Below are 72,089 nucleotides of genomic sequence, written 5' to 3' on the forward strand. Positions count from 1 at the left end.
CAAAATAGCAGGGATTACTGAAAACTTATTACATGGAAGTCACTGAAACTTTCTCATAGGGAAAAGTTTTTCGTAATAACAGGGTTTTTGTCTTGAAGGAAGAGAAAAATCGAAATGTAGAAGGCGTCAGACCGAGACTAAGGAATGTTCTCAAATTTAGGGTGTAAGTTAAGTCAAGATTGATGAAGTCGTTCCATTGATTCAAGACAGAACCCCCAATTGGACAGTAACTTGAAGCAAGTGGCTTTCTTCAATGTGAAATTGAACCTTGCGCTAATACCAAAAGCATTAATAAAGATGTAAGGAGTGGCTGCTTGCTTACAATATCCTCCGTTCTTTTTACGACGCTCTAGAAGGTATATGAAGGTCTCGTTATTGCATTTCTATATATAATATTGGCATAGATATTATATTATATCTCTGTATAATATCTGTTAGATTCTCATATACACCCTACTTATTATATATATATACATCATATAAGTGGTTTTTAGTCACTATACTCTTTCACATAAACATACCCATCTGATAGTACTTACTTATATATCTTATATATACAAGTAATCTCATAAATATATATCCACGTATATGTATATTATATATATTTATATATTTTTCTCCATACAATGGCATTTGTAGCTTTCTATATACATCTTGGAGTATTTACGTATTAGCGCCACCGCGGCAAAAATATTATTATTAAAATATTATTATTATTATAATTATATTTAGAAGCCAAGAAAAGTTTTTTTTAAAGTTTAAAAGGTTGCTTTTTATTGGTTTTTTAACGGAATTTTTGCCGCGATGGCGTTAATACGTAAGTACCCATATATAAATGTTACATATTATCTAATATTCATATATTCACATTATCTAACTATCTAATATACTAATATATCTAATTATTTAATATACATGCTAGGATTATTAATTGAAGATGTGTTTCTCCATATTTGCTCATTGCACAGTAAGACCCGTTTTATATGCATACACACATACACAGAATGGCTTAAGTATTAACAACCGATTTGTCTGCCGTTGACGTCGAGGAAATTTTCATAAATCCCCTTGACAACAGCAAAATACATTGAGAAGAGATATATTACATTAAGCTCTGTGTTCATTATAATACAACATAATAAATTAGATATTCACCAAAAGATATATTTCGCTCATATCTCTCAGACATGTATTAGTAGTTTCATAGCAGCACATCATGTGTAGTGAATCGGCAACTACAAAAATAACGCGCGGGACCACAGGTCATTCTTTTGTACAGCGACGATCAAATAGAAAGTGTTATAATTTCAGAACGTCGGTGATTAGTTGTTTCCTGGAATAGAACTGTCAATCATACTGCTGTCTGAAAAATAAATGCGTACGCTGAACAACACATACGGTTGTTGCAAATTGTATTGTATTTATTAACACAGTGAAATTTTTAAAGTAGTATTTATAATAATGCTTTTTATCAATTAATTTATGACATTTATGAATAAACTTATAAAGAAAACATTACATTTTTTTTTTACATAAAGTAAAAAAAAAGAAATGTGATATTAATTTATTCCGCGGGATTCAACAATGAACTTATTTCTGAAAAGGAAGAGCAAGCCGATTTGGGGTGCACAAGTATAAGAAGGGGACAAGTGATGTAAGATGAAGTTAATCAAGGTTGATTGTGCACCGCAAGTGTAGCAAGTCAACAACAACGAATCATACCCATAGTAATATTATGTTGGTTTTTTGTTATTGTTATTATTATTTTCTTTCGTTGAATAAAACAAATAGAAAAACGGAATAAAGAGTAAAGTTTCCAATTTCCAAATTTGCTAAGATGGGTGGTTAGTGTAGGATGGTTATAAGTGTCTACACGAAAGGGAGACAAATGATAACCTAAACACCTGAACACACGTACGTAATGTTGGACGAACATATTAAGGCGAATTGACAATAAAACGACATTGAATATAACAGACGAAGATCTGGTATACAACGGGCTAGCGTTTCTTTAAAGTTTTTTTTATTTAACCTTCTTAGATTTTTTTGATGAAACCGATCTAAGCCGGCGTAAAATAAAATTAAGTTCTGCTGGCATTACGAGGGTTCAAAACTATCCATGAAATATCCTCACTGCCGTCTCTAGCGATATGACAGATACAGATAACAGTGATTTACGATAAATATTAAAGCGTTACACATCACACACTTACTCTGCTGGTTCCCTTTCCTTCGCACGTACGTTCACGCACGTATTTTCTTCTGTATTAATTTATTCTTGTCCTGAGCGGTTGTAATATAACAATCTAGCATATTCCTGAGAGCAAGAAAAAAAAAATAAACCAGACGAATCAAACAGCAAATGGAAGGTCTCCTTAATAAACAATAAATGTTCTTGGAGCCAACGCCTGGGATTAGCCCTGAGCATAGCCGGGGCTACAGGAAGGGAAACCCAAAGTAGAGTTACAAGAAGATAAGCATACTTCCGATATATGTTGATATCGTACTTATAGGCTATCCAATAAAGAGACGATGAACCGAATCGAAGAACACCAGTTACGAACTAGTTCATACAAAATTGCAGGAAACAATACATAAAGAAAATATAACCGTTTTAAAAAATGGGAGATTGCCGTTCAATAGCCGCACCACATAAAACAGGACACTGCGTAGTATGTAACGCCGATTGATGTGAGAACATCGATGAAACGGAGTACCAGAGTTTAATAGGAGTGCTTATGCACGTTCTAGTTACCTCTCGCGCAGAAATCTTGTACTCCATATGCAAACTCGCATACCGAACAAATACAACACATCAGCAACGAAAAGCAACTGCGTGCGAAAAAATAGAACCCTGAAGTAAGGTCGACGCTTTGCAAGCCACGTATGATACTTACGCTGACTGAAGCGATAATGCCAAGGAGGGAAAATTCCATAAGTTTTGCATTTTTCTTAGCAAACGGAGTAGTGTGCTCAGAATCGCAAAATCAAAGTCCTGTAGGTCTAAACAACAGAAAGGCCGAATACATAGTACTTATATTCGCGGTAAAGAAATCTGTACGCCCCAAAAATTCACCAAATGAGATGCACTTGGGATGGAGGAAGCATATTGATATACTTTGCTACTACCTTTGTAAAAGACCTACTAAGAGTACTTCATGAAAAATTTATAAATTTGTTAGTTTATCCATTTTCCTCAGATTCATTAATTACATCTATATGCTTTTTGAAGCTGAGCGTTGATTTGTAAACCAAGAAAACTTTTTATATGTCAAAGTAGTTCGTTTTTGTTACTTACTTTCAAGCACTTTTCATTTATTTTTTAATCTCTAATAATGTTAATGTTAATATAGAACATTACTCGAAAAATCTGTGGTTTAACTTTCAGTTTTTATCAAGTTCGACATTCAAACACACCTACGATGCTGCATAATATTCACTACTAGTCCTTTTCTTCTTTTCAAAATAGTCAGTGAATATTGCACCTTACACATCCCAAAACACGAACGCCATAATCTTCCCAATCAAAAAGCAACGTTTAATCAACATATAAAATTAGAATTTTGCACTCTTTTGAAAGCAAGAAAAGTAGCTTCCCTAAAACCATTGTTTAACTGAAGTCTAATTGTAAGAACGAAATGAAATTTTGACACGTATCATTTGAAGTTTGGTATTATCCAGAAATCATATGCGTCGGTCAACAGTGTTACCACACATATGTCATATCGAAGCCTTATTGAGTAATGTTTTGCACTTCAATAAAATCGTGGGTTTTCTTTTCTCTGAAAATAAAAAGCTATCTAAAATGTAATCTATTAAATTATAAATAAAAGTTCAGTTAGTAAAAAAAGAAAAATAGAGGAAGAATCAGTTGAGGTTTAGGATAATTAAAAAACCTCATGTTATCACAAAAGTGGATAGAAAAAAGGAATAATTATAAATTTCAACGACGATTTTTACAATAGTTTCATCTAATACCTTTCATTGGTTTCTTTTTCTATATAAAAATAGCTAAATAGCGCTCTGTTTGAAAAACAGCATAAGTGGCAAAAAAAAAAAATACGAAATAGTAGTGAAAAAATAAGGAATAAAGCAAAAACAACAATAAAAACATTTCCAAGAAAGCAAAAACTGATGCAAACGCCCACTCACTCACTCAGAAACAAATATTTAAGCGACCAAAAGTGAATCTAGAATAAAAGCGTTCATATCTCATTTATTATTCTGACATGTGAATCTTTGGAAATGCACTCTTTTTTTCGAGTTGGCTTTCACAATTTAAGTTCGAAAATAGTTTTTTTGAGGAGAACAATATTACATTTTCCGGCAAGGTAAGAGAATTTGAAACGGCCCGCAGAGCCCTTCTATGCCTCACAACATTATTAATATAATATATTGTTTGTTAAAATGATCTAACTTCACGGCGTGTGAAAAAATAAATGAATAATGATATATAAATACATATATATATGTATGTTTATGTGCGTATATAAGCGAGAAAGAGACAACTTATAACTTAGCTAAACTAATTTAAAACTAACTATAAATTTTTTATGTATTACGATGCGTCTGGATAAGGCAACTGATAGTTTGCATAAACAAATGAGTTACCAACAGCCTTTTTCAATCAGGCTCATAATTAATGGACCATTAGTTTCTCTACTACACCTTCGCTACTAAGCCTTCATATTTTGCTGGAAAAATTATCTGCTGTATGCTGAGAATTAATATATAGGTATCTATTTTTAAATCGAATGGCGTTAAAGGAGCGGCTTTAATGTCCTGATTTAATACAAATTTCATATTTACGAATTTATAAACATACTTCAAGAATACCCCGCATTTTTCCAAGCAGAACATGGTATTCCAATTCTCCGATCAGTTGTATAATGGAGTGACTAAGAACACAGCACGCTTATTTCCGCAAGGCCAGTTAAAAAGGTTGAATTCTTTGGCCATTCAGACGAATCGTCTCTTAGAAAACTTTGACAGTTTTTTACATATTCAAATGAACACATTTTGCCGAAAGAAACGCCACTCCCGATAATACATCCGTAAGATTCAAATTGTTTGACAGGTAACGCCATGTAATTTTGTTGGTAAGTGATTGGACTTGAGTTAGTCCGTTAAACACGAAAATGTTGAAGTTAGCGGATTGCTCACGCAACCCTAAACACACGGCCGATGGATCTGACTACCAATGAATTTTATTTTCATTGGTTAATGAGCGCTATTTAGAAGTTCCGATAGCAGTAAAGCTGTTGACAATTTGCACTTAGGGACGGTGAGAGTGTTCAAAGCCGCTACCCTTGATTTCAAACATAATTGGTGTTGATGGCTCAGATCGTGCGTACATACATTTGTCATGTGCATCGACTTGCAATGTTAAAAACCAAAGGAAAGACGTTTGCTTCATCAATTGAAAATTGTTGCGTAACACGAATTGCTAAATAGGCTCTTAGTTCAGTTCCACTGTGCATAATTGCGTGGACCTTTACACAGATACATCTTGTGGAAGCGTATTAAAGAGTTTTTGTATAACCAAGAAATTGAAGTGAGAAATTCCCCACCAAGGGCCACCCATCCAAGTCGATCTTTTCGCAAAATACTTTTTTGGACAGCACACATCAAACCGAAGAATCGGTTAACATATAGACGTCTGCTAACCGCAAATTATTCGGTATATTCTTTAGAGTTGATACTACTGATAACCTTCTATATCTGGCACGGCGACAGCCAGTATTGGACTTGAATATTCTTCATGTGTCGATTACAACATGACATCGTTGAATGTATCTGCAACGCAAGTACCATCTCCTATGCCAGAAATGCTAACGGATGATTTCTTTTTTTTGCTGCGATGAAATTTAATTGAGATGCCGAAAAGGTACAAATGAACCATAACGATTTTTTACTAAGATTGCTGCTGGAGCCAAAAACCATTTTGAAGGTTTGCGATCACAAGGAAAATGTACAACAATTTCGACATTTTTAAAGTTTTTTGTTTTTGTACAGAAAGCAATTAAAGCAGACTATTCAAAAGCTGTGTAAAATTTGGAAATTAATTTCCGTTGTTCTAATTGTCAATTGCACGCTGCACAAAAATAATGTACGCCATATTTGGAGCTTAAAATTTCTTACGCCATAAAACCAACAAAAAATTGTTAGTTCATCACAAAGCTAAAAGCCATTACATACATCTATAATAGAAATTTATAAGGAAGTCCACATTAAAACAAACATGATTGTGTTTGCAATATTGCAAAGCGAGCAAACATTCTTATGTATGAAAGTTGTGGATACTTCTAATGAGCGTTAATAATTATAATTATCGAAATTGTTAAATTAGAATAAAAACTAGTGGAAGTGCTTAAATATTTATTCGATAAATCTATGTATGGAAAACTAACATTGTAAGAATACATACAAAAGTTAATAATCCAGAGTATATGGAAAAGAACGTAATATAAATGAGAAAATAAATATAAAAAGCATACTTAAGAAGAAACTGGTAAGAACACAAAAAAAAATTTGCGAAAAAACGCGTGAAACCTGCTACGATGCAAAGATATGTCTGTTCACGTATGTACGCAAGTGAATATACACTAAACTTCTATCAAAACTATAATGAATTCGTTAACATATATAGATCACATTCGTTACATATTACAGCGTCGTTTAATTCCAATTGCCGCAAAATCAACATCGTTATCACTATCAACTTCAACATTAATAACAACCGTTTCCTCCGAAGTACATAGCCATAAGTCTCAGCAAATTTACAAATTTACATACCATAAGCCTTTATATTGCATATTGTTTTTGGATTAATCTTATTATATATTTTTTTTGTTTTTTTTACATATACTTAATGAAATTGAAATGATTCTAGTGAGTGGTTTTTTTTCCCAACAAACTCAATAATAGACAACAATAAAGTATAATAGCCGCGGAGCCGCCAGATAAAAACTCAAATAGATTCCATATATTAGCGGACAAATTCCCGCAGAGAAAAAAAATTAAAAATTCAGACTTTCCGTTGTTGCCAATCAGTAAGATCACTTCTACTGACAAAAAATATGCTATTTCTTCAACTGGTGCTAGCATAACAATTTCACAAATCGCTATCAAAAAAGCCCTAGATGGCATTACAATGTATACAGAAACTCGCGAGCAACGGAAAAGCTCATAAAGTCGAAATCACTAGCATATTTATGTCCAATGTCTACAAAACTACATGATAAACTGAACCCAGTTAGAGGCGTAATTTATGCCCCGTGCTTAAAATATGTACTCGAAAACGAAATAGTGCGCGAAATGGGCAATCAACGAGTGACTGAAGTTTATAAATTTACTAAATTAATGACGACGGAAAAACTCACTCTCCTGCACAAAGGGTAATTATGATCTTTGATCGCTATCGGTTACCGCAAACATTTGTTATGGCTTGGTATAAATATAATGTGGAAGTCTACATTCTACATCCCATGAAATGCAAAACCTGCCAACGCCTTGCCCATATGGCAAAAAGGTGCAACAGTGCTCCATCTTGTGCTAACTGTGGTCTTCCCCCACATACTGAAAGCTGTAATTCAATATCAAAGTATGCACGTGCTTCTACTCGTGTCACTTCATATGTACGAAACCACCTCAGTGCAGATTATTTTGTTGGTAAGAACAAATTATTCACGCAAAATTCCTATAGCGAAATTTTCAACAGAGACGCTGACATGTCAACTTAGCCCACCTACTTATCTGTTTCCATGTCCCTACAATTAAATAAAGTATTTAAAATTCTACAATGGAACATTAAGCGATTTGTTAATAATTTCGATAAACCCCGTAAACTCAAGAGTGATTTTAATCCAACATTTATGTCCTCTCAAGAGACCCATTGTAGAAGTTCTTTTAATTCTTTTCCACCCAAATCATATACTGCTGATCAAAATTCACATTCCAAACAAACAGTTGGTGTTTTCATAAAATCAAATCTATCTCACAAACGCATAAATTTAAACTCATACATACAAACCGTAGCGATACAAATATCTTAAACATAAAATTTACAGTGTTTTCGACTTTATATCCCACCTTCGATATCGTTTTCTCAGCAAGAACTCTATAACTTACTCTCCGTTCTATCCCCCCCTTAATTATATGCGGCGACTTTATCAGCTGGAATGCCATCTAGAACTCAGAAGTGAACAACAGACGTGGTACTGTTTTAAAAAAGGCCTTCATTCAAAGCAATCTGTACATTTTAAATGATGGAAAACCAACGCACTTTTCAACTCAGCATACCTTTTCACATATTGATTTAACATGTTGCTCTCCGTCACTTCTTTCTTTAGTTTCCTGGTCTATCCTTGATGATCTACATAACAGTGATCACTATCGAATCACAATGGATCTTAACCTTTCAAAGTCCTCTGTTATTCGAAATTCCTCCTGGCTAAAGCGGATTGGATCAATTACTCCAAACAGGTTGAGTTATTTCTGAATTCAAAGCCATTTAATGGGAACTGCAACCATGACGCTGCTATTATGTCTAAAGCGATTTGCACGGTTGCTCATCTCTCTATTCCTCAATCCAACAGCTTCCTTAAACGGGATGGGCTTCCTTGGTGGAACAACACGCTTTCGTTGTTGAGGGAAAACAAGATGGATCCATGACACCGCTTTAAAAGATGTCCTGATCATGATTATTTGTTATTATATAAAAAGGCCAATGCTCTATTTACAAAGGAATTACGAAAATCAAAGACACTTAGCTTCGAACTTTTTTCGAAAAGGGTTCATAGAAATACATCAATGAATGTTGTCTTGAATAAAATCAACAGATTCGTTGGGGTTTTAAATTTGAATGGCAATTCTGCCATCTGCTCTTCCAATGGAACTTTAACTGACGCAGATGAGGTTTCAAATTATTTTGGAAAAGTGTGGTTCGAATCAACGTCGCACAGCAACTTTTCTAGTGCTTTCATCGAAAATAAAAGGACTCCGATTTCTCTTTCATATGCTACTGACAAATGTGTCATATTCCTGGAAAATTGTATATCTGCCTTAGAACTTGAAAGTTGTCTCTCCAAATCAAAGGGGAGGACACATGGTCTAGATCGCATCTCATACCACTTCATCAGTGCCCTGTCTAATTCAAGTAAAAAAAATTGATGTACGTATAATACGTACTTTTGACTGGCCATGTACCCTGCACGTGGAAACTGGCAGCAGTTGTTCCAATTTCAAACTCAAAAATTGTCTCCATCGCATCGGATTATCGCCCAATCTTTCTTTTATCTTGCCTCTCAAAGGTATTGGAAAAGATTATGGCATCTAGATTATCTTAGTTTCTTGAGTCCAAGAACCTGATAACAAAGCAACAAGTTGGTTTCAAGCGTGGTGGAAATTTATGGTACTAGCTGTAAATCTAATATCAACACCCTTAAACCGTTCTATCACCAAGTCCTCAGAGCAAGTTGCTATGCTTTTCAGACGACGCCAATTAATAATTTTATAATTGAAGCTAGTCTCCCAGGTTTAGAAAATAGGCTGTATGAGTTAAAAGCTAAAATAGTCCCCAAGCTTCTTAATTCAAACAAATCTATTCTCGGTAAAGATGTGAGAAAGATTACTATTGCCAAGAAAATTCGAAAATCGTCATTCGCAATTAACTATTGTTTGTACGTTGCAAAAGAATTAAATTTTCTCTTAAAAATTTTCGGCTATTTTGCTCTTAAATCTTCATGGATCTTGGAAGACTACTCTCTTGACATTTCGTTGTCTACGCACAAGAAAGAAGATACTCCAAACTACGTCTTGAGAAATCTAATAGCTGAAATCCAAATATTGGCGAGTATCGGTTTCAATCTTTTATATGTAGATGGCTCAAAATTTTCTGGTCTGCCATCTGCTTGTGCCCATATTTCACGAAAGTCCTTCAACTTTCACAATCGAAGCCATAGTACCTTGCCCATAAAAACAAACTCAAAACCGTCACTGTTACCGGCAGTTTGTCTGTATTACTACTGTATTAATAAATTAAGAAATATTATTACAACACCCGGCGGAAAAATTAAAATGTTATGGATACCAAGTCATGCCAGTTTATTGGGAAATGAGCAGGCTGATCGAGTGGCGAAGTATCCCGCGGCTGCACCTCCAATTATGGATGATGTCATGGGAAGATTGGATCTTCAAAGATACATTGGAAGAAAATTAAAGAGAAAATTGCAGAAAGAAATTTATAATACCATAATCAACACTACTCTTCCATGAACCCTCAATTAACTCCACCCTTATATCCAACAAATGTTGAGAAAATTAACATCCAAACATTTTCGAGAATTCGCCCTGGTCATACAATTGCAGCTCACCAATGGATCTTGAAGTCTTCCTCCCCAATCTGCAATTGTGGACAAATTCACACTATAAAGCACAAGTAGCGTAGAAGTATTGCATTTGGACCGACTGATGCGATAGGCATTCTAAAATCAGTTACAGAACAGAATTATATTACTTTATTAAAACTACTAGGTAAAATATGTAACGTACTTTTATAAATTAGAGCCGATAGCCTGCGTTGCTAGTGCTCAATGACATTTTTTTAGTCAAAAAATTTATTTCATTAGTTTCAAATTATAATAATGATAATAATAATAATAATTGAAATGATTGCAAATCATAAACGAAGAAAACTATAGGGAGGGCAGGGTGTAGAATACCCTAGAGCTTATAATCTGCCCGTTCGATAAATAGGTTTCGTCCGTCCGTCCATTCATATAAGGGTAAAGTGCGTGTATTTCTTTTAGGTATAACCGTCCGTGGAGTGTCCGTGAGACAAAAATTTAAAGCCCTCTCATATCTCCCGCACTAGCTAGCTCAGCAATGGCGCGTGCGATTGTCTCCACAGCACAAAGGTCTTTAAGTAGGACTTTAAGATAGCCCTAAAAATAAGCATGTTCGTAGTGCAATAGTTTGGAGCGATAGAGAGAACTATTACAGGCATAAACGTTGAGAACTTGCAGACTTCATATATTACGGTGTGGTGAAAGTTAAAAAACTTATTATTAAACCATTACTTTAATAAATCAAAGCGTTAATGTTATTAGCTACAATAGATGCCAACGGTGAAATTGTATCCAAAGCAGGATTCCTTAGACTAACGAGAAGATATAGAAGTTTTTCATCATATCTCAACACACAAAACTTAGTAAGTTTAATTCGTTGAGGACAAAAAGGAAATATAACGAATGTTCCAAAATACTTTCAGTATCTTTTTAGAGACGGGTGGAGTACAAGAATCTGTTTTGACTCGAGAGCATATGATTAATTATTCAGTATGAACCGATTTCTGGAAGATTTTGATGCACTGATATTTTTCTTATAAGACAATAGCATTATTACGAAAATCAGAAAAAGACTAACAAAAAGTGGCAAAAATTTAGCGGTAAAAGGAATTAGCAAAACAATGTCGCGATGAATTTAGATACTGCTAACTTGACTTTAAAAAGGGAATGTAAGCAGAACATATGCGGAGGGAAAAGTCAGTCGAGTGAAGAGAAATGCATTGCAACATTCGAACGGATAGGACCATAACAAGAATTATAGCGTTGTAAATATAAATTCCTGTAAATACTTTGTAAATAGATCTCCTAGTTTTGCATATAAAACATATACTATCCTAAAAATCACAATTCAGTAGTACGAGCTTAGTCTCAAAAAGAGTCAAATAACAACATGAACATCATAAAAGACGGTTTACGTTACACTGCTGACTGAAGTAGAATTGCGATTTATAACGAAAAGGATGGTGAAATTCGCAAATCTAACGATAGAATAGCTCAAACAGCTGCTGGAAGCAGGGAAGCTGGGATGAAACAGCATCTAAGTGAACATCTAGCCCTGAAGGGAGAGGACATTTTGGCATGCGAAGTTCAATGGCGTGGTCACGAACAGGAAGACCATCGCAAGCCGGTATTATGCAATTTATGCGGCAAACGCAACAACATATTTTGCTGAACAAGCGTCCTAGATTGTGCCGACAAAAATTGATGAGACGAGGGCAAAAATACAACAACAATAGTCAAGGATGACTTCACACACTGACGAGAAAATGGCGAAAACTGAGCAACATCGGCAAGAAATAGCATACAAAATTGATGACGAATATCGGAAAAAAAGAGCACAAAATAGCAACAGAAATAAATGATACAGTGAAAAAAATCGAAGGACGGTGACAAGAAGTGGTGTCGGAAATTTACGAAGAAGAGCAGGAAGAACGACAAATGGCGGAAAAAGTCAATCATCAACAACAAATAATGACACCGACAGTTAATGAACAGAAAATAACAACAGATGGTAAAAATAGCATCAGCAGTCGATAAACCAAGCCAGGTAATGAAAGACAAGGCTGAGAAAATACCTCAAGACTTTCAGGGAGAAGTTATCTGAACTATCTGTGCAGTTTGCAGCGAAAATAGAAGCCATTACCGGTAAAGTTACTGCAGGAGTGAGTCATTTTAATCCGAAGGTGAAAGCCTTAGAAAAAAATTTGTGGAATGTTAAGCTAGTTTGCAACATTATGGAATGAAATAGACACGTTGAAGCAAGCAATGGCCTACGGCAAGTTAGAGTTGCATACATTCTAAAGTGCCAATCGCCATACTTGATGTCGCCACCATGTGATGAGTATCGGAAAAACGCAGCATAAAAATAAGGGAAGATCAGATGCAATCACCCGCAGATGCTATACTTGGGACAACATAGGGCATCTTACTCGTGAATGCGGTTACCCATCAATAATAAAGCGGATGTTAAATCTGAGAATTCGTGCGGCGCCTAACATAAACGCGACGATAAGAAAGTTAAACTGAATAAATTAGCCGATGGCTGCTGTAGTTAAAACTATCAAGAGCCATGCGCATACCTGACGAATAGCCAGCTAAGGAAAGTGTTGTCGTTTGCCGGATTATGGCAGAGACAAACGTAAAGTTAGCGAAAGAAGGTATGCGAAACGGGCAACTGGCCGGTGATGATCTCATGGTAATAATTGTTGTTAAAGAGGATGTACGTCCTATCAAGGAAAAAAACGCTAAGATAAGTCCCACAACAAAAGCGTATTGGACTCAGGGGGAAAGTTTTATCTTTGAAGGCGGATGTGTATGGCAGATATGGTACAATAAAAACAATTCATTTGTTGGTATTCCTAACAACCAGGTTCGAAGATATTATAGAAGAAGACCACAAAGAACTTAACAGAGAGCACATTAGTGTCATGAAAACTATCAAAAGGATTAACCGGAAGTTCTACTTGGTAGGATACCGGAAATCAGTAGTAGCATAGATATATAGCTGTGAGGAACGTAGTAAATCAAAACAATCGGCAGATCAGCTGAAAGGTCAAAAACGGCCAAAAATATTTACAAACACAACTCAAATCGCAACCTAAAAGTTGATGGCCGGAAATGATCGGAAAGCGAGCTTTGTTGATAGAGACCTTGTGCAGCTCTATAACCCATCTTATAGTGGTAGATTATCGCCATATCTGAATTTTAACCGGGGAGGACCAGACGAAGTTATCACGACGATAGTTGACAGAGTCTATCGTATCCAGAAACATAAGAAAAGAGGAGCTACAACTAAGGTAGCACACGTAAGCAGGCTGATATCTTTTGAAAATATCAGCCGAACACAATTAAGTGGAGGGCAGTGTTACGAAATTCGAATGAATAAGACCAGAACGAGGATTAAAGATGTTGTAAAGATAAGTTCTGGTACGAACTCGACTGGAAAAGAGGTCGAAAAAAGACGTAAAAATTGAGAAAATCGATGTAGCACGTTTTTAAAATAATTATTAGATAATCATTGAAATTTTTTTTAAATTCTTGTTAACATCACTTGCTGTTTTTAATGTTAAATTTTTTATATACATACTACTTTGCATTTTTAGCTAAAAGATGAGGGCATGAATCGTTCAAATATTTTAGATAGAATCGCCAATTATAGCGTGGTTTAGAATAAGATAGACTGATTCTTGTTTGGTTCTTTATTGAGCTATTATTATCATAATGCAAATATAATAAGTTAATATAAAGGGTATCTCGAAGCTGGGATATTGAATTATGGGTGGGGATCTTAATTTATTTTTCAGATTTTCTAAAGCTTATTAGCATTTTTCTGTCCATTCTTGTTCCCTTCTCAATAGATTCTTTAATTCTTGTGCTATACGAGCGAAGGCTATGAATCTTCTGACTACATTGGCGTTTTGTGGTTCTGGGTAATTCTTCGCACTTTGCGGAGTTTGGTGTTATTCCTTCTAATAATATAAAGTGTCCTAACTAAGTGACTTGAAGTTTTAAAATATGGCATTTGTTTGGGTTTAATTTGAGATTGTCGGTTTTAAGTCTATACTTTGATTAAATTTCTCTCATAGTGTATAAAACTCCGCCAGTGCATTATTACATTGCCTTACAAGGCTTTTAGTCTATAGTTTCCTGGGGTAATTCGTCGTTGTTCAGGGTTAAGTTGAAATACTTACTTCCACTTCTTCCTTCTTCGGGTATACACCGAAGTTGAATTTTCTGTTTCACTTAACCAATATTTACTCAATGTTGAATTTAACCAAAATTTACTCGCTGTTGAATTTTCTGAATTTCAATATTTAAAAAAGGAGAAAGAAAGGAAAGAAAATAGGAAAGTAACCAAATTTATAAATTAAATTTTTTTGTCTTTTCGTTGTGATTCTATTTTTTTTTCGTGTTCCCCGTGATAACAACCAAAACAACATCAGCTCGTCTCCCTGTGGAGACTGGGTCTGATCTTATAACTACTGGTAGAGACTGCTTGAAGATTTTTATATGGACGCCATTGGGCACACCAAGAGATCGAGGATGGGTGAGAACAAAATTCTTTTATCTGCTAACGGAGAAGCTAACGCAAACGTTTTAATGGCGCCTAGTAAGCAGGGAGTCGACAAGCCCTTGTCATGAAACTCTTTTTCTTTCCTCGCCGCTGAGGATTTAAATTTTTTTTTTTTTTTTTTTAGACAAAGAAAAAAATAAAAAAAAAATTCACAATAAAAGGAAACGTCGCGTCGGTTGTCTAGCGTCCGTCTGTCCACCGTAAGTCCGTCTGTAACCGTCTGGAGTCTTCCCTACCGTGCCATCATATGCACACCCCTTTTGCGTAGCCACAGCGGTGGCAGCGCACGCTTAACCACGCATTGGGAAAAACACACAAAAAAAAATAAACAAACTAAACTAACTTACTGTACAGGCGTCGGTGCAGTGTCGGCCGCGGTAACCGCTACATCGGCAATCCCTGTTCCTCTTTCCAATAAGCCTTTTCCACCCTTCACAGCAAAGTTTCACAATCGTAGGATCTCCGTACAAGTAGTTGAATTAGGTGACGAACCCCCTTTTGTTCTTTGAGATGGCTCAATGGTAGTAATCAACGCACAATATATGTAAATATTTTATTCTTTTATTTCACAGCAAAGTTTTACAATCGTAGGATTTAATATGTATATAAATATTTTATTCTTTTGTTTCACAGCAAAGCTTTACAATCGTAGGATTTCTGTACAAGTAATTGAATTAGGGGACAAAGTTTTTTTTTTTGTGTTGGCTAAATGGCCGTAACCAACTCACAATAGGTATATAAATATTTTCTTATCATTTATTTATTTTGTTTTTTTTTTTGTTCCAAAAGCAAGCATACAAAAAGAAATTCCTTTTTTTTTCTTATTTTTCTTCCTTTTTTTTTCTTTATGTTATACAGGTTTGGTGGGTTATATATTCTTTTACATAGTTTAGCCACCAATATGTTTCTACGAACGTCAATGATACTGAAAAAAAAAATGGTACATTCATGCACAAGTGCGATGCGCTTTGCTTGATACCTTCAACTGGCACAGATTATTGATTCTTCTTTTCCTTTTGTTGGTTTTAAGTTTAGAAAGAATGGATTTTGGTATCAAATCGTTTAAATTTTATATCCGATATATTTAATCGACCACAATTTTTGCTAATTTTATAAAAGTATCGTTTCTGCACCAATCATTTATGTACAACATGATGTGTGTACTATATGTTTAATAGTCCTTTTTTTTCTCTTAACTCCTTTTTTTTCCCAATTTTTAAATTATTAAAAGCATATTTCTTTCTATATCATTTTGTTGTTACCACTTAAACACACAACAATAAAGGGTAAGCACCATGTGAAATGTTAACAGAACTGTCCTCTTGATTATTCTCCTTCCTCGTTTTAGGAACAAAAAAGGCTGTTATAGAATTTTCCTTTATATTCCTCCTTTTTTTTTTTTTTTTTTAGTTATTAAAAGCATATTTCTTTCTATGTCATTTTGTTGTTACCACTTAAACACACAACAATAAAAGGTAAGCACCATGTGAAATGTTAACAGAACTGCTGTAAATAACAAGAACCGCACTCAGTGAGAGCCTGCCTAAGACTGACCTCAACTCAGAACTATCCCCTCTGACTTCAATTTTTGAAACGCAGACAGACTTCTCCTTTTTACTTCATTTCCCTCTTCTTCTTCCTGTTGCTCTCTCTATAACGGCTTGCCGCTACTCTCACAAGAGCAAGCATATATCCCGCAAAATCATACGATTTTGCCTATGCTTGCAAGAGCAAAAGGAAAAAAAAGGAGTACCGCAAAATCATACGATTTTGCCTGTACTTGTAAGTAAGGAGATCAGAAAAGAAAAAAAATAAACACATATACCGCAAGATCATGCGATTTATTAGCGGTATCACAAAATCGCATGATTTTGCCTAACGGCATGCCGTTATTCCGCCGCTTGCGGTTGGTACAGACCGACAGACACCCTACCCAAGGTTTGTTCGCGGCCGTTACACCCTCTGATTTTGGTGCCACAGCCGCCCCAAATCTCGAGATCAATTTGTACGACTGTTTGTCGAAATGCAATTTTTCTTTTTTTTTTTTGTTTTCGTCGAAACGTGCGCAAACGCTGAAGGGAATCGTATGAATATCAATTCCGATGTCTTTTTTTACGATTACCTGACCATGTACGGCTTGCAAGAATTAGAAGCTTTTAACAGGGGCAGAGCCAAACTGCTTTTCAGCTCTGCTGCCAACGCCAAAAACTTTGTCACAAGTAACGATTTTACTAAGACGAATTTAAAGGCGTACATACAGAGGTTGTACAACAATAGATTTGGTGTCATTTGAAACATCCCGTGTATATACAGTGTAGACAAGATAATTAAAAACGCCGTGTCCGATATTCCGATGAAGTCCGCTGTCCGTTTTCAAAGAAGGAATCCCAACAACAAGTATGAGTGGATTCCCACAACCAGCATCAAAATCGGCTTTAAAGAGAAAACCCTCCCTAAGTCAATTAAATTCAATTATTGCCATCTACCAGTTGAGTACTTTGTACCAATGCAATGCTTTAAGTGCGGTAGATACGGTCACGTTTTAAAGTTTTGTAAAGGTAAGCCGAGCAGAAACTGTGGGAAGTCTTCGAAGTGTGTGAACTGCGAGAAGATGAAGTGTTTGTCATGTGGTTCATGTGAGCACAACACTCTCAACAAGTCTTGCCTGAACAGGGAACTTGAATCAAACATTAAGAGGAAGTAATAATGTCTTTAATTTTTTTTTTTTTTTTTTTATAAAAAAAAGGTTTTGTTAATAAAACGGCCCCGCGTTGGGCACCACTTCATTGTAGTGTTTTCATTTATAACCTTTTTTCTCATATAAAAAAAAGGTTTTGTGTAATGCCTAGGTCTTCATCGGTAGAGCGGTTGCCCTCTGCCCGCGATTTCACATCAAAACAAAAAACATCATCACATATTACAATTAATTAACAAAAAAAAGATCCTTCCCCTTGGACTGTATACTGATGTCGTGTGTCCGGTACATCATCCGTTGGTCTTTTCTTCGTCCGTCTGTATCTGTCTGAGGTCCCTTACCTTTCCTCACGCGCTCACCCCCTTCGCACTCCCGCTACTGCGGTAGCACTTTCACTTTAGCCACTCATCGCGGCTCATATGCAAACCGAAGACAACAAAAAGAAGTGTAAATACCTGACCGTTGTGTGAAGCAGCAGATCCAGCAGCTAATCGTTGGTGTTGTTGCTCCCAGTGGACTGTCCCAAGATGAGATGCAGGTGCCAATCGCGCTTTCCTTACTCTGTAGCAGCCCCGGCCCTTAACGCTTTTTGTCCCACCGAACAGAACCGCGGCGCCTCCTTATCCTTCCTCTAATGAGCACCTTCTTCAGTGGTAGCAACGACAAATGGTGTATTCATAAGCAGTGGTTTTGTTAAATATTTTTTTCTAAAATACTCTGCGGCTTTCCTTTTAAGACTATTTTTTGGTTTCACCGAGTTTTCTTTTTGCTTGCTCCATAATTAATTCATTAAGAATTTTTCTCAAACGTCATGCATGTTCACATTTTCGCACCTTGGGAATTGAATCAATTTCTTTCGGATCTTTCACTACTTCATTTCTGGATCCACTTCATAGGCAATTTTACTAATACCTTTGTTTTCCTTTTTAAACTAGTATCTCAAGAAAACCGTAGCAATAAAAACCTGCAAATATTTTATTTCCACTGTTTATGGATTTATTATAAATTTTGACAATTTTACAACGCAACTTTTCCACATTTCTCGACATTAGATGCTTAGAAAACCTCTTTCAGTTATTTGAAAAAAAAATTACTATCTTTGCATTTATTTGCTTTTTGCTTTCTTTCAGTTTTGTTTTGCTTCTCGTTAATCTATAACAGCCGCTATATGTAGAACAAAAGGCTCATTTATTGCTGTCAGTGGTACATAAATGTATGCATATTTAACATATTTATACGCCTATACATATTTATATGTATTATTTATTTCTTTCATCACGTACATAGGTAATTCATTTGACAGCTGAATAATCGTACAAAGGCCATTTAATATTTGAACTACATACACACCTCTACACACATCATTTTTTTTTCTTTTTTTGTTTCTTATAAAGTATTCCAACCGGAAACAGGTACTTTTAGCTGAACTGGTATGCATAACAACCGCATATCGATCGCGAAACCAAACGCACCATGTTAAATTCACAATCTTTACATTTACTAATTTTCATTTGTTTATTTATCGATTTTTTTTTTATTTAAACAAAAAAGGGTAGGAAACCTTTAAATTTTTCTTTCTTTTTAAACGATTTCTTTAATGCACGTCACTACTTTTAACGTCACCTTAACGTGTTTTTTTAGCCTTCTCATCGTTGTTGTTCCTACTTCTTAGTTAAATTTTGTTTATCAATATTTTGGTATTTAACGCGATTATTTATATAAAAATTCGTTCATATCCATAGTAATATTTGTGTATGTTTAACTGGCAGGCTTTGATTTCTTCTTTTTTTTTTGCAATGTTAACAAATTAGTGTTCACTTGCAAAATCCCTGTTTAAAACAAATTTACTTCGGCCGCTACTACTCGACATTCTCTCCACAAGATCAAAACCTGACTCATTGTTAGCAGACAAAACAATCAAAGCGAAACCGAATCTCCTCGCATGATTTCTTCTTTTCCTTTTTTCTTTTTGTTCTTTTGCATTGGCTACCTATCGGCTAGCCGCTATTCTTGCAAAAAAAAGGAACACACCGCAAAGTCACGCGATTAGGTTAATGGGATGCCGTTACTGCTACATTTTCGGCAAACACAGACCGACTGACACCCTACCCTAAATTTGTTCGCGGACGTTACAAGGATAATGGCACTTAAAAATCTCTCGTATTAAGAGGTAAAAGAGAAGTTTTCGTCTAATTACTTCGAATGTCTTGACGACATCTCCTATGACAACTTCCCTCCATTGGGGAAGGCGTCTGCCATTTCATGTAAGGTAACAATGAAAATACCAATAAAATTTTAACCAAAAATAAACTTAACTGTCATCAAAAGAAAATCGGTTCCTTCCAAATCTCCTGTCAGTTCATCCACCAAAGCTTCTCTCAATTCACCCCCCAAGCCGTCTGGGACAAGTCTTCAGCATCCAGTAATTTTAAATAACTATTTGCGTTCCTCAGAACTTGAAAGATTAATCTCCGCGATTAAAGAAAGTATCCGTCCGATGATCCCTCATAATCTTATTAAAGAATTTGAAGAGAAATGTTTGTCTGTGCCAATTCTCGCCCGTTCAAGCGTCCAGCGCTATGAGAAAATCAGCTGGGGTTTCTTTTTAAGTTTAAATATGATGTCCTTTTTACAGTATAATATCCAAAGTATTCGACGTCGTTTTGGGACTTTTACTTGAACTCAAATAAGATTGATTTCTGCATCTTAAGTGAAGTTTTTCTGAAAGATGAAAATTGTTTTGAAGCTAAAATTTCGAATTATGTTCCAGCCTCCAAATGCCAAAATGATGGCTTTGTATATTAGTTAAGAAAGGTGTCAATTTCAGACTTTGCTGTTAACATTATCATCATCAAAACCATGAACCTTTAACCGAATCTTTTCATCATGCTACAAACTCTTCATGATAAGATTCAGAGATTGACTTTCTTGATTCTAGCTGGCGATTTCAATGCAAGACACTGCTTGTATGGCAATCAAGTCTCGACCAATAAGGGCAAAATCCTTGTAAATGCCATCAATTCCAGCAGTTTCAGTGTCTTAAATAATGGCAATACTACCTTTCACTGTAACCGGAATGGTCGCACGGCGAGCAGCGTTTTGGATCTAACTTTTTCGAATTCAACTATTTTATCTTTCAACCGGGACAACCTCAAACTTTTCACTGGCGAAAGTCAGCACTATCTCATTTTATTCCACAGTTGCAACAATTCCGTTAAGAAAATAGAAAACTTCATGTCACGCAACTTCCTTATGGACCTCCTCGTAATTTCTTGAAAACTGAGAACATTGTTCCAGCTCATTCTTACGCCGCAAATCTACGAATATGTGCGTTAACGAACTATCTTTTCTCATAGCATTCTCCTCATAGCTTAAAAAAGGAGGTAAAATGGTTGTCATGCTTTCCCTGGACATCAGCAAAGCCTATGATCGTGCGTGTGTGATTAAGCTTGGTAGAATTCTCTTAAACTTTTCGATTCCTCTTCAAATACGGCTGTGGATACTTAATTTTTCATCCAAGCGTGTGTTGATGATGGGTACCGAAAAAGTTGAAATATGTGATGGTATCCCACAAAACAGTTGTTTAAGCCCCATACTCTTCAATCTATACACAGCTTCTCTGCATGATCTTCAAAATGACAAAACTCATATTTTTCAATTTGCAGATGATTTCCTAATTGTATCTGCGGACTCATCTTTTTCAACTGTTGTCAATAATCTCTCGATGAAAGCTAATTTTTTTTTCGACGCATGCGCTGATCTCAAAACAATAACTATTTATTTTGCCAAAGATTCTAAACATGATATCAGACTCTTTATCAAAGGTACTAAAGTTGATCAGGTGAAATCTCTTCGGTTCCTTAGTAGACTTTTAAACGATAGCTTAACCCTACGTGGACATTATGAGAAAACTTCAAAGACTGTCAATCTGGATGTAACATCATTAAACTCATGACTAGCAATCAGTCAGGCTTGCCTCCCAAAAACACTCTGACTGTATACAAATCTTTAGTCAGGTCCAAAATTGAATTTGCACATTCCACATGTTGCAATTTCTCAAAATATATTGAGAAACGTATACAAACATTTGAAAATCGATTGTTAAAACGTTGCATTGGACTAACTCCCTCAACTCCTCAACATATTCTGAATGTCATATCTGATGAGTGGACGAAAGAGTTCTTTTTTGCACTGCCAAAGAGTTAATTAAGATCAAGATGATGAATCCTTCCTTTTTTCAGGAAATAATATCCCTCAGTGACACCGACTCTTGCAGCTACACTTTTTGCTATCAAAAACTTCGTCATATCTTATAGTGCGTGAGTATCAAGTGGATGACTGTCACCTCGTTTGGGTACCTAACCACTGCGGTTTTTTTTTAAATGTAAAAGCCGACTTTCATGCACGGAGAAGTCGTGTTGATGGGACAATTTTGTCCATCAATTACACTCCCAATGAAGCAATTCGGGCAATTCGCAATCACATCCTTCAACAGCTAAGCGACGAATTTAAAGAGTTCGCGCGCGTTAAATCCAATCGCCTTTTCTATAATTTAAATCCCACATTTCAATTCAAACCCTTTTCTTTATCTTCTTTTAATTTCTGGGAAATTAAAATTCCTATAGATTCATGAGTGGTCACACTTATGACAAAGTTTATTTAAAAATGATTCGCGCTAAACCATGTGATTTTTTTGAAGTTTGCAATCTTGTCAAATCTGCTGAGCATATAATCGTCAGATGTCACAGGCTTGATGGCATTAGAGTTTCCTTTAGCTTCTTCAAGTTATACGACTGTCTCCTCGATCTCTTTGCAGCAAAAAATGTACGTCATCTCGGCGAACTAACTTGCTTTTTGCTTTTTTGTCCTCTTTCTTCTTCCTTTTCTCTTTTTTTTTTTTTGTTTTTTTTCTCTTATTCATTCATTTTCTATTACTACAGCATTCCTTTTTCGATTTTCAGCGAAAGTTTGCAACATTTGTTTATTTTCAACATTCAACCAGCACAATTACACATACACACACAAATACACTTAACATACCGGCTCCAGTTATTACGGCCGCTCTTGTTTTTGTCGCGTTTTATACACATTTCTGAACAAAATTACATTTTATTATCTGGACATATAAGCCACAAATGCATCGGCTTAGTCCATCTCCATCCAACAATCCAAAAAAAAGAATAACTTATAACTACGTGTAGGACCAAAACAAGTGCTGCGACTTTGGCCCATACAAAATGCGTAACTGATATCACAGTTTACTGAATTTCGACCTCTAAGTAGTTCTGGAGGCAAAAAAACTCTCCATTTCACATCAGCGTGACATTCAGTAAAGTTTTTCAAAGTTTGATGCCATCTTTCTTGTGGGCCGTTTATTTAAAAGTGATATGATGTTGCATGGACTTTGAAACCAAGCAGTTTGGCAAGTTCTCAAAATGGAGAGAATAGAAACTGTCTGTCCAATCTAGAAATCCAGCTGTGAAGGAAAGCGTTAGCAACTGACGCAGCAGGAACATCTTCCACCAATGATGTCCATGTTATATGCTTAAAACATTTGTCAGGTATTTTTATTTTACTGATTGGCGTCCTGCTATCTCTCATAATTTTTGATTTTTGCCAGGATATGCAAAATTTAATCCATTTTGCTGTGTTTGTCTTCATTGATGACCATACTAATCGTTCCGTAATCATTTCAATTGAAGATTTTAAGCCGGGATGTGGCAAGTTAAGGATAATACCAAGTATTTATTTGGCAAATTTTTGCGCCACGAATGGACGAATTACGAAAATAATTCAATTACAAAGAAACTCTAAACTTGAACTTGGTAATTTGATTTTCTTCAGAACAAAATTTGCGTGATGAGGATTGCAGTAAGTTTTCTAATCCTTCAGATTTTTGATATCTTGCCAATGATTCGTTATCAATACTGCTTAGCATAGAAATAGTTCCAATTCTAGAGTGAAAATAAGCTGTTACATTATTTTTTCTTTGTTGTATCTGGTTTGATGAAGTATCCAGTATTACCCAGCATAGCCCAGTGTAGCATAACTGGCTTGACGAAGCTTCAATTCAATTTTTGGCAGAAAACAAACCTAAGGTTTGTGATCTGTATATATGGCCACTATATGGCGTTCCAAGAAGTATTAGAAACACTAAAGACCAGAATGTATTGCGTATAGTTCTTGATCGTAAGTGCCATAACGGCATTGTATTTCCGTAAATATTTTTGAGAAAAATCTAAGCGGCATCCAAAAATCATTAACGGGTCGCTGCAAAACTGCTCCCATACCAAAGTCTAAATAATCAATCCAAAGTAATAGAGATGATGTTTTGATCGGGTCGACTAGAAGTCAAGCGTCAGCAAGTTGTTTTGTGCAACAATCAAATTGGTTACGCTACATCTGTTCAAACAATTTTCCCTTTATCGTTTTTCTTTTGACCTTTGTTTAAATCATAAGTTGTGTCTCGGCTGCTTTGTGGACGAACTTTCGACAAAAATTAATAAGACCAAGAAATTGGCTAGGACTGTGGACGTTTTCTGATAGTTCGTATTTTTCTATTGCTTGTACTCATGGATTTGGTAATAATCCTTTTGATGTTATTAAATATCCTAGGAAAGATAGTTAACTTTCTCGAAATTGGGAAGAGTATTTTGAAATGTTCTATGTGCTCTTCCAAATTCGTAGTTGGGATAATACATCGTAACGTAGACATAACCAAATTCAAAGAAATATTTTTGCAACATTTCACAAACCAAATATCATTCCAGTAAATTCGAAATGTTCTATTGTCCTCATAATAGCTGTCTTGGGTATATCTCCTTCTTCAACAAGGATTTGGAAAAAAGCTTTCACCAAATCTATTTTATAAGAGATTTTCTTGCCGTGTAAATTAGCTGAAAAATCGTGGAACAGGGTATCTATATCGCACGTGTAGATAACGTTGATAGTCATTTTTTAGACGTAACGGCTCGTTGTCTGTAAGCCGAATAAGCTTTCGCTCATAAACGCACTAATAAAACGCTTTTGTTGTATTTTATGAGTGCCATTTTAATCAATTAGAGAGCCACAATATTCTATTTTACCTATTAAAAAATTGCTTTTTAGCAAGTTAACTTTCGCGTTGAATTGCGCTAACCGTTTTAATACTTTTTCTAATCGATTCAAATGTGTAATATCGTCCGGAGGTGTTATTTTAATATTATCAATGAATACTGTCATCCCAGACAGGCCGCTTATAATTTTCCAATTTTGCGCTGCCATATACCTGGACAACTCAGAATACCATGATACTATAATCTTCTAGGGTCGATTAAACCAAACTGCATATTCGTTGTTAAAATATATCAGATTTTCTTGCGGACTTCCATTTGAAGATATGCTTTTGCTTTTCCTTGGGGACACGATCGGCACATTCCAATATCTTGAATCAACTTTTTGTAAAACGCTTTCATTGATTAATTTCATTACGTTTTCATTTGAGTGCAAATGGTACTCGGCACAGTTGTAATAATACTGGTGTGGAGTTGTTTTTAACTCTAATTTCTTCCCCTTTTACTTTACCAGCAGATTTATAAAAAAAAGATATTCGTATTTCACAGTTCATTTCGATTATTCATCTTGAATATTTAGTGAAATTACTGCATTCAATACATTATCAGTGTTATGGTCCGCTAATTCAATTTCAAGACTGACAACTAATCATGCCCAAGTAGCGCTTGTCTGTCAGAATGCGCGATGTACAATTTCAATTGATCGCACTGCGCCACGTAAGCATATATGAAAACAAACACTTCTATCCTCGTCTTACAATATCTACCGATTCCCGGTCACATTGGTGTAATTTTAATTTAGAATTTTAAAATTTTATGAATTCACGCAGCAAGATAACTTTCTATATCATGTTTAGAGATGTCAGGTGCCAGTCTTGACACAAATCCTTCATGAAGGTACTGTCTACATGGAGTGATTACACTTGCTTGTGTAATTTGCGTAAATTGTCCAGCATGGTGCCCAGCGCATACAACCGAGCAGGTAGGGGAGAGGAGAATTTATTGTGTTTGTTAATATTTTTTGGTATATACACCGAATAGACTGAATGGCACCATTAGGAGGAGATGCCCTTGTAGTCTCAATATAGCTGACAAGAGGAGGGCTTCGCGGCTTACTTATATTATTTGTATTACCAGCCAACACTTTTTACAGTTTTTGGTCTTATGAATTTGTTGGTTTCGTTAAATTTAAATGTGCTACGTCTGTGTAATTGAGACTTTAGTATATGATCAATGCACCCATTTCCTCCAATATCCCTCTTCACATTTCACAGGCAGATTTGTTCTTATTTCTTTTTATAATTCTTCTTTCGTTTTTCTTTACCTATAAGAAATTGTTCGCTAAGGAACAGAATTATAGAAAGAAAATGTATTAGTGGTATTGAGAGTTTGGCGATGTCTTTGCATGCAAATGTTGTTGGTTTCTTTGGACTTGCTTTATTGCAGAAAATATTAATCGCCTTTTGGCTCATGCAAGATAATAGAAGAATAACTTTGTTTTTGCAAAGATCATAAAAATATGGCAATTTTTATTTTTTTCCTTTAAAGTTATGCAGAATAAATTGGAATTTCGCTTAGGTAACTGCAGATTTATGAAGTCAGATATGAGATGTCTAGGATGTAATATTACTTATAACGGTATTTATCCGGATGAGAGTAATATTAAATTAGGTAGAAATTTCCGACTATCACGAAATTTTCGAGAAATTTAGGTTTTTCTTGGTTTGCGTTCCTAATTTGGCAGGCTTATTAAGTATTTTGCATTAATACCTCATTCTTCTCATATATTGATAAAAAAGGATCCGCATTTAGACTTTGCTAAACGAGAAAGAAATTGCAAAGAAATTGAAAGGTAAGTTAATAAAGGCATCTACCTCTGCATATGACGTCCAAAATCAAGCAGAGTTGCGAATAGCAATGCGTTCTTACCCCAGAAAAAGAATGATCTGATATGTCGCCCTATATTTTAACTTTCAAAACGCACGAGAGACGCTAAATATCGTAGTATTGAACAAGAGACTTCGGCTATTGTTTCTACCTCAAGAAACTTCATAATATGCCTGCAAGGATTAAAGTTTAAAGTAATAGCACAGTGCAATCCGTTTATTTTGATATTGAATAAGAAGGACATTAGTCCCAGAATAGCCAGATGAGCGTTGTAGAGGTCAAAGTACAGTTTGGATATAATTCTTTTGAAAATAGAGTTTGCAATGAACACGATCGCTAGAAATACGTATAGAAGAAAAGTTGAAGATGATAAGCGGCATAAAAAACAAGGTATACTTACGTTAATCCGCAGAAATGTATTGCAGCTAGGCTACAATAACTTATTACCTAGTTTGCGATTCAATCCTCATGAAATCGCGGACTAGAATAAACGCACACATGTTAGGGCCCTGGTGAAACTAAGACAGTCCGAATTGGCTGGAGCAGTATGCCTGGTTCCAACCCCTGCCCTTCGGATTAAGGGGTTCTTAACTTCTGTCTTCTTCACTCAAGGAGAATCGTATGCTGCATTAAGGATTACCGCGTCTAACTAATTGTTTCGTGGGCGGCAATTCTTATGTTATGCCATCCTGTAGTAAACCCCCTTCTGCTGACCTTCTCATCAGCGTCTAACTGTCATGCTCTTCGTTTTTTTTTTCTACCAATTCACTGTAAAAATTCCCCCCTGAAAGATAATCAGTACGACAATAAAAAAAGCTACCCACGATTTTAATGTTCCTAATTAGATCTTAGTGTTGCTTATCTCGGGGTAAATGAACATTCAAGATCAATAAATAAACCATTATCTAATTTCAATTATGTTTCCTCTAATGACAGAATACTATCGGTTGTAGGCGTCGCGATGGATAAAAAATGGCTTCGCGAAGTCTACACTAATCCTGCTTCTAAAATCTTGTAGCAAATACTCGCGTTGTCTAAAAAAATCGCGTAATTGGACCACTGAATAAACTTTGACATAAAGACGTTCGTGTTGAATTTCAAAAAGTAAACTCCTTCTTAAAAGTTCTGCTAGCGTTGCTTCTGGTAGCAGCTGATCTAATCTATCAGTCAGCTTCAAACTACTGTCATACTATTTGTCAAACGACTTATTTATACGTTGCTTGCGATCGCTTATCATTTCACGACAATCGATAACGGTCCTAACGTCTCTATTATGCAAACGCAAAGCTGAGTACAAATTACTTCAAATTACTGTTCTAACAGACTTGTGGACCCAGGGTATAGAATTCACTGAGTGAAAAGTCACTAATCCCACGCAAATCAGAAGGGTGCCATCTTGAATGTGATACTTTTTGGTATCGATCAGTATTAGCACATATCCAATAACTGCGTTCCATATACCAGTCATCAACAGCAGTCCCAGCACCAACTAGTACATGTGGATTGTATTTTCGTCTACGATTGCAAGTTTTGGCAGCCCTAAAAGTTTACCCTCACCTCCCGAAAGCTTCTGGGCAGAAAGAAGTTAAACGATATTGCTGTTTTCATGAATTAACCGAGAAAAACAAATATATTATAAGTAAGATATACGTAAACAATTCAAAAAGTTGTATTTAAAAGATGGTATAGTATACAACATCGATGATACATGCAGCGTCCAACTCGTCTTTAAATTGTGTCATACTGAATTGTTTTCACTTTCACAAATACAGTCACAACAACTCATTGAAGTCTTTGTCAGATATCCTAAGTGGACGAAATTTTAATGAGTATCGTTTAATTCCTGCCTCGTCTCTTTACCTTTTTCCCTTTCTTCACTACTGTCTGATGATCGTAGTTTGCGAAATCCCATGAGTGATAAGCCATATAAAAAAAATTATGTATATATTAACGCACACAAAAAATACATAAAACAATGGTATATAAATAAATACTGTGTGGGCAATTTTGCCCAAAACCTAGTGCTGGGTTAGCTCAGCGGCTCTAGGTTTTGTTTCACAAGAAATTTCTTTGCTTATCTTGGTTTTTCCTACGTTCCTGTTCTACTGTTGATCACCGCTGCAGCAAAGTAAAATTCTTACGGTTTTCTTTTGCGTTTTATAAAACGTATTTACACAGATGCAATCGCTTTATTTTCTCAATTTTAATTTATATCAGATTTTCTTTATATTACTTTAAAATATTGTTTCTCTTGAAAAATATATTCTAGGTATTTCTTTGATAGTTGACATTTACAATTTTCCTTTTTTTCTACTTCAAAGATAAGTTCACTAAAGTTTTCCTTAACCTAAAGACCTAGCACCACCATCATTGTAACCTCACCAACCAGACCAAAACGTTCACTCTTTCATTCACCCCGCGACCAACTAACTTTCTCTAACTTACTCTAGTACTGACAATCCCGACTAAACTTCGGCTTAAGCCAGTTATTCTCAAGTTCTTCTGATTTCTCTTTACTTAATACTAATTCGCTTAGCCTAACTTACTCTATTATTGACAAACTTGACTAAACTTCGGCGTAAGCTAATTATTCTCAACTTCTGATGTCTATTTACTTAACGACACGAAGAACCCCTGAGCCCAAAACGAGGGATAAAATTCATTTAATTTATATGTCTATTCCTAGAGAAACACCTAAATATACTAAATTTATTGATTTTTGCGTAATCAGCAAGAATTTAAATGGAAAAGTGAAATTACTGATCCTGAAAAAGGCAATTTTTTTTAATCAGCCTAAATCTACACCTATGCCGGTTATTATGCTTAAAACCCAAATTAATATGTTATTGCAAAAAAAAAAAAAAAATCATCTTATCGAAAATCCCTAAGTGTTTCTCTGTCATTTTAAAAATATTGCGAAAGGACTGAATTGTTTATCTCTATAATAGAAATCATAATGAAGATAGATATCTTCATCACAAATTTTTCAATTTTTAACAGAAGCACTGACTCCTTTCCAACCGCGCCCACCCTCATATTCATTCAACGATACCTTCGATGAAACCGCACTAATATATCTTTGTTTGGAAATGATTTTAAAGGGCCGTAAATCCTTTCCAAAGATATCTGCTAGTGTACTAAAGAAATTAGAAATAAAAACAGCCAAGAGATTTACCAACAGGCATTCAATTGACACAAGTGGTCTCCCCGGAATTTCAAGGAGGCAATTTGTTTCTTACGATAAACTTTTTCCCATATATTCTAAAATGTTTAAGGCATCTACAAAGAAAACAAAGTTTTGTTAAGCATTTACCCTTACTAAAATTTTTATGAAAACCGCAAAAATACGATGAAAGACTTCACTGATTTATCTTCTGGTCTTTCAAACATATAAAAGGTAAGAAATCAGTTGCCATTTGCATTCGCAACTTACTGTTTTGGTAAAACGATTTATTAATTTTAATCAGATGACAGTAGTAAACAAATTATATGTCGCTCGTGTAAAGGTACTCGACCGGAGAATATTGTCTCTCGCCCTAATGCATTTAGCAGATTCCATTTATCTAGCCGTAAACCCAAACTCACTATATCTCGTTATGTACCAGTAATAAACTGCGTTTTTATAGATATGTAATATAAGACTAACAATTTGTCTAAAATATGAACCTTTAAAATGTATCGTTAAATAATACATCACATGCAATGATTTTGGAAGTGAACGATTTTACTTCATGATTGCTGGCATTTTAAGAAAGCTGCTATTTACTAGCTCTTTATTTGTGTTATCGGTCATCAGATTGGAGTGTGTAGCGTTGTTTTCTCTTTTTGTATTCGATAATAATACCCACATTTATCGCATAAAGCGGTACTACAGTACAGGCTTGTATGTATTAGTTGTTTTGGGTAGATTAAAAAGATACTTTGAGTGTCTCCTATTCAATGACAGAAAAATATTTTTTTAAAAATTCACAGAATATAAAATCATTGTTAAGAAACATTCCAAACATCAATATTTGTGCTGCCGTCATTCATAAAGATATACAGTAAATTCTTGAAGCTGTGAGAAAAAGGATTGCAACAACTGCTTGATAATCGTAACCACATATTTGACACAAATCAAAAAGAGATGACAAATGCAAAAAGAACTAAGTAGGGATTTGTGGGTGTAAAATTCAGAAGTTACAATCAATTTCCATGTACTGAAAACAAAAAAAGATGCGGAGAAACTTGGTTTCTACCAGTATTGCCACGAAAAACGATCGACATGCCATCCATTAATACAGGAGAAATTTGCGCTTTTTAATTGAATGTGTACGCTTGTAATAAGGGCGGAGATTCGGAAAAATTTTTCTATTTGATTGAAAACAGTTCTCAAAAAGTTGCATCAAACTCTACTGAAATAACTAAATTCGCATTTCTCGTTTAGCTTACCAGCTTGTCTATGTGTATATCAAAAAACGGCAAATAATTAGGAATGTGTAAAGTGCGTATAAGTTAATTATGTGAGAAACTATTTACAGCAATGTGTACGTGAGATGATTTTAATAAGTGTATGTATGGTTACCGTATGTGTGTTTATAGAGAGCTGTTGCCTACCACACGACATATAGTGTCTCCCGAGAAATGCAACAAATATCAAGTGAAAATGTATATATTAGATTGATATAAAAATAAAAGTAAAAATGTAGTAAGAAAATTAAAATTGAAATTAAAGAAGAAGTCTAAAGTGAATTAAAAATAAATTAACAGATTTAAAATAAATGTTGCAAATATGCCAATTTACGGAAAGTACACCGCTTAGAATCAACACAGTGTTAATATTATAAGTAGCTAGTTATCCATTTAATCGACGCCATCTACTCCACCCCCTTTCATGGAAAACATAAAAACATTGCGTACAATATCACCTTAAAACAACACATGTAAGGTAATTTAAATAAAATTTAAACTGAGAGGAGTCTTAATAAAGCGAATATGAATCCTAAAGTGGCGCAAAATTTGTCAATCAACTAAACGACTTTTGTGCTATTATGGAGATAGTTTAATATTCACACGCAAATGTGCACATCCTTTCCAATGTTCGTCTCAATACATAGCAATTTAGAATCAAAGTTTAGTGAAATTTGTAATCATGCAACAAATATGCTTTAAAATGTTTTGGACAGATATTAATAATACGCTCTCTGAATCAATTATATGTTTTGTATATATGTTTTAAAACAGGGTAGTTCTAGTACGGATACTTTACTTGAAAACGAAGACGGACAAAAAGGAAAAGGTCATTTCCATTACATAAAATTGTTTTTTCCTTCCATTTTAATTACATGTACTTTATAAATGGTCTTTAATGTGCTAATCGTTTAATATAACTCGATTAAAATTTATTCCATCAATCTGCACATTTGAAGCTATCTAAGACTATCATCTTAAGAAGTGCACTTCGCAGATTCCTTACAAAATGCCTATAATCGTTTTATTTATATATTTATAAACTTAGTGACTCCTTAAAGTTTATTTCTGTTTATAAGCCAGGTGAACGGTCACATTGTGTTCATATTCACAAAAATGCGAACCAAATATAAGTAAAATTGTATATAGTTTACACTAAAAATGCTTGCCAACGGCAACGAAAATGATGGTGTTTCTTTTTTTCTTTATATAATACATGACCGTAATGTCGGATAAAGGAAATACATGTTAAACAACAATCACGACTGGGCAAACCTTAAAGGCCAGTTATTAGCCGCCATTCTTGCTATAAGCTAGTGATTAATCATAATGAATTTTCAGCTGACTTAATCTTTATGTCCTTATCTCCTGATTACAAAAACTAACAATTAGGGCTAAAATTTAGCAGACATAATTCTGATTGGTGACGTTGAACAGTTGTTAAAACAGCGTCGTTTTAATGGTACGCATTTTATATTAAAAGAAAAATATTGGTCCTATAAATAGAGCAAGAGTTTTAGGAAAAATTAAGCCATACATGTATTAAAAAACGTACTATAGATTTTAGGTCTTTTAGTAGGATCAAATGAACTAAAGCTTTCACCAAGCAATATATCTGGTGTTTAACTCGAATGAAAAATGCCAGAAATTTAGTTATTCGGCAATGAGCCAGTGAGGTTCAATCTCACAAATGCGAACTCTCAAAATATAAGTTGTAAGTTGCAAAAGCAATAGGTTCCAAATAGTCCAAAATGTGGACGGACGGCGGCTCAAAAACTATGATAATTCTGTTGACCGCATTGTTCCGGATATATACACAACATTCGTACCCATGTAATGCACACATGTGCACAAATTAAGTAAACAATGTAACATAATGTAATTTTGTACCTATTATCAATGTTTGATGTTCTTTCTTTCTTTCCTTTAAATGCTTTTTGGGCTTATCGCTTTCAAAGCATTTATGTAACGAAAAATGAAGTTGGTAATGTGCATTCTCCTGACATGGATGATGCAGTGCGTCACCTCATTGAGAAGCGTTAATATGCAACAAAGTAGCCAAAGCAGTACAAGTACTATCTTTAAGTCTTTTCCACTGGACAATAGCAGTAACCCGTCGCGAACAGTAACCGCAACAAAGTTGCCATTTCAAGTGTCAGTAACCGCGTCATCCCTTACATTAAAAAGCTCTTTATTTTTCAAAATTGGCAATTTTGAGGTAGCTGACTTGAGAGTGGAGAACATGAGAAGTGGCAATATTGGGGAAGAACGCTCAAACACTACTTCATCTCGTATACAGTTCCAATCCAGGGTAAACATCAGCGGAACTGATAAAAATTACAGCAATATCATTACGCACGTGGCTAATTTTGATACATCGCTAAATCATTTGGTGGTTGATTCAGTGACAGGTCGTGTGTACGTTGGTGGAGTCAATCGCTTGTATCAGCTCTCTCCAGACCTAGAAGTTCACGAGACAGTGAAGACCGGTCCAAAAAATGACTCTGTTGAATGCACTATTTTGGATTGTCCCCTGCATGCAGTGCGCCGGCTTACAGATAATTATAATAAAGTTCTTTTGATCGATCGAGCGACATCTAGACTTATAGTGTGCGGTTCGTTATTTCAGGGAACGTGCACAGTCAGAAATTTACAAAACATCAGCATCGTAGAGCAGGAGGTACCGGATGCCGTAGTGGCCAATGATGCCAACTCGTCAACTGTGGCTTTTATTGCGCCTGGTCCACCACAACATCCAGTTACTAACGTCATGTACGTTGGTGTAACTTATACGAACAATTCTCCCTACCGCAGCGAAATACCAGCAGTTGCATCGCGCTCATTAGAAAAGTCTAAAATGTTTCAAATAGCGTCTTCTGCTGTGACAACAGGGACACGTACATTCATCAATTCATATGCTCGTGAATCGTATCTGGTCACCTATATATATGGTTTTAGCTCAGAGCGTTTTTCATATTTTCTTACTACACAACTGAAGCACAATCATCACTCTACGCCTAAAGAATATATTACAAAGTTGGTGCGTATTTGCCAAGAGGATTCTAATTATTACTCGTACACTGAGATACCTGTGGACTGCATTAGCACGGAGCACGGTGGTACCAAATACAATCTAGTGCAAGCCGCTTATCTGGGTAAGCCCAGCACAGATTTGGCTAATAGCCTTTCGATAACTCCTCAAGATGACGTGTTATTTGGTGTGTTTTCGGAAGGTCGCGGGAACGTATCTACTGACAATTCAGCTATATGCATTTATTCTTTGAAAGCCATTCGACGTAAATTTATGCAGAATATTAAGTCATGTTTCAATGGCGTAGGATCGCGTGGGTTAGATTTTATATCTCCAAACATGGATTGTGTACCAACGGTAAGTGAAGTACCAGAAATTAAAATAAGTTTGTATGTATTGATGTTAAATTAATTAATATTATTGTTATTACAATATATAATAATTTCAACTTCTAGATTATTATTAATTGGTTATTAATTAGTTTATTTATATACTTAATGTTATTTATGTTGCAACTGCAAAGCTTATAGGACCCAAACACATACATAGTTACAAGGTTCAAGCATTCTTTCAATGCGCGAGTATTTTCTCAATTAAATTATAATCCAATAATTAATCTCCTAAACTTGTTAGAGCGCTTGTAAAAAAATTATCATGAATAAGAAACTATTGCCAATATGAACTTATAGACTATTCAAGGTAATTAATCTTTGCTAAAAGCGTATAATGCCACTATTAACTGCTCTAAGAGTGGGAGATGGTTCTGACAACGAGCGAAGCATTCAAAGAAAAACGTTTCAACGATTAACGACCTTAGGGAAGGAAATGGCTTCCTACTGCATATCCTAACTTGAAATGACTTATAAAAGAAGCGGATTTATCGAAACTTAACAACTTTAAATAGATAAAGCTAATCATCAAAAGTTAATTTTAATGAAGTTCGAACATAAGAGAACACATGATCTCTGACATGCCTGTTGTAGACAAAACGTACGATCTTATGGTTAGCGGATTTTAATGTAGCAAGATTGTTTAGAGGACATCCAATAGCCATTGCAATACAATAGTTTATATGGGATAAGAGAGTGGACAAGTTTAAGTTTGATGCTGATTGATAGGTAAACCTTCAGATTAGAGTTTTCGTAAAGTTAAATAAGCTTTTAGACATTATATTATCAATATGCAGACTAAAGTTTAAGTTGTTAGATATTGCAAAAGTTTTTAAAGAGTCCACGAATTCAATTTATGTATTCTAAATTTAACGCCATTAAGGAAAGAACGACTTTTGATACACTTTTGAAGAGAGAATTGTTGAGCATCCAGTTATTAACTCTAACGAGATATTAATTATTTTAAGTTCAAAAGAAGCCGTAGATGACTGCTCACAGTTGACGAAAACGAAAATACTGTCAACAGAGGCAAAATAAACCTGTTTCTACTACTTCAGTTAAATCATTCACAGACAGATTGAACAGAATAGGATCTAAAGCCAATGCTTGAGAAATTCGTGGCTTCATCTTACATGTACTTAAAGAAATATTATTAATCGATGCGAATTGCTTGTGTTTGAGCAGAAGCACTTCTAAAAAAATTAGAATTGTATCAAATTTTTCAACCCGTAATGTGTGAGGGATCCTATTGAAAACCTTCGAAAGATCCAGAGAAGTAAGAATAGAGATTTCCTCTGATTAATTTAGTGGTAGAAATTAGAACATCAGATGTAAGATGGCGAGCATGAGATCTAAATTGACAATCATGAAAATCACTCAGGTCATAACAAAATAGTTCGATTTCCTATTCCATAATATGCTCCACACTTTTGGTAAAGGGTGACAGAATATCTGCCATTCGGTATTGATCTAATCTTGGTTATTTCCCTGAGGAAATTGTGAAGTGGTAAGCATTGTGTTTCCAAAATGTAGTAGATGACGAAATATTAATAGAAATATATGGTTAACTTAACAGAAATTCCATGAGCTCTGTAACGGTAAACTGAACTAAACTAAAAACCGTTGAGAGATATACTTCGCTTATTTTAGAAAAGAACAAAGAAGGCGACCGGTCGGATAATTGGGAAATTTGATATGCAAGCTTTGCAATTCGCCTTGTATAAAGTAATTATTAATTTCATTTTACTCATTAATTACATTTACATCCGATAGTGAATCTGTATTATTGACAGGATTTAGGATTTAGGAAAGTTCTTAGAATATAATTCGTCCGGTTGCAAAGCCTCCAATATGTCTGTCAATTATCGTTAATTCCATGCTGTGTATGTTGTTGATATCCTATGTCGAGCGAGCGTAAATAAGTGATCTCTCCAGAGTTAAGCCGCGAGTCATACTTGCGGCAGAATTTGGCAGTGGAATTTGAAATACAGTAAGAAAAATAAAAAAAAAATCATTTAGGAAGTTCAGCCCAGTTGATTATTTACGCTGTTGGACAAGTACAAAGAGGAGGAATCAAACCTACGCAGTTGACTAATAACGGCATTTATATTCGCTCTGGTGTAATTGTTGAAAAAGCTAACGCGGTCAATGTAATCTATTTTAATGAAAAGGCCAAAAAAATTAAGGGATGACAACATATTGATGATATCAGGAATTAGTGCTAGATTAGAATCAACAGGAATTGTGTTTCCACATGTGAAAAAGCATTTGATAGTGAATTCCGATGATGTTGAAGATTGAAATGCGTTGGTAGGGACGGTAAGGCATTACTGTAGCTGAGGGACTAGAGATAAGAAGATTTCGATGACTGAAATAAAGCAACTACTATAAAAACGTTGTTATAGAGTGTCAACAATCTCATATGTATCAGTATTCCCTCTAGGAAAGTAGACTACCCCAACGAGACGTTTGCTATTATTATAGGGTGGTTCCATTCCTTGAAATTAGCATTTGAAAATACGATTTTAAACTTCAGACTTTTAGTTACCTATAAGGCGATCATTTCTGCATGCATGCGTTATTTAAAAAATACTCTTTGAGCCAAGTCTCGGAAAACATTAGTAAGTATATTCAATTCCAATGAATGAAAATACATGTGAATATATTTATCATTAAGTGAGCTATACAAAAATGGGGTCGTCACTTGGAAACAAACTATTGAAATAGTTAGCAATGGCAATAGGCCCAAAATTATTATTAAGAAATATGCAAATATGATAGGTAATTAGATCGTAATTCTGGGAGTTTATAAGAACTAACAGAACTAAACTTGCAGAAATGTATATTGCAAATCAAACAAAGAAATAAGATATACATATCTAAATTAATAAGCAAAACATAACATAAATATTTAATTTCTTCAACTCAAGGAAGATTTAAGAAATTTTAAAGAAATTATATTCATAATTTCAGATAAACTAAGCGAAGTAGTAAACCATAACTTGGATGCTAAAAATGTTAATACAAATTGATAGACGATAGGCAATTTGCAGTTTTAAAGAACGAAAATTTTACTCCATTTGCAAACCAAGTTTAGTTATTGGTTTATTTTGTTATATTTTAAGTGAAGCTATCAATCTGCATCTTCAAGAGCAGAGGTTTATTAATTATTTCATACATTTTCCTACTAATAATAATTTTGATTTTTTATTGATTTAAACAACAAATTTTTGTTCGTTAGTTACTTCCTTAAGGGAGAAAGGGTTGAGCGAAACACGATATTCGAGGAGACTACTAAGCAGACATTTACGTCTTAAAAAAAAACCTCTTTTACAATTTTTTAAAAATGGCAACCAATGTAACTTACGCATAATTGAATATTAAAAAATCATTAAATCGACATGCACTTAGACAGAAAAATATGTAGGATATTGTCAAAGTAGTACACTTTTTCCGCCAAAAAGTTGTAGGTTGGCGGTCGTCAACGTCTCCTCCCTAGTCCGCATAACTGTAGTCTTTAATATCACCTTCCTTTTGCTTTCTGCATAGAATGGCTTTATCGATTGTGGCTTTAAAGTATCTCTGCTTTGACTGCTTTCCAGTGCGGTTTACCAGAGTTGGTTTCATATCGATTAATAAAACTACCTGCAAATATCTGGTCGAATAATTTGTGCAGTTCATTGGATAGAATATATAGTCGAAGTGTCGAAAGCTGTTTTAAGAAGGTTCAAGAAAATACTTCACTTCGGCCAATACGCGTGCCGCCTATGTCCAGCCAAAACTACAGCACTATTCATCTGCATAGGCGGAAGCCTGTAAATTTTGTATGGAGGAGCTTGACCTCGCGAAGCGAAAGTTTCAAAACCCCAAACCCTCAACATTCTGGAGTTTCGGTATAGTGTCAGCTGTGCTGGGTTTTTGTATATTCACAAGTATCCAAGAGAGCAATCAAGACTTCTAAAAGGACTACTCTGTTCTAAAACTCTCTCTAACCACCACGGTGCCCACATATAATAGGTATCCCTTGCGTGAAGTGAAAAAAAGGTTTTAGTACAAGTAGAGTCTTACAACATGCAATCGGCCTAAGTGGACGAGTAGACAAAGCCTGTCGACTAACAATTCGAAGGTTGTGGATACAAATCCTATAAATTGTGAGTGTGTAGTTGTGTAGGGACAAGTGAAAACACGATTCCCTGTGAATGTGATTGACGGTATAAAAGATTAAAGATGAAGTATTTTGCTAAATAATAAATTTTATAATTTTCCTGGCAAATTCGGATTTATACGTGCTAAAAATTATGTTCGAAAAACCATCCATTTGAAATGAGGAGAATGCAGTTGCTTACGCATAAATGGTCATCAATCATCAAGCAATCATTGTACTAAATGCTTAAGCCAATCAAATTAGTTTATTTATGAGCATTCCTAACAGCAAGGGAAACAATAACGTCTTATTCTCAAAATGAAGGCGCTTGTTACAATTGCATTTCGGTTTTTTGGAGTCACTAAAAGAAGGTTAAAAGAAAGCAATCCTTCACTTTGAAAGTGTGCAACTTATTATTTATTCTACTTTATTATTGCCATTTTTTTATCTTATTTACCTAACTGACAATGATGTAGTGGGTAAACTATAATATACCCTATACTACAATATATACGTATATGCTTGTAGAAACTTCAAACCATTGGTGAGGATTTCTGTGGGTTGGATGTCAACTCACCGTTAGGTGGAGATCAACCTATTACTGCTGTACCTGTAGCTGTTTTAAGAGATAATCTGACATCAATAGCTGCTACTAGCACAAGTGGTTATACGGTTGTTTTCGTAGGAACAGGCATTGGCTGTTTGAAAAAGGTAGTTGTCGAATCAAGTACAGTTGCCAATGAATATGCAAATATACCTATAAATATTGGCTCTCCAATTAACCGTGACATGCATTTTGACAACCAAAATTTGCATGTCTACCTCATGTCACGCACGCAAGTCGTCAAAGTTAAAGTATATGATTGCTTAGGTTACAAGACGTGCGGAGAATGCCTAGGAGCGCGAGATCCGTACTGTGGCTGGTGTTCCTTAGAAAATAAATGCAGTCCCCGATCGGCTTGTCAGAACGAAGTTAACGACCCTTTATATTGGGTTAGTTATAAAACGGGTAAATGTACCACCATTACAAGCGTTATGCCACATCAATTACAACGCACTACTGCCCGTACGTTGGAGTTAACCATAGATCACTTGCCGCAGCTGAAAGAGAATTTAGTTTGTGCTTTTACTACAGAAGAGAAAGCTCTCTTTACTAATGCCACAAAAAAGCGTAATGGTGTCAATTGCACTACGCCTCGCACAGATATGTTGCCCCAAATTGAACAAGGCAAACACCACTTCACAGCAAAGTTATCAGTGCGTACACGTAATGGTCCGGATTTAGTGTCTACCGATTTTACTTTTTTCGATTGCAGTACCCATTCGTCGTGCACACGTTGCGTGTCCTCAGAATTTCCATGCGATTGGTGTGTTGAAGCCCATCGTTGTACACATGATACTGCCGAAAATTGCCGAAATGACATTCTAGTGACGGGTGTAAGTCGCATCGGTCCCAGCTACCGTTCAGGACCTGGGTTTTGCCCCACTATCAATGCTACGGGCGACGGTAGTGAAGTTCTGGTCGCAGCTGGTACGAGCAAATCAATAAAAGTAAAAGTTCATATTATTGGGCAGTTTATTGTTCAGACACGCTTTGTATGTCAGTTCAATATCGAAGGTCGTGTTACTAGTTTAAATGCCCAACTTTTGGGTGACACAATTTATTGTGATAACATGGAGTTCCAGTACACTTCCCGGTCGCCAAATTTAACTGCAACATTTGCTGTTATATGGGGTGGTTCGAAGCCTTTGGATAATCCGCATGATATACATGGTGAGTAGATAAACCACTAGCAAAAAGTTTTAGGATTACTTCAAAATGACTTCATTTATTTTTTTAAGCTTATTTTATTTTTAAGTTTTGAAATTACTTATCCACAATTTAGAATATAATTACACGGACTTTATTTCGATATATTTACTTTGCATTTTTTCTTGTAACGCCTTGTAACTTCTGCCTTCTTCTATTTAGAAATGATTATGTAATCGAATATCATTTATTTAATTTGCGTTTTCGTTTTCTGAGTGCATTTTACAAAAATTTCGTCAGAAACAGTCATTGACTTCTCTCGATATCCTTTCATCCTTTCGTGCATCCTTTCGTTGATTTATATCAAATATTAAATTCCTAAAAAGTTTGTTTCAGATAAAAATACGCCCCTACATGTGCATTAGCTGTATGCATTTAGAAAAAGTATGATAGAATTAGGCATGTTTTTTTAGCTTAGTGCTGATGTGCTGGAATTGCGAGTACGGCTTCACCGCTGTTTTAGGTTGAAATGTCTGGTTTATAGCCAATCAGTGCAATAATCTTATAATTTCCATATAATAACTGTGCAATCGTCGTGAAAGTATTTCTTTTAATTTAAAATATATGCAGATTATAGAGTCGCCCATTACATTAGAAAAATTTTCAAATTTGATATACTTGCAATGCATATAGAAATATTGAATGTAACTTCGCACATAATTTTTTTCAACAATAGACAAATTAGATACCTATTGTGGGCTCTATATAATTCGTATGTTTAACGTAATGTCCTAAATTTTTTGATCGCCTTCATATGTCCATGAGGTATCGTTAACAATATGTCGTCTTTCCTCTTTACAAACAAGCTTTCAATAAGTTTTTAATGTGAAAACTCGTATCTGATTTTTGAATTGAATTTCAGTGGTTATTTATCGATGCCGTGATATGGCGGATAGCTGTGGCATGTGTCTAGCTTTACCCGAAAAGTATAACTGCGGTTGGTGTTCATCGACAAATACTTGTGAGGTCGAGGAGCAGTGCAACAAAAATAATGAGGGCAAAACGGATTGGTTGAATCGTATGGAAACTTGTCCAAATCCTCAAATACATTCCTTTTCACCCAAGACGGGCCCATGGGAAGGTGGAACGAATATAACAATACTCGGTATTAATTTAGGCAAAAACTTCACAGATATTTATTCGGGTGTACGCATAGCTGGCATTAATTGTATGCCTTTCCAACAATATTATATAGACACCAAACAAATTGTGTGTACTGTCGATAGTCCTGGCGTGCAGATGTATCGTAGCGGCCGTATTGTCGTTCAAATCGGGGATTATCGAGGTGAATCAAAGGAAGATTACGAGTTTGTTGATCCCAAAATAACAAATTTCTCACCGAAATACGGTCCAGTTTCTGGAGGTACTCAGATACGTATTATCGGCAAATATCTTAATGCCGGTTCCCGCATTCAAGCTTTCATCAACGAACATCTACCTTGTGAGATTTTGAGCGTTGACGTTAACCAGGCAACTTGTCGCACCTCCCCATCTCCTGGCATAATAGAAGGTCGTTTAAAAATGATGTTTGACAATGGGCCACGCGAGTTTAATGAATATAATTACAAGTACGTATTAGACCCAACCGTAGAACAAGTGTCTTCGGGTCCCAGTGGTCAATTGAAAGTGCCGAAGGGCATACCTGCCGGGGGTATTCAAATCTCTGTAGTAGGTACTCAATTCAACTATATTCAGAATCCTAACATGTACATTATATTCAAAAACAAAACATTCGTAAGCCAATGTTCAGTGTTGACAGGAACTGAAATGGTATGTGATTCACCAGTGATTGATGTAGATAATTATTTTTTGGATGCTGAGAAGCCGGAAATGCTTGAATATGGTTTCTTTATGGACAATGTACTACAAGTGCAGAATCTTTCATCGAGGCATAAAAACTTCTTCGAACTTTATCCAAATCCAATTTACCATAATTTTGAAGAGCGAGTGAAATATTACAAGAGTGAATATTTGACGATTAATGGTCGAAATTTAGATCGTGCGTGCCGGGAATCTGATGTATTAGTGTTTATAGGCAAGAAGGGAACCTGCAATATAACGTCGCTTTCTCGTCAGCAATTAACTTGTAGGCCACCGGCTGAACCATTCGATGAAGATGATGAGGACAATGGAAACAGTGACGACTCTGGCCCAGAAGTCATCGTACGTATTGGTCGTTCTTTGGAATATCGGATTGGTGTTCTTAGCTATACTTCTCCCAACCTTATGCATGATTTGGGCAAAAATGCTTTCTTTGTCGTCATTGCTGGTATCATTCTCATCGTTTTAATATTTGTAGCCCTGCTTATTGCTTACAAGAAGAAAACTTCAGAGTCGAATCGTGTTTTACGCAATATGCAGGAACAAATGGATATACTAGAGTTGCGGGTAGCGGCGGAATGTAAAGAGGCGTTTGCAGAGCTACAAACAGAGATGACGGACTTAACAGGAGATCTTACTTCTGGTGGAATACCTTTTCTTGATTATCGCACCTATGCCATGAAAATTTTATTTCCCAATCATGAAGATCACATTGTCCTACAATGGGAGCGACCAGAATTATTACGTAAAGAGAAAGGTTTACGTCTCTTTGGACAGCTTATTATGAATAAAACCTTCTTATTACTATTTATAAGAACGCTAGAGTCCAACCGTTATTTTTCTATGCGTGAGCGAGTTAACGTGGCGTCGTTGATAATGGTTACGTTACAGTCTAAACTGGAGTATTGCACCGATATACTTAAAACGCTTTTGGGTGATCTGATCGAGAAATGCATTGAAGGAAAATCGCATCCAAAGTTGCTGCTTCGTCGCACAGAAAGTGTCGCGGAGAAAATGCTTAGCGCTTGGTTTACCTTTTTGCTATACAAGTTTTTGAAAGAATGTGCTGGCGAACCGCTTTACATGTTGTTTCGCGCTGTAAAAGGACAGGTCGACAAAGGACCAGTCGATGCATGCACGCACGAAGCTCGATACTCTCTCAGTGAGGAGAAACTGATACGACAATTAATTGACTTTAGACCAATGACGGTTTGCGCTAGTATCATACAACAACAAATATTTTGTAATAATATGGATATGTTGCCCTCACATACCGAAAATGTTCCTGTTAAAGTCTTAGATTGTGATACGATTGGCCAGGTCAAGGAGAAATGTTTGGATACCATATATCGAAATACCCCTGCTAGTCAAAGACCACGGAAAGATGATTTAGATTTGGGTAAGTGTACAGACAATTCAGAAACATCCTCACGCTATTCTTATATTTATTAAGTGTCCTATTTAACTAAATAAAATACATTGCAAAGAGAAGTTCATGTATATTGTTTTCAATATAACGTTGTTTTCCCCCAGGAACGACAACAACGTAAGGGCGTGTAGATGCTCTTTTTGTCGATCGATTTTTCTTTGCTCGCAAAATAGGCCTTGGCAATTACTTCTCCATTTGAGCTACATATCGTTCGCTGGAATAGCTTTTTGATGTCCACAACAAGCAGTAGTCGCAACGTACTAGATCTGGAGAGTGCGATATATGAAAATGCAATTCGAAGCTTAATTCATATAATTTAACCATCGTTTTCATCGACTTGGGGCACGGGACATTACGCGTTCCAAAATACGTATAATCTTGCCAACTAACATTTAAGCTTTTAGTCGTCTATTATTTCTGTCACCTGCCCATGTCCACTTAGTTGATGGTCTTCTTGATTCATGTAGTAGTGGTTAAATGTTTTATTCAATGTCACATATCGACGCAAAAAATTGTCTATTTCACTTTAATAGCGTCAAAGAGCTCTCTGAATCCTCCAGATGTCATTTCCATGCCGTGCGTATCATCTTCGACACTTGAGATACTAATTTAGTAATTTTAAATAATTACATATCCGTTTAGTTTCTGAGCAAAAATATATATTTCGTAATTATAAATATTCAAACAACAAGGTGTGCCATGTAACGAAATTTGTTTATTTGTTATTTATTTTTTAAGTATTAAAATTACGAAACAAAGAGCTATTTGAACACTGAAATATTCGCTGACAAGTAATCGTCACATCATATGCATCTTTACCGATACACGTCTCAAAAAGTGTTGTAAATATCGTACCGTTTTTAGGCTTCAATATCTTAATTTCAAAAATTTAACTTGGTGTACAAATGCGTTAGCGGACGAAAAGTAATATACCTAGCAGTGAACGTATTTCTTTAGCCTGATAATTATAGACTTTAACTCGTTCGCGGTTTACTGATTTTTCCTACCATCCCTACGACTCACAGCTTGCATAAAGTTTTTAATTTAAATGTTTACTCAACCGCAGTTTCAGATTTCAAATAAACTTACGATCACTAATGGGCGTGTTGGACGTAGTACGTTGCTAGTAATAAGAATTACAGTAATCGTGATAGAAATTAATGGAGAATGCTGAAAGTAGGAAAAATAAAACGTTGATATAGTATTTATAGTCAAGTATAGTGCTTACGAATTGTATTCTATTGCTATTGTATTCTATTAGGTGATTGCTTGATCATTTTTACGCTTGAAAAAGTCATTTGTCGGGAAAAATTGGTGCAATATATATTAATCAAAATATTTTCCATCATTTTCTACAATTGTTTCCCATATTTTCGAGAACATGGCGATACCGACCCAAAAGATCCTTTTCGCACTTCTTCATTATTTCGAAACCGCTACGTGGATCTGAATAAGTGGTGCTTCAGAACTTCCCATTCGAGCTGTAACAGTGTAACTTTGACAACTTTCAACGCGCGGTTAAGCGATCTCACGCAAGAGCGTGATCTTGCGTCTGTTACCAGCTAATGCTGATCTTTTCTCCAGTAATACATTGTCTAATTTGCTCAATTGACGTCGGTAGACATCTGCAGTAATAGTTTCAGTCATCCCACCATATGCACAAGAAAACTTTATTGCTGTCAGTATTCCGCTTCGTCGATATAGATGGTACTCCTGGACTAACCCGCCTTTTTGCGCTTTTATTTATTTCTTCTTTTTTTTGACTGAAAGACAATGACAACGCGATGTTAAAACTGTTCGAAATGCCAATTCAGTCAATTAGTATGGTAGCCATTTTCTCTTTTTTTGGCGTCTTTCCCATCGCATGGTAACGTGTAGAAATAGTTGATTCATCAACTGCTAAGCTGTTTAAAAGTTCTTTGAGAGTTTTGGCTGTGTTTGCATCCAATGAGCAATTTATTGTCTTCGAACGTTTTAGTCCTCCAGAGCGTTTTTTGTCATTGACATCAAAATCACAACCTTTACACCGTTATAATAAGAACCGACAATTGGAATATGATGAAGCAGCATTTTCGAATATTATGAAGCAACATCAACGGCCGTATTGAACATTTAGCTTCGAGACGGACGCTTTGCGCCCGCAAGCTGTTTTAGAGGCGCGCTGCCAAATACGTCAGGACTCGTACTTACCGTTGAACTTACAGCAGGACCAAAATAGTTTTCGACGAGCGACGGGGTTGATGAAGAAAGTGGTGGAGCGAGGGAGTCCGATGTTAGACGTTCCGGTCGATTGTGCGTTTTGTTGTTTAAACAACAAGAACTGCGAAGATAGAGTTCATTGCCTCAGCGGCAAGTTGGCTCCAAGAGTAATCTTGCAATCCATTCACCGGAAGATTGGTTTGTGTGAGTTTATGGAGGATCTGCAAGGGTGTGGAACCTTAAAAATCAACTCAAGTAAGAGGACTTCTAGTCTTCGAGAGATGCCGATGTCGCCCTCGAAGGCATAAAAACTTTTTTGGGGACTATTCGCTGTACTAAAGCAGCCACCGAGTTCCGGAGTCAATCTGTTGGACATCTTATGATGTCTTCACCTTGTACTATACATAAGAGACTAACCGTCTGGGCAGGGGTTTGCCGCTAAAATATACAAATTGCATGCACGTGCTAATGTACTGCTTATCCTTGTGGAAGCCACATTCGAAGCTGGGCTTCAGGGGATCGCTGCGCGTACATTGGTATTAGTTACTGAATGGGGACATAGCGTTCGCCTGAGGTTGGTCGTATTCTGCGGTGTTTTAAGATTGATCAGGTGTGAGTGCGCGCCGTATATGATGGCCTATGTCTTGCTCGCATCGGGAGCTGAAACTGTTGTTGGGCGAACCAAAATTTTAAGCTGTTTATTACGCTAGCATGTCTGCTGATTGATTGAAAGACACTGAGCATCACTCTTGCCTTTAGAATAAAAAGTCGTCTGCGTTCCTGCCGGCCGACGAGTTGAGCAAATAAGAAATAAAGAGGCTAAATTCCAAGAAGCGTAGAACGTGAGCATGAGAGAACGTGCTCCTGTCCAATGAAAGTCTCGTTGGAAGAATAACGCGAATAAATGAGTGGCTTTTGAATTCGTCTGTGACTTCTTTGCAGAAAATATAACGGGCTTTCGCTTTAAGCATTTGAGATTTCTGCTCATGGGCCGCGGTGTGAATGTATTTTAGTATTTCATTTAGTCTTTGAGAGATTCTTCAAAAACTAGGACTTGATCGCGTGGTTTACCTGACCATTGGAAGAAAATTTCCTGCGTATGTCGGGCAGAAATATAGAATCTATGCGAGCATGACAGACGATAGCAGACGTTATGCCACCCTGACCCTCTGCACTTCTGGGACGGTTGTAGCTTTAGGCGTGTTTATGTCTCCTTTGTTAAGAGACAAACGGGTGGATCACTCGGTCTAATCCGTCTGCTTTTTTGAAATTAACGGTGACTGACTGGTAGCTAAGTTAGTCCAATAACGCTGTTCTAGCCTTGTTAGAACCACTGTTTAATTTTTTAATATGGTTAAAAACCGGTTCCAAGTTTCTTGCCATTACTACTGTTGGATGGCCTATTATATTGGTGTTATTTTCCATGACAAACGGAAGGGGGAGGGGTAAGAATATTGGATATACGCTAGTTTTATCTTCTGCGGCTTCATCTATAGATTTTCTGCTTCGTACTGAATTTTTTAACTTATGCGTGACTTAGAAAATCTACTTAGGGGCGTTAATAGTTTTTCAATCTCCCATTTTGCTCGCTTTTATTTCGGGTATCACAGAGTCCCTAAAACAATTGTCTAGCTTCGACCTGACAGCACAATCGGACCGTTGGGAAAGTTCTGTGATGATTGTGCTCGATCCAAGCCCCAGGAAGACCTTGCTTGCTAATGCGTTATAATATTTTTCAAAACTTTGCCTTCTGTCGCTTTTGGCATAAATTTACTTCATCAAGAGCGCCTAAGAAAACGCTCATTATCTCTTGCGTTTCTTCGCCAATATTATTATCATCATTTGTTTATAAAGATATTCTATCTATCTATAGGCTGTGGTTTTGTTTTTAGGGAGCTTAGTTTGTGGTTTGCAAAGTTTAAGTTGTTGGATGTGCTATTTTAATAAGTTCTCGGAGTTGTGAAGTGAGAGCATATGCTTAATATTCGTATATAACTTGTGCCCAAATTATAGCAGGATATCTAAAAACGGTAACGACCATACCTTACTTACAAGGTAACTTCATTTAGTATGTAAAGTGCGATTGATGATGGCGTTTAGGGTTACTAACGATGCTAGATATATTATCATATATTTAATTTTATCCATCCACATCGATCGATTACTGCGTACTTGACGTTGTCTTTAAAATGAAGTTCGGGATGGGATATTATGCTTAAAGGTGAGTTTGTGTGTTGTGCCCAACGTTCCGATAATGCCCAAACTTTTGTAATTCTTGATATCGTTTGTCTTTGCTTTATAATATTTCATGTCTTACTTAATTGTTTATCGTTGCATATTATATGTGATATATAATCGCTGGAAAATCTCTCTCTTTGTTATATTCGTTTTTTGTATTCGTGTGTGCTTTGTGAGGAAACCATACCTTTTGTTGCAGTAGCGCGTCATCGGTTTATTTTAAACGGCATCCAAAGAGAATACACCTCGCTCGGATTTTCTTTGTTTCAGAATCATCTCTTTTTCTTCTTGATTAAAATAATGCATCTTTAAAATCATTTTAAATATACTTATATAATAATGCCATGTAATAGATTCTATGTTAGAACAGTGCTGAAGACTAGCGTTCTCCACGACCAAGAAAAGTTTGAGTGCTATCGTTCCGAGTTTCATGCTTAAATTTAATTCATATTTCATCAAATATTACCAATCCGTCGTTGCGATGAATCACTGTAATGGTTATAAATAGTGTAGATGGAATATGTAACCTTTAAAGTCGAGTTTACAAAGTTAGTAGATGGATAGAGTCATCTGCACTATAACAATGTTGACTTGACAATGTTGAACGTATTTATGACCGACTTGAAACTTTGCTCCAATCCTTGAACATCACCTATGTAGGCTTTTAAAATTGAGATAAAAATTGGTGTTGGCAATACCGTTCTAGGGAGGAACATGTTTAAGTTCCAAATGTTTTGTTCTAAGTTGACACCACTTGATAACATTTTTCACTCTAGATGGATAACGTTATGGTTTCCATTGCAAACAATTTACATTATTATTTGCGGTGATCACTTTTTTTTTAACACTGTTTAATTTATAAGTAATTAGTTGTGGCTACGTTGATCAGAATTGAATTGCTACGCAAGCTCCGTCAACTCGTAGTAATTAGTTATTCGACTATTCTATTTTTAAAATTAAAAAAAACTTGAGGCCATTATATATCAAGGCCAAAATGTTAAATGTAACAGTGGATTATTATCATGTATAGGATAATGTAAGAAAAATGTTGTAAATTTCATAAAAAAATATTTAAAAGAAGATATTGATTAAACATGAAAGTAAGGAATTGTAAGATATTGTCATACGTTAAAACTAACGCAAATTAGCACGTAAGATCGACGAGATGATGCCCACTTTTTACTGCCAAGAGATCGAAGAGGCCATCCAAAAGCTAAAAGAACTTCTAATATCATCGAGCCTGCGACGTTTGAAAATGAAATGTTCAGCAGATTCACTGGTATTGCAAGTTTCGCTAATACTATTTGGTATAGCATGAATCATCTTTCAATATACTTTATCATAAGTGTGGTCACTAATGAGTCTGCAAAACATTTCCCAGGAATTAAAAGTCTCCTCTGATAGGAGCTTAAAATTAAATGGGGGTTTTATTTGATAGAAAAATTGATTGATTTGGCGCGCGCAATTGAAAGATGTGTTTACGAATTAAACGTCAAATTGAGTCTTTTTGCATGAAAAACGATTTTTTTATTTTAAAAAAAGCTTTCTTCTAAAGACTGCCGTGACCACGCCATCATTGGTTCCGCCACACCCTGCAGCAGCAATCTTCCTCCTGGATTGTAATATATAAACACGTTTAAGAAGAAGAAAGTATTATTGAGATTAGTAAAAGACATTGAGAGTATTACAATCGGATTGTCACTTGAAATATAACCTTTAGCATGTCTCGGTACCTTTTATTGTTACACTCATAACATGTAATGCAACCGTTTAATTTTCATCTTATTTGTCGGCGGCCGTTGATGCAGCACGGAAACAGCACGAGTTGCGACTGACACACATGTCTTCAATCATGATAGCTCTATGTTTCCCTCGGCCTTTGTACCTCGTCTTATTCAGTGTTTTCGTGTACTCAATGAATTGACATATCTAATTTCTTTCCTTGCAGTTTGATATTCGTGGCAGAATATTGAGGGGGATAAACTTCACCTTGTTTTAGGTGAGAAAGACTGAATATTGGAAAAATTGGTTTTAGCGGATTTGATCCTGGATTAAAAAGTGCATATAATTCTTTTTTCACATGATTTGTTTTGTTTTAGCACGGTTTTCAATAACCCATTAATTTTTGTAATCAATTTTTGTGGTGAACTTTTTTTTTCATGCTATGAATTTTTCACTCTCACTCCTCAAAAATAGGCGTCGTAACATCGTGTTATAATTTTCATAATTCGGGTGGACTATGTCGATTGTACGGTTTAGCAACTCTAAACGCGCTGTAATAGTAATTTTTACTTTATGTAGGAATGTTGTAGTCTCTTCTTTAGTTTATTGCTTTATACGGTTTTAAGCCTAATTAATTACAAAAGTGTTTAAATTTATTGGAATATATTGAACTATTTAAGAGATCATTATTGAATATGTGTCAAACCTGCTTGTTTTTTCTTTCTCCACAGATTCTATTTTCTCTATTGCTTTCTGACATGGACTATTTATTTACATCATGTCGAACCCAAACAATCGCTGATTGTGAGCGATTCATTATTTCTTGACTTTTCGTGGGTTATTGTCAAGCAAAGTATGCAAGTATTATTGGCTGTACTACAAACGCAGTCCTAGCTCCTTCGAAAGGATTACATTGGTCATGTCCCGACTGCAGGAAGGTGGATATTGATTTTTATAAACTTTTCACGGAGACAAGGAGTAGTCTTTCTGAATTAAGTAAAAATCTCGTAACATTGAACGGAAAGTTTGAAAAAATTAAAAGAATGTTCGATGATTGCCTCTATCCAGAGCACTGGTCCCCTCCTGTAGCCTCTAAAAGAACATCTTGTAGTGTTCCGTACGGTACCTCACTTTTGTGTACGGTTAAATCTCATACGTCGATTTATGTTGCTTGCCACCATTCTTCTTCGTCCTCTATCTTTTATAGTCAACGATAAACCTTGTGGGTCTGCCATTCGATTAAGGTTTCGAGTGTTCCGTCTTTGTCTACAAAGAACATTAGCGTTTCTTCTATCACAAACTCAGCCAGTAATGCAAAAGTTACAAATAAGCCGGGAAGCCCTCCTCATGTCAGCCATGCTGGGGTTATCCCAATTGTGTCTTTCAGGCTACTTTGTCTTCATCTCCAAAGAATATTAATAAGAATAACAATTCCGTCTCTCCCTCGGTAAGTCGCACTAGCAGCAAAAGTAAGTGCAGCAACTCCGCCCATTTTCTCCCTGACTCAAACTTCTGTGCCCGCAAATCATATCGTTCCCAATACAGATGTCGTCTGTTTGAAGCCGGTTGGATCCTTCATTCCTCGATTATTCATTTCTCGGGATCGACACCGTAAAACTAATTAGGTAATCCTTTTATTCTCACAAAATTAAAAGTCGTTTTAGGTTTAGTAACTTTCATTTACCAAAATGTTAAGGGCCTAAACTCGCTGGAAATTCGCTCTACTTTTTTCAATTCAGTAAGCGCGGAGCTTTCTTGTTTGGGTTTTACTTAAACTTGGTTAAAGCCTGATCTGCATATATCGGAATTTTCTCACAATTCTTTCTAGGTTTCCAGAAAAGATCGTTTGGATCGCACTGTTTTAATTGTCACATCTGTTGCAGTCTCGTCCTATTGATTTGAATTTCTTACTCCTTCTGACGTTGAATATATTGCTATTCTTGCGAAAATTGTCAGTAAGCAGTTATATGTATGCTTCTATATTCCCCCAAATGCGAATATATCTATTTATAAAAAACATGCTGCCCTTATTTGTAATGTGCCCGAAAAGTCTAAACCTGCTGATATAGTCATAGCATTGGGGGACTTCAATTTCACACAAGTTACGTGGTGCTATAGTGACAATTCTGGCTGTACGGCCCCAACTTCAACATCTGGTAGAGCTGTTATGTTTTTCGATGAATTATTTGATCGTTATGTACTACAATACCACCGTACTCCTAATTGTAATGACATATTACTCGATTATTGATTTGCCAATTTCCCGAAGATAGCTGTCCACCTTTTAGTTTACCTGAGGATCCATATCATCCACCAATTTGCATTACAGGCATGATGGTCTGTTAAAACACTCTAACGTGCCAAATCCAACATTTTCCAATAAATATTATGACTTTAACAAAACTAATATTTTGCTGCTTAAATCTCATCTTTCACACATTATGCTCGATTTCTCAGCTACAAATATTGAAACCTTACTGCCATCGTTCTATAATGTGTTAAGTTTCGATATTTTTTAATTCTTTCCGATCAAGCAACCTCGCCGTGGTTTAACAAAACAATTAAATATCACAAAAATAAAAAAAAAAAACTTTTCAAAAACTGTATGAAAAGTGCTCCCGCTTACGAATATTTCGCCTATTCTGTTGCAGGACATGGATTTATTTATCTCAACCACCAGTGTTATGGCAGATACCTTCAGTTGACAAAATCCTCACTGCTTGTTAATCCCAAATTTTTTTTTTTAGTTTGTGAACTCCAAAAGGAATTATATATAAAGGGATATCCCTCGCATGTTTCTTTCAATGGCTCTGAGTCCTCTGGTGATAATTAAACGTTAAATCTGTTTGCTGAACATTTCCGCCAAAATTTTTCAACGCCTAATTCCGATTTAGGTGTTAACTATGCGCTTCCGACAAGTAACTCGGTTTTGATTCCTAACTCGGTCATTTTAGAAAATGTTTTAGACGATTCAAATCTCTAAAATATAGTTTTGTGCCTGGGCCTGATAGCATTCCATAATGCATACTCAAATCATGCTCTGTCGAGCAAAGTGGTGTTATCTCAATGATTTTTAACCAGTTCTTGAAATCAGATGTTTTGCCTTTGTGATGAAAGGGTAGTTTCCTTATTTCGCTTCTCAAATGTGGAAATAGACATTATGTCAAGAACTATAGAGGCATTGTCAAATTGAGCGTCTTACCTAAATTGTTTGAGCGAATTGTTACTCAGCATTTACCTTTTGTTATCAAATCTTATATTTCTCCATTCCAGCGTGGCTTTCGGAGTTTACTTGCCATGTTTTCAAGGGTCTTTCAAGTCGCTCTCGCACGGATATCGTATATATCGATTTCAGTAAAACGTTTGACTTAGTTGACCATGACTTATTGATATTTAAACTCTAGGCCTCTGACTTCTGTTTGTACTTGGTGAAATAGATAAGCTCTCATCTGCATAACAGATCATTCAGGGCTTTGTTTAAGTTCATTACCTCATGACGTCTGCCGTCCCTCAAGACAGCCAATAAGGACTTTTTTATTTATTCTATACATTAATGATATCCTCTCGTCAATTAAATCCAGCCATATTTTAATGTACGCTGACAATGTTAATTAGTTTTCTTCTTTCTCCTTGGAATAGCAGTCGTATCAGGTTCAAACTGGCATAAATAATTTGGTTACATGGTGCTCGTTAAATTTTATGAAATGAAATTTAAAAAAATGCAAGAAATTTTCGTTCTCAACGAGAATAAAATTCATTAATGCACACAAGAAATTCATTAATTCACACAAGTGGGAAAAAGATCAACGAAATTCGTTGATCGATTTGGGGCTAGCTCAGTGCTAGGTTTCATTAAAAGATGGTCCAAAGGGCTTAAGGATCCTTACATTACGAGAAGGCCATTCATGTGCTTAGTTAAACCAATACTTGAGTATGCCTTTATTGTGTGGTCCTCTTCCTATAGGTATTATGATTCAAAAGAAATTTTTCCTCTTTGCTCCTAGGAATATGGGTTGGGAGCCGATTGTCTTTCTTCCCCCTTATCAAAATAGGTTGCTTCTGTTATCCTTACCGTCACTTGAGAAACGCACATTCTTGGTGTTTGCTTCTGAATTCAGTTAATAAATGATACTATCGATTCGCCCACATTACTTGGGGAGATAAACTTTAATGTCTCTAATCGCTTTTCTAGGCACTTTATTTTCGTTAAGCTTAGTCAATGGAAATATAATTATAAGCTGTTTAATTCGTTCAGAGTTGTTTGCAGAAACCTATCGCTTAATATCAATACCGGAATCTATTAAGCCTATCAAAACAAATATGCTTAATGCGCGCGATTTGCCTATGTCATATTTAAACTAACTTGCAATTTTAACATCTCGCATATTTGCAATGGCTTAGGCGTTCACTTGCAACTAGGATCTGTACTGGTTGCGGGTTTGCAACCAGTTGTGTATATGCTTTTTTCGTTTTTTTTTCTTTACTTCTCCTTATATACTTTGTACTAGTACAAATTATGTATAGAGTGAAGGTATAATGTATTTTTTACGCAGTTTCGTTTGATTTTCCATAATTTAGTTTTTATAATATTAAAATGTCTAACCAAGAAATAATTTGTTAAGTGAACTCTAGCAAGAAACTTTTAACATTGTTTATAGTACTTTTCAGCTGCTTATTAGGTCTGGAACCAATCTACTATTTTTGCATTTGGGCAATATCTTTTTGACATGAATTTCTTGGGAATAAATCTATTCTGTAAAATGAAAATTAGGTACACTTTGAATTGATGACAAGTCGAACGGAAGATCAATTTTAGACAGACAGCCCATTCAAAGATTGCATGAAATGATATTTCTATTTTTCTACTCAATTGCTGTGACTTCGAAATAAAATGGGAGAGTGTTGGCTTTTGCCAATTAGGAGTCTCAAATAAGCAAATTAGTAAAAGTTGAATCAAAGGCGCTACTCGCCGTGGGATCATTCCTATTACAGTGAAAAGTAGACTTTCCATTGTTTCCATTGTTGTTTTCTGTGCTGTTTCCTTTTAATTTTATCTTGAAGAGACTGTGTTTGTTTTTTGGATTGTCTCATTATATTTTATATGTTGCTACCCTTATGAGCAGAAACGAAATGTGCTTGGAAGACTTCTTCGGTTAAACCTGTCATGTCTTCCAGAAAAGACAAGTAATAAGCCTGAAAACACATTGAAAGCATGTAATTAAACGATTAAAATCAGTTTTTTACTAAATAGATATGAAATTTATTAAAGTTAGCCAACACTCTTACTACTTAACTTATGCATGAAGATGAAATATTTATTTACAAAAAATAATTCCAAAGCTGTCTTTATATTCAAATCTATACACTAAGTGTGCAAAATATTCGGCTTGAGCAATATGATTTGACGTGTTTACTAATTCAGTTCTTTTTATAGAATGGCGAACCGGTGCTTCAGGTCGTGTTATTTTATACGACGAGGACACAACATCAAAAACCGAAAACGAGTGGAAAAAAATTAACACTTTGCAACACTATAACGTACCGGATGTTGCTACTTTAAGTTTGGTACCTAAGCAAAGTTCAATATACAACTTCTCCATACTATCGGACAAAAATGAAAAATCTCACAAGTAACGTGGAGAAATATAAATATGTGAAAACATTAAAAAACTTTTTATATACTTAATTTGACAGGTATGAAACTCTTAACTTATCGAAGTATACATCGTCTTCACCGACCTTCAGCCGAGCCGGAAGCCCCCTAAATAATGAACTGCATGAAAATGGCATCAAGTATTGGCACTTGGTCAAGCATCACGATAACGATTTGCAAAAGGAAGGAGAACGTGTTAACAAATTAGTGTCGGAAATTTATTTGACGCGATTGTTGGCAACTAAAGGAACGTTACAGAAATTTGTTGATGACTTGTTTGAAACCATATTTAGTACTGCACACCGTGGTTCAGCTTTGCCTTTAGCTATTAAATATATGTTTGATTTTCTTGACGATCAAGCTTTGCTACATGGTATTACTGATCCTGAAGTTGTTCACACCTGGAAAAGTAATAGTTTGCCATTAAGGTGGGTATAAGCTGTAAATATTTCTGTTTGCGATGAATCGAAGTATAAATACCAACTTTTGAACGTGAGTGCTTAATATCTTTCTTAGAAAAGTGCTGAATTATGGCAATGTGCGCAAGACATTCTTTTTGCACGTTTGAATAAAATTTTATAAGTTTTTGCTCTTAACAAGACTGAAGGAAGGCTGATTTGTTCACCTGAATAAGATATAATATTCAAAACTCTATTGTATTTTTGCTTGCTTTTGCTTTAGATTTTGGGTTAACCTAATTAAAAATCCAAATTTTGTGTTTGATATACACAAGTCAAATATCGTTGACTCTTGCTTATCAGTGGTAGCGCAAACATTTATGGACTCTTGTTCAACTTCGGACCATAGATTAGGTATGTATTGATTATTATGCACAGAATTAATCATAAGAAATGCAAATATTTTTCTTATTCAGGCAAAGATTCTCCTAGCTCAAAACTTTTATACGCTAAAGATATTCCCGAGTACCGAAAGTGGGTAGATCGTTACTATCGTGATATACGAGAAATGCCACCGATATCTGACCAAGATATGAACGCGATGTTCGCTGAGGAATCAAGAGTAAGTGAAAACGTAATATATTATGCACTCGGGAAGGTCGTGATGCGTATTTTGTAAGCTCTTTTAAACCGTGCACAGAATCAGTCGGACAATGAAACCATCTTCTTTGATAAGTATCGTATAAAGGCCTGTTTTTAATAATTAAAAAATGACACAAGGTGGCAATATCTGGCTATACTGAAAATAAACCAACGGAATTTAGCTAATACGGAACACAATGAGACGCAAGGATTTAGCCAAACATTCTGATTTATCGATAACATCCAATTTTATCCTCCATTCGTTTATCCAGGTTAGTTAGAGCGTTGCTTCCAGTTGGACCAACCATTTTTACGATGAATTAGCTTTACAAATTTCTACATGTGTATTCAATTATTTGTCCGTGTTTTTGGTACCTAAAGAAACGCAACAACTCAAAATTCCTACACTGCACAATGTTTATCGCCCATATTCTAAAAATAACTGTGTTGCTTCGTATTAAATCAGCACATTAAGAATCTGGATAGAAGCAAACAAACCAAATTTGGGTTTATAAGAGCACACCAATGATACCATCGCTACATACCACCTGATTTCTGATGCAACTAACTTTATCCCGAACGATATCTTTCCGTTCATTTCTAACGTATCAGTAAAATAATTTAATTTCTCATTTCGTTAAATTTTTTAGCTTCATACCACAGAGTTTAATACAAATTGTGCCCTCCATGAATTGTACACTTACGCTGTAAAATATAATGAGCAATTAACAGTGACATTGGAAGAGGATGAATTTTCACAAAAGCAACGGCTTGCCTTTAAATTAGAACAAGTGCACAATATTATGTCGGCTGAATAAAATGAAATAATACGAAATCAACATTTTACTTAAAGTAACTATTAAGGTGTTCAAAACTTTCGTCAAGTGAGTAACTTATGTATGCATATACATACACACACAGTAAGAGTTGCTGAAACTCAAAAAAGTGCAATGCTTTTTACATAATGAAATAGTAAGGAAAAATCTGAACTGTAGTTTCATAATAATACTTGTTTCCATAAAGAACAAACTATAGAAATATAAACAAAAACTCATTTCAAAAAACTAGCACATAATGTCCAGAAACATTCCACTTAAAGTAAGGTCTTGTAAACTCAACTTTATTTTTGAAAGGCTAATGTAGACTAGCACTAATAACTAGGGTCGACACCTTTTATTTTCTCGAATGGATCGTTACTGGGTATTACGCCTTATAAAATAAATACATACTTGATGCTCGCAATCGTAAAAAAAATAAAATAAAAAAAAACTGGAAAATATCAATACATTTATTATAGTGAATCGTACCAAAAATGTATGAAAAATAATACATGCAAAGAAATTTAAAATTGACGAATATCAAAAAAATATATATTAATAGGTACTTTAAAAAATATTGAACTTTCAAGAGCCAAAATTTGTACGTTAATTTCATTCAATCAATTTACATACATACGATCTACACCTGACGCTCTTTACTGAGGCTGTACACTTTTAGGCTACATATTTATTTGCACTAAAATACATACACATCTTTAGCACATACATATTTATATAAATTTTACGTGTATTTAGTTCACTGTTCGTAATAAGTTCTGAGGTCGTTTGAACGCCGATGGCACTTGATTTCCTCTGATTTGGTCCGCTGTATCAGCCATAAATACACAATTTATTGCCACCTATATTCAGTTTTCTTCAATCGTTAATTACTTTCGGTTTTTGGTTTGAATATTACCTTAGCTTACCTTCCGAAGGTAGATTTCTTATATATCAGCATGCTTTGTATGTAGATCGATATTAAGCAGAGAATTGGCCACCATTTCAATACTATAATTTACTGTTAACTATATAAAGCAAGTTCATAATTATGAAAAAGGTACTTACAAATAACGATAAGGTTACTTACTATTCAATGAAAATGTGAATTGTTTTGTTTACTTCAAAAACATTTTTAAAAAGTGTTCAATAATACTTCTCTCCGTTCTGTATCTATACTTTGTTTTCTTTTTTATTTTGCATTTAAATAATTAGTATGCATTTCCCAAATAAAAGAAACTTTACTAAAACGTGTTGTAATTTTTTGTTTTAACCATGGAACAATATCGTGTATGCAAATTTCCTCGTTTCATGTCTATTGCTCCCTTTATTTAGAGCTGAACGCAAAAAGTCAATTCTGGCCAAACCTTTTAAAATGCGTCTGTGGCCAATTTCATCTTATTTTCTTGTTCGTACGTCCATCTGTTTAATTAAGAATCCTCAATACAAAGCGCGATGATTTTAAAATTCATTGCCCCATGATTTACGCAGATATGCTATAAAAATGCAGACTTATTAAGATATATTATAAAATTTTCCAATATGTCAAACATATCCCATTTTAGAATTACAAAAATTGAAATGTACAAACCATTATAAAAAAACAAGTAAAAACGATTCGCTATCTTTGTTTTTTTTTCTGTTTTTTATTCCAAACGATTTTTTAACAAGTAACATCTGGTTCATCTGTTTTCGATCATAATTTTTGCGATTTTTAGTTTATGAGTTCTACACTAGAAGTGGAAATAGTATAGTCAGTTAATTATTGCATAAAATCATCATCGAGTTGAAAGTTGTATGGTAGCAAGGGTAACTGCATGTAAAGTTTGAAAGCCTGTTTTTTACATAAAATAATATGTTACACAAATTACTGGGTTTACGCTTTTGTCGAGAACAATTTTTCTGGGCGTCATTTAACGTATGATTTCAATTCAGATATGATTTTATTATAATTTTAAGGTATGTGAACTGTAAAGTAATTCTTTCTTTGTTAATATGATTTTAAATTTTAGAACTTTTATTATCCTTGCATATATAAATTTTGATATTGAAGGGAATATTTTTGTCACATTTTACGATATCTCTATCCACCATTTACAAAGATTTTTTCAAATAGTATGCGATTATTGAGTTAATTGCGGTTGTGCAACTCCATTTATCTCATTATTGAATTTTTAAAACTCAATCTGCGTTATTTTGTTTGAAAAATGAGCTACATATTATGGTGTTATTTCAATAAGTTCACGGATTGATTACTAAGCAAAATTTTTTATCGGTTTGCTTTTGTATTTACAGACCACACTTTTACTCCTTTTCGCATTTTAAAGTCAAATAATTAACAATGTTGAGATAGCAACTTGTAGGATTACCCAATATTATATGCATATTTCTATATATGACTTTTCATATTTAGTAAGTTCTTTTTATATTTCGTCTATTTCATTTCTTATGCTTACATAATAAACGTCGAATACTTTGCAGACCGTGTTGTTTTAACTTGTATATTGGAGACTGTTCTTTACGTTAGCGTATGTTTATACGTATTTCAAATATTTTTAAAAAATTTTTTCATAACTTTTTAACATGTTTGTAAGTACTTATATGTAGTAAAAATATATTTGGTTATTTCTGTAAATTTATTTGTGCGACTGTATCTATAAATATTGTACCCATCAGTCAGAATTCAAAATTGATGATTTTACCATACCAATATAAAGTAAGTCGACGTAACTTAGGGAATAGATATCAACCAACAGTGCAGATAGTTTTGAGTTAACTTTACGAACGTGTAGCTAAGCGATAGATTATTCTCTCATTTATTTCTTTGTTAACTAACGGAAGATGGACAGTCTTATATTTTCCTTCCATTTGTATAGACGAAGGAATATGTTTGAAGGCCAAAAGTGCAGATCACTTATATCATAAAAATTGTCTGGTACAACAAGCTTAAACGATGATTTACTGCGATTGTATAAAAGCGTCATTATACGCCAGGTTTAATTGTGAATTTAACTGTGCCGATCTCAATATGCCAACCTTATTTACCTTTTATGAAATAATTTATATCAACCTTCATTGCAAAATGCGATATAAATATCGGTTCGTTGGGTAGAAAAATAACCAAACCTTTCGTAACGCCAAACATTGCGCATTTTGAAGCAAAGGTAGTTGGTTATGAGAGTATCTTTTGTTACTTTTATATTTAGGCAGATGTTCCGCTCACTAAATCAATTTAACTTAACATAGATAACACTCTTGTTCGAAGTGGTGGTCTTACCAGTCCCGTTAAAGGAGTGCCTTTGGAGAAGCCTGACTTCATGTGGACGCTTCGATAGGTGATGACTTAATATTATTAAGCATATTCTGCAATTTATTAAAACGATCGCACATATCATCGAACGCTTTATCTCTTCTCCTTTAGAGAAATGCGAATTAAAGTCACCGTAGTTGATACAGAGTTAACGAAAATTTTTACTGCCACATAAAAAATCGCGAATTCGTGCCGATAGATCCTAATAATAAGTGCTTCCATGTATTTTGATCAGCGAACTCTATTGGTGAAAATAATAAAGCAATGGGTAGTATCAATATACGCAAAGATTAAATTAGATGATTTCAACCTTTTTCTACATAAAAAAATAAGAAAACCCAATTCGGTCGGGACCAAATCTTTCATATCCATCACCATTTACCCAAAAAAAAGACAAAAGAAGTAAAACAACAAAATTTTCATGCTCCGTAATATGGAGTAGGTGCAGCTGATTTTTTCTATTTTCAAACTAAAATCTTTGTCGTACAGGCAGGTGGGCATTGTAGGCATGTCCTTTGCAAATTTAGGTTAATTCCAAATTCTTTTGCAAATTTTTAGGCGATATCCACATTTTCGATAACGGGAGAATGTTTACCATAATTACTACAAAGTTACGCAAACAGACAGATGGACAGACGAATAGGCGGACATGTTTACGTAGATTGCAAATTTGAAACAGGCTACGAATTTATATACTTTGCGGGCTCTCTGATGCTTCCGCGTTGGAAACGGTGATGGGTATAATAATACTCTTCCATTTAGTATTATTGAGTTATTGAGTGTATCCAAATGCTTATCATGGAACGCTCAAAATTGCGTTTTCGACATTCATTACCATTATGAAAAAATCTTCTGCCGAAGCCCAAACACTTTTATAAGTTTATGAATATGCTGCTTCATCATATTCCAATTGTCGGTTTTGATTACAACGGTATAAAGGTTGCGATATTGATGTCAATGATAAAGAAGGAGCACAAAAACGTTCGAAGAGTTATTTGATGCAAACTCAGCTAAAACCGTTAAAGAACTTTTTAACAGCGTAGCAGTTAATGAATTAACTGTTTCTAGACGTTACCATGCGATGGGAAAGATGCAAAAATAATAAAAATGACTACCATACGAATTGATTGAATATGCTATTTTGAACCGTTTCAACATTGCGGTCTAATTGCCTTTCAGTCAAAAAAAGAAGAAATAAATAAAAGCGCAAAAAGGTAGGTTTGTTCAGTAGAGCCATCCACATCGACAGTCAAGCGAAGGAGTGTTCATAGCCATAAAGTTTTCTTGTGCTTGTGGTGGGATCAGTAAGGTGTAGCGTATTACGAGCTGCTAAAACCGAACGAAACTGTTACTGCAAATGTGTACCGACGTCAATTGAACAACTTAGACGATGTATTGCTGCAGAAAAGACCAGCAAGAGCGGTGAACAGACGGAAGACCATCCTCTTTCGTAAGAGCGCTCGGGAACGGGAAGTTCTGCCGCATCATTTGTTTAGATCGATGCAGTATAGCTTGGCCGGCACGCGGTTTCGAAAAAGTGAGAAATGCGCAAATGGATTGTTGCCAAACGTTTTTTCAACAGCATGTTGGAAAGATAAATATTGGACCAGTTTTTCCCACTAAATGCCTTTTTCAAGTGAAAGAATGTACGAAGTACATGCAAGCACCTAATATTTAATATAAAAACTAGCTGCCGTGATGTTAACCGTTTTTTTTTTTTTTTGATTTTCGTCGTATTATGCACTATAAATTGATTTCGCCGCGCCCGTTTATAAGAAATGTTATTACAGTTTGAGGATTACTATGAAGGCGACGAAATACACTTGATATAATAAATAGATTTAAGAAAAAAAATTAAATTGGTCTTTCGTTTTTGGACACAGTAATAACCTGGGTTCTTTATTTAAGTATCACAAAAACACTCACTATTAATTAAAATCAGAGCTTGAAAAATCACGCTTACACGTTATGAAAGTAACTAGATGACTTTTATCTTTAGTACTTAAATTGAAGGTAATAAAAATCAATTATCTTTACTTCCCGCCCTGAAAACATTATATAAAGCTTGTTATCGTCTATTTATTCCGCATGACTTACTCCACATAATATATGTAAGGATTATGCACTATTCTTTATTTTAAAAATACAGTAGCAAAAATAATTTTAACGTGATTGCAGCGAGTGAGTGAACGACTTTATGTCATACTAAAAATATTGAAGAATCCTAGTCCTAGCTTTAACTTACGCAATTTGTGACAGCCCGGAAAACTATGTCGGAATATCGTGATCTTCTTTCGGATATGACACTTGTTCCTCACTGCACAAAATAAAGTATCTTGTGGCAAAATTACTATCCATGAAGATTGTTTGTGGTTAACACGTTTTTACACTTTACTATCAACTGACGAAAAGAAATAACAAGTGACGAGTGAAACCTTCTTATCATATAAAAATTTTAGCGCAGAAACATCTTAGTTAAAACCACTAGGGGCAAAGGTTTATTGTGCCGAATAAATTAAAGAAATTTTGGCGTCTAGACATGGAATCTATTTCGCGAAATTGGCCATTTCAAATAAATAAAAAATGCACATTTTGAAACTGATGGCATAAAATACCGCTTGAAACATATTTAAAAATGTTGATAATAAATATAACGATAATGACAGATCGAGCGGTCATAGGCCTACTAATCTAATAGCGCTACTTCGTTTACGTTGCTATCCCTCTATTTGAAAAATATCGCTAAGATCTCTTTTTATTTTTCCCTGATATTATTAATTTTGAACTCAAAAATGTATTTTTAAGTCAACCAATTTTACCCAGATTTTTGCGTATCTTAATCATAACACATATATACTAAAGTAAGATAATTGCAAAGAGATCAGAATAATAACAACGATGTGTAAGTGTTGACTATTTTAAGATACTATGCAAAATTGTTAGACTTCAAGTCTCCAATTATATTTTTGAATATGTATTAACATAATTGAACTAAATAAAATTATCAATTCCCTCGTGCACACCATTTTACCGTAAACGTATCGTGGAAGAGAATTTTTGGCGATACAAATAATGAGAACAAGATGTCAAGCAGTTAATATAAGAGGAGTCTTTGTAGTAAGTTAACACGAATACCAAAGGACTCCGAAATGCGCGCGGATTTCTCTTTCAAAAATAATATTGATTGCTGTTGCTTGATATCCCTGATTATATATAAATATGCACTTTTTGGCTTTACGCGCCTAATTTCTAAGCTGTTTTGATGTTGCTTTTATAGTTTAATTCGTTTCATAATGTTCTCCGCGTGCGCAAAGTTTTTTAAACAAGTTTGCAGAAATGTGGAAACGTTCTCTTTTTCATATAAATTTTGCTGAAGGCACGTAAGACAGTCGCTAAGTTACGCTTGTGTTGTAGAAGGGTTCGCAGAATATGCACTTCTGCTCTTCAGTATAGGAACTTGACATTTAGCCCTCTACAACTACTGCCTGCGTCACGTTTTCACATTTTGCGCTTTGAAGATGATTATAAGCCATATAAAGTTCCAACATATCTATAATGAATTTTTCTCTATTTGTTCTTGTTTTCAAGGTACAAAAATGGATTAATTTGACCGATAGTCTGCTTCTCAAATCTATTATAGGCGGGCATGTGGGCCTTTCTTTAACTTAGGTTCTTAATCGAGCAGTGCTTGTATCAAATTTCAGCGTCTTAGCTTCATTTTTACATCTGCTACAATTCCAGGAAATTCAATTATAAAATGCCCTATTTACGTAAAAATAGGTGCATGCGAAATGTCGGTGGTTCCCGTAATTCCCATAATACAGAAATAACATCCTCGTGATAAGTCATTAGTATGTCATTAAATAGGTTTCAGAATTTCTGATGTATTTAAATTAAGACAGTCTTATAATAAAAAAAGAAAACAGCACTTTACAGAATAAACGAAAATGATGATTTCGGTTTAATGTGTCGACTTCATAGAACAAAGTTTATGAAAAAATAGGAATAAACCAATTGTTTGATTTCTACATTTGACGACAACAAATTTACGTATAATAATAATTACAATAAAAGCTGAGCTGGCGATTGCTACTGTGGTGATTGCAAATTAATCTTTAATCCTCCATAAAGCACAAAAATAAGCGGTTCATTTGCATACCTTTAGGTACACCAGTAAGTGCTGGAATACTGCGACTCGTACTATGGTGATTAACATATCGTTATATTTCAACTATAATGCTACAGATACATGGATAATCAAAGATAGCGTCAATTGAAATAATGACCAGTACGACAGCCGGTGCGCTTACAAATAACATCAACCGAATTGGATTTAATAGACCTGTATTATTTAAATTTTGCACAACAGCAAATACCAAGCGCAACAATCTGTATAATTTGTCAATTTCTTGATCAGCAATATTTAAATTATAGTGAGCTTTTGTTGGTTTGAAGTTATGTACGCACTTAAAGGCATTCGGTATATATCCAAACATTGCTTTAAGCAAATAATAGAACAAAAATATTTTTTTCAATACATTTCAATCGTTTATATAATCTATAAACAATATCAATATTTAAACTTTTCTTTCTTATTTTTAAATGATATTGCAGAGATAGCTAGGTAATAAGACATACCAACATTTTCCTCAAATTTAGAGTTAGGTAGATTTAAGAGTTCTTTAGTGTTTCATTATCAACAACAGTAATGGCACTAAGAATTAGCAGCCATATTCGACTGCTTGCTTTTTCATTCTCCTTACTTCTAAGGGCAAAATCTCTGCTAAACTGTATAAAACGTTTCGGAAGCAAAAGCACACAGAGTTCTGTGTTTTTAAATGAATGGTCCACATCTATGCGTGTATGTACGAAAAGACCTAAAAAGTAAGTATGTATTAAATGTAATACAACTTCACATTAAAGCATTCCATATTTCTTGTTCGCCAAGTACTTTAAGGAAATGAAGTCAAAATAATCTATGAAGTAATATGAGGAAATGTTAAAATAACAGTTAAAATAATTAAGTTGTAAGGAATAATTATTTATTTTCTTCATATAATTTACTAATTGTTTATATATTTATTAATTTTATTTCCAATTCGCACATTTTATACAATATTCGGTACCACTCGTAAGTTACTATTCAGTGCGCGTTACTTATTTATTTCGCAAACTAGTTCCCTAGAATTAATCTCTTTTCATAGAATATTTTTATCAACACTTATTAAAACACCAGGCGACCTTAATAATTAGAATTCTTGAATATGTTCATACTCGCTAGCAAAAATATTTTCTTTCGCCGTACAGTTTAAAATATAGCTTGCTTTGCTTTTTACGTAGAGACAAATTTTTGCAACACCTAAAATTTCTACTGTCCGTATTCATGGCACAAAATAGGTTTGAGTAAAGCTATAAAAAATAGTTTTCGCAACATAATTAAAAAGTTTTTTTGGTTTGTTAAATTTGTACTTCATTACAGTTTGTGCAAGGAAACGGTAAACGTATGAATTTCTTTTAGCAAAGCAAGCAAGTTAAATGTTGCAGGGATTTTGTGTTTTACTTTGTGCGTTCAAAAACAAATATTAGCCATTGTGTGCAGCATTTTGTAAAAGAAAGAGCGGAGAGGAAAGTGAATTTGAATATATAAAAAAACTTCTAGAGTACAAATTAAAACAAGAGGAAAACTAAGTTTACTAAAAAATGCTTAACACTAGAACTACAATATACGTGCTTTTGATGCTTTTCAATTTGCGATCTTCAAAAAGATAGTTATAAGGCATGTAATGTTCCAAAATGTATTGATGACTTTTGCTCGTATGAAAACACCTTGAAATAGCTCTCCCTAGTCCACTTTTCGAGATATCTATGACATTTACCTTTTTTTCCAATTAGGATTGTTTGGATCCGTTTTTTTTTTTGTCGAATGGCTACACGCGCAAAAATGAAGATGGGAAGTTAAATTTTGGCATAAACATTCTTTAAGCGATGAAAAAGGAAGCTTTAAAAAGTAGTCGTGATCTGCCCAATTACACGCTTGTAATAGATTAGAAACTGAGACAACTTCGAAACTTCGTATTTTTATCTACAACTTTCGTTTTATGAAGATAACTCGAAAAATCTTCTACCCAAATGTTCTTTAAAACCGTATACATGCTCCAAACCGTTTTCGGATCGCTTAAAATAAATTCGAAATAATTTGGAATTCAGCTAATTGAACTAAATTACCGAAGTATTAATTGACCGTTTTGAATCTGCAATGTCCGAAAATTAACTCTATCGATTTCGAAAATCAAAAAGTAACAACATGTTGCAACGAAATGAAGTTCTTAAAAATATCTGAGTTTTTCTTCGACTTACTTATGTTCTTGCCTTATTTGGTACCGTTGGCAAGATTGGTAAAAATGTCTGGGATTTCGGAGAAACGGTATCATTCCATATCAATACCAGTGAGTGATTTAATGAGGAAATAATAAGACATGATTTATTAAATAAAGTTCCTTAACTCGAGTTGCAAAATGTTGACTGGGCTTATATATGTGGTTCATCAATTCTGCATACACAACTTTTTAATATGGGAGTTTAACTATCACTTAGGATTAATATTTTCATATCAACAAATTAAAAGACATCTCATCTAATTTTTCAAAAAAATCCGGTATACAAGTTTTAAAAATTTGTATTTGCTTCTTTTTTGCAAATTCTAATAGTCTGAGCAGTCACTTAATAGGTGTTTGTTTACATTTTATATTCCATGTTCGCGTTGTAATCGTTGCCGCTTTTTTATACCTAACTACGGCAATGTGCTAAAGGGTACAGATACGTTCAATGACTAAGCCCCTGACTGCGGACTACTAATCGCATTTAATAGAATTGTTTTCATATTATTACATCTAATCTATTTTAAGAACGGCTTTATCTACAGAAAGTTGCGTAACAGTAGCTTTTAAAAAGTTCAAACGAAATGAATGAAACACGATTTCGAAAAATTTTATTTTTTGAAGAGTGGCAATGGACAAATAAATATTATACATTTAAAAAAGCAAATCCCTGTCTTATTTTCGTTTGCTTCTGCATTTGCAAACATACGTAATCTCAGTGCAGTAATTCAAATACTGCTTTAACGAATACAAAAATATATCCCAACCACGACACGATACAGTTACAATAACACAATATTTTTATACTCTAGTCACACAAGATGTTTCGCGACTAGCACATTTGCAATGCCGTGGGCAAAGCCAATGATTTTTGCGCAAGCAGGGAATCGTTGTTAGTGTACATTGTGTTCGTCAGGAAGAACCAAGGATGGATCAATGTGGGACGCGCTCCGTCGTTTTATACGATTCTTTGCTGTTGTCAGTTTCATACATCAGCGTGCGGTTCGAAAGGTAATATGTTATAAGGTCAAGTATATATTTGGAGCCTGCACTCTTCCTCAATTCGCCGAATTAAAGACGCTTTTAATATCTAGCCTAATCACGGCGCAGTGTACGTTACCTTCGCCTCTCCATCGCTAACCGACTACGGTTGGAGCAAACGCCACTACGTGCTGTATAGCAACTATCATACACCGAGGTCTTTTGGTTTCCCGAGAGGGTACCCCTTCGCTCGACTGCCAGTAGCAGATGTTCTTGACCTTGTTCAATAGTTTGCTCATCGTTTCTAAGAGGCAATTGCATCTGTATGAATATGACTCTTTCGGCGACTTATTATCTGTCGATGTGAGTTTTTGTACTTTCTATTTTTTAGAGAAGATCCTCTCTTCCAGACGTTTTCGGAGCATCATGACGAAAATCTGTGGGCTCTTTCCAATTGTGCGTTTTAGTGCCAGGATTTCAGTGATGGTCTCTGTGAGACAAGAGAAGTTACAATATGGTCGGTTGTGACGAACTGTACGCTTCCATTTTATTTTAGGGTTGTTTTGTATGCAGTTCTTCACGAATTAGAAACCGCTTCTTGGCTTATATGATTAACGCTCTTATTTTACTGCTTATAATCGCTCTCTTCAAATCGCGGCGTAGAATCTTATTGAAACTTGATCTGCTTTGGAAGCTTGATTTGTCTCTGTCCTCATTTTTTATCTTTAAAGCAGTCTTTCCAAATTGCATCTATTCCCTTATTCCACCAGTAGTACGAATTCCCTCTTTTGCTGGTAGATCTTCTCGGCATAATTGCATCACATTTCTCAGTTAGGACTTCATTCACACTTAACATAAGTTGGCTTGCTGCTCCTTCTGTTATTTCATGCGGGTCTATTACCAAACTGAAAACGTATTCGTTGAAGGGTATACCTTTCCATTTAGGACCGTTGGCTTTATGTTGTCTACTATCTCTGCCCTAAATATCTAAAAAGGTGGCGTGATGATTGTTGTCTGTGTAATCCTTACTCGGCGACCAAATGGACCTAGTCACTAAGCTGTCACTAACGAAGGTGATTTGAACATATGAGCCTTTGACCGTTTTCCTAAACATGTCTATACGTTCGTCGTTGAAGAGCGTCATCTACAGCCGCTTACAAACACTTCGAGAAGACAGTAGTCTCTTGCATTATAGTCCATGATGCATCATTTTAGCGCCCGCTATAAAGTTACCTACAATTACCTCCCTGTGGTCCGTTGTCATCAGTACGGTCGGCTACGAGCTTTGGTTACCACCTGCGTTCCGCCGGCTCGTTCAGTTTTAGTATTAAGTCGTTGTTCTCCGTCCTTTTTGTGGTGTGACGTAGCTTTGTCCCTGTTTCTGCTCCGCGACACATATCGGCGTACGACAGCTCACTTTTCTCTGTTATGTCAATGGCGGCTGGCTTTGACCTGGCAGTTCTCTTCCGGCCGTCATTTTTCGTATTAGAGTATACTTTCTCTATATGAAGCCCCAGTTTGCGTTGGCTATTGAACCTCGATATGGTTGTGAGAAGCACTGGCCTGTTACTTTCTACATTAGCCGCTTCGCTACCGCAACGATGTTACGGCCTTGGCGTCGGAGGTTCTGAACTAGGGTATTTACGTGCCCATCGATCTTTTTAAAGATCGTCACCTTCCCTGCTTTGCGTTTGACCACATGCGGGTAGCCTGGGTTTGTTTTAAAGGGTCATCTTCGCTCATAACGTAAACTGTATGCTTATAGCTGTTGTTTACTATTGACTTGGTGGTTTTTAATGCTGCTCTTTTTGTTAGTCTTTATGGTTCAAAGTCCATTTTCTATGGGCCCCAACTGAGAAGTAGTTATTTAGTTCCTTCTTGCATTATTCAGGAGCTTTTTCGATCGGTTCTACACTACCAATTTAATCGTACGACTTATATTATTCTTCTGAGATTTGCTAGATTTTAACGGGGCGAGCACAGTGAGCAGCATTACCCCAAAAGCCATTAATATCACTCCTACTTAATCAATTAACAAAATATTGCTCTATCAGCTTTACAGGGTTTGTTCGCATTCGACATACAATAATCAAGACCTTATCGGGCTCGGTCTTGATGCCAATCTATTGGATCAATTTGCTGCCAGTCTTCCCGATTGCAACTCTCTTAATAGAAGCGGAGGGCATTTACATAAGGAACAGCGCCTACCCGTCGTGTTGGCATAACTAGGTTGCCGGGAACACGAGCAGGTCGAAATTAATATGTAGTGGTAGCGTTACAGCGTCGTGTAACATCGAGTACCACTAAGTGCGCTATGTCGCTTCGTCTTCTACAGTTCTCCATTTGCTGCAATCTTTTATAATTATGGTCACTTAAAAATCCCTAGAATTAAATTTATTTTTCATTTTCTATTTCACCTATATGTAAGTTTACTTAAAACAAATTTTTTTATATAATTTATTTTTTGTTGTTTAATTTTTTTGTTTATTGTGCAAACATCTGATGGAGGCAGTTCTCACCTATCTTTTCTGTTCTTTTGTTTTTATATTTGCGGCTATGGCAGACATCGAAACAAGTTAAATTCACCCTGTTTAGTTATCGGTATCTCGAGAAGCAGATGAGTCCGAATATAATTTATCTTAAGCTTATATATGCTTCCGTCGTTTTTGTTAAAATAAAACGTATTTGCTTGTGCACAAATGAGATTATTTATAAAAGCGTGGTCTACTTGCAGCTGCCGTTTTCGCCAAGATTTTGGCTATTTTCGATTTTTGCACGAGAATCGGACCCATATTTAGAGAAAGGCGACTGCATGGACCAAAATAAGTAACGAGGAACCAGCTTCATCGAACTTCACTTAAACTTACCCGTTATAAGTACATTTTCCATCGTCGAAAGCGTTTTCTTTGTTGTCTTTGAGGCATTTTAGAATTGCTCCTTGTTTCCACATCACTTTAACCCAGTTATTAGTTTTTTAAAAATTTAAAAACAAAAATTAAATAATTGGCATTTGTAAATGTATTAGGTGTTTTGTAATAAAGTCGACCACTTTTTCACTTGAAAAAGGCATTTATTATAGAAAATTGGTATATGAATCAAATACCTTCCATCATTTCTTGCAGTATTTCACAATATTTTTGGCAAGATGACGAGATCATGGTGGAAGAACTTATATTGGTTTGGCACCGATCCACCCACCGACCGATTTTCGCATTTCCGCGTGCCAGTCAAGCCATGCTGCACCATTCTGAACACGTGGTAATCAGAAAGAGCCACGCTGGACGTGGCAGAAATTCCCATTCGGGTTGCAACGGTGTATCCTGGACAACTCTAGCAACAAGTGGTCAAAAACTTGTATTTTCACTTAATTCATGTTCCCACTTTCAAACCGTTGAACCCAAAACCCACAATTGGGATATGATAGGGCAGCGTCACCATAAGCCTCTGAACTTATTTGGTGGGCTTCGGCAGCAGATTTCTCCAAAAAAAATATTGTAATAACTTACTGTTAAAATGTGGGTTTACGAAAAATATTGTGCACTGGGCTCCTGGAATTTTATACTTTGCTAGTAACTTAAGTTAGTAGTTACGTGCAAAGCCGTTACTATTGAAGCATAACCAGCACTAGCATAACTTTTTTCCTATTTGATTTCTTTGCGAAATTTTGTACACTGGACTCTTGCACAGGCCAATAACAACTTCATTTCGAATTTTGGATCATGTTGAATTATATTCTTATTTTGATATTCAAATTGAACTTTTAAATCTTCCAACGTGGCTAAATTTATACTTAAATATATTTAAAACGCTTTATTTAGATTATTGTTTTCTTTATTTGATAATTTCATTTCTTCTTCTACTCTGCATTCATTTGCATGCATATTGTTGAAACATGTTCCTCGATTTGACGAGTCGAGTTATATAAACTCACAAAACGTGACTATCGAAAGAAACTGTTGAATCGAGTACCTTAAACCGACTTCGGATATGCTATTGAAAGTGTTAAACAAATTGGGTAAATTCGTTTAATTTGCTTAAGCAACAACAAAAATTTAATTTCCAAACGATCAATCCAATATGTTATGCTTTTATAATAGCACAATCAGAATCAATGCGACTACGTTTCAC

The 72,089-nt window shown here is 35.2% G+C and overlaps 1 protein-coding gene and 1 long non-coding RNA gene across 8 annotated transcripts; one reads left to right on the top strand and one right to left on the bottom strand.

Moving 5' to 3' along the window:
* Positions 1–809: 809 nt before the first annotated feature.
* LOC119643422 lies at positions 810–3,647 on the bottom strand. Of its 2 annotated transcripts, XR_005248281.1 has the most exons (4): positions 3,299–3,647; positions 2,214–2,317; positions 1,156–1,383; positions 810–1,067 (listed from the first exon to the last, which is right to left on the bottom strand). It is a non-coding gene; the product is annotated as an uncharacterized LOC119643422 (long non-coding RNA). The 2 variants fall into 2 exon arrangements; XR_005248280.1 differs by lacking the exon at positions 2,214–2,317.
* A 662-nt stretch (positions 3,648–4,309) lies between these two features.
* On the top strand, positions 4,310–60,495 carry LOC119643418 (plexin-A2). 6 transcript variants are annotated; one of them, XM_038042766.1, is made up of 10 exons: positions 30,602–31,036; positions 31,135–31,480; positions 32,961–34,390; positions 39,095–40,340; positions 41,239–43,596; positions 55,208–55,415; positions 55,480–55,866; positions 56,120–56,250; positions 56,313–56,458; positions 57,129–60,495. In XM_038042766.1, the coding sequence occupies exons 3-10, from the start codon at positions 32,978–32,980 to the stop codon at positions 57,294–57,296; spliced, it is 6,057 nt and encodes a 2,018-aa protein (XP_037898694.1). In that variant the 5' UTR covers positions 30,602–31,036; positions 31,135–31,480; positions 32,961–32,977; the 3' UTR covers positions 57,297–60,495. The 6 variants fall into 6 exon arrangements, with proteins under 6 accessions (XP_037898696.1, XP_037898694.1, XP_037898693.1 ...); XM_038042768.1 differs by lacking the exons at positions 30,602–31,036; positions 31,135–31,480 and adding an exon at positions 4,310–4,331; XM_038042765.1 differs by having other exon boundaries at positions 30,602–31,480.
* Positions 60,496–72,089: the final 11,594 nt, after the last annotated feature.

This window comes from Glossina fuscipes, unplaced genomic scaffold (genome assembly GCF_014805625.2).
Source record: "Glossina fuscipes isolate IAEA_lab_2018 unplaced genomic scaffold, Yale_Gfus_2 60755, whole genome shotgun sequence".
Classification (NCBI taxonomy): domain Eukaryota; kingdom Metazoa; phylum Arthropoda; class Insecta; order Diptera; family Glossinidae; genus Glossina; species Glossina fuscipes.

What these genes read in the sequence shown, in the direction of transcription:
- LOC119643418 (XM_038042768.1), top strand. Translation starts at nt 32,978, where the DNA reads ATGAAGTTGGTAATGTGCATTCTCCTGACATGGATGATGCAGTGCGTC. An exon ending in AACTTCGGACCATAGATTAG is followed by an intron (nt 56,251 to 56,312) that starts GTATGTATTGAT and finishes TTTCTTATTCAG; the next exon opens with GCAAAGATTCTCCTAGCTCA. An exon ending in TGTTCGCTGAGGAATCAAGA is followed by an intron (nt 56,459 to 57,128) that starts GTAAGTGAAAAC and finishes TAAATTTTTTAG; the next exon opens with CTTCATACCACAGAGTTTAA.